This window comes from Ursus maritimus, unplaced genomic scaffold (genome assembly GCF_017311325.1).
Source record: "Ursus maritimus isolate PB19 unplaced genomic scaffold, ASM1731132v1 scaffold_2, whole genome shotgun sequence".
Taxonomy (NCBI): domain Eukaryota; kingdom Metazoa; phylum Chordata; class Mammalia; order Carnivora; family Ursidae; genus Ursus; species Ursus maritimus.
The window spans coordinates 16,638,996-16,705,917 of NW_024424452.1; the positions used below are offsets into that span (position 1 = coordinate 16,638,996).

The following is a 66,922-nucleotide window of genomic DNA, read 5'->3' on the forward strand; positions in this document are numbered from 1 at the left end:
GGAAAAAAAAAATGAAGCAAAATCAATGGGAACAGAATCAAAGGACCCAGTCCAAGCTGAAGAGAGAAGAAAGCATGAAATGTTAGGTCCAGATAATTCAAAGGGGAAGGAGCAATAGGAAAAAGAGAACAAGCCTGACCTTCATCCTCATTGGCAGTAAACTCTTCGTCATCCTCATCGGGATGCCAAGGCTGTTTGTTGCGCTGTGTGACAGAGGGTGGGGGCTTCACCTGTATGGCAAAGAAGGAAAAGGGAGAAGACCTAAGGTTAGAGCAGCAGGAGAAAGGTACAATGTTGAATACGATGTCACAGAACAGTCTCTCTGTCCCACTGAGTGACAGCTGCCACTGGCACAGTCCCAGGGCAAGGATGCAATCAAGGGTTTTCTTTCAGCACCAGCTACCAAATCCTGGCCCCACCGCCTGGAGGAGGATCTGTGAAAGTGCTAGGTAAGAAACACAGGCCCCAGCACCATCCGCACGCACTCGGACATATGAGAAAGAGACAGCTTAGGTCCAGAAAGACTTCAAGATTATCATCCCAGCTCCAAACCTACAAACCAATAGGAAGTATGGGGATCATTTCACAGAAGTGGCAAGAACCAGATTAAGTATTTTTTTCAAGGCCACACAGCAGTTAAAGAGTAGAGGACAGTACGCTCTTCCACCACAGCACCAGAAACTGCCCAGCTCAGAATGCAACTTGCCCCAAACCCAGACTCTTCCCTATCCATCCCTAAATGAAAGCCAACTGCCCTACACCAGGAAGAACTCCTGAAAACCACAACCGACCTTATACCCCAGAACTCTACCTCTGCTCCCACTCTGAGTCCTCCCTCTACCCATTCTCCCCATACCTGTAACACCTGAGAGGGCTCTTCTTCACCACCCTCTTCAGGCCCATCTCGGGTGTCACTGTCGCGAGATGAGGGGGTTCTCGAGGGGCTGGAAGGCCCTCCTAGCAGCTGAGGGGGGAGGGAACGGAGCAGCTCTTCCAATGGCAATTCTCCCTCACGTCGAAGCAGCTCAATCTCACGCCTCTGGGTCTCTGCATCATTGCCTTCCTGTTGTTCTTCAACCTCAATCGTCTCCTCATCATCCTCTTCCTCCTCTTGGGGTTGGAAGTCCCCATCTATAGCAGGAGAACAAGGTCACAAAGTCCACGGGGCCCTGCAAGCCACAGGGTGGGTTTTCAGCTCTGGAAAGGGTACACGAGGAAGAGTAACAGAGCCAAAGAGGACACACACCTTCATCGTCCAGCCGGGAAACCGGAGGTGGAGGACTAGAGGCAGCTGAGGAAGAGCCAAGGCAAGGGGAAGAGCCAGCTTTGCTGGATGCTAGCGGCTGGTTGAGGCTCTGAGATAAAAGGTCTGAGTACTTTTCAGTTTGCCCCACAATGAAGTCCAGGTGCAGGTCCAGAGCTTTTTTACGCTTTTCCTCAAGCCGGGACTGTTGCTTGAACTGCACCACCTGCCACAGCATGAAATGGACAGGTCACGAAGATAATCTTTTATTCATGTACTCTTTTACCCCACATTTAGGGAAATTTCCTCTGTACTAGCCTCTAGAGGGAAAAACTAAATGACCTTTAAAGTGCTTCTGAGGAAAGCACAAAGGGAGCACAGGAAAGAGAAGAACCAGTTTAAAAACTTCAGGCATCAGGGAAAGATTTACAAATGTATCTGGGGTTGAATCTTAGAGAGTAAGAAGGTGTTCCCTAAGTGGGCATGAGGAGAAAGGCACTCCTGGCAGCAAAAAGAACATGAGTAAGTTACAAGGGATGTGCAAAAAAAGTAGTATCTGAAATAGAAAAGAAAAGGAACTGGCAGGAGACAAAACTGAATATACAGACAGAAACCAGGTAGTACTTGAGAAACAAAACTTAATATACGAGAACAATTTGATTACTAAGAACTTCGATGGTATTTTAACAGGTAAATGGCCCTGAGAGGTTTTAGGAAAAGCATGCTGAATACCCTGCAGAGGACAGATTGCCTAGAGGGATCAAGAAGTCCTATTAATAATATCAAAAGCAGGACCATATTTTTCCACTGTATTTCTTTCTTCTTTACAGCACTCAATGCTACAGAGATCCAATGTACAACAGAAATGTCACTGGAGTTGCCTGAAGTTAGAATATTCACTCTCTCAAGGAGAAGTTTTGATTGTTCCTGCTACCATGCTACCCACCAAGCAAACCTAAGGCATTTCCCTTTCCCAATCCCTGATGCCTACCTTCTCCACATTGCTCCAGAACTGCCTGACGTCCTTGGCCATGGTGGAGGCGATTCGACGTAGCTTGGCCTGTTCTTCTCTACGAGCCCGTTCCTCTTTCTGCCGCTGCTCCTCATGGTGCCGGATGACCATGCGCACAACCTGTGGGAACAAGGAACCAGAGTGAAAACACTCCAAGGCCAGTCTCCTGCTCCTTCCTCAAGAGCAAAGAGAATAATCAAGTCCAAGAAATCTGGGAAGTCAGAGCTTGCCTCCTGAGACTATGGGCATTAATAAGCACCCTATACTGTTTGTTCTGTTTGGTTCCCTTCAAACCAACCCACTTATCAAGGAAAAGGAAACCTGGAAAAGAAATATGGAAGGTAGGCCCGGTTGATGACATACCTTACGGGCTACACCCCGTTTCCAACGACGCTCCTGAGCAAAGTCAGCAGACAGCCACTGCATCTCCTCACATAGATAGTCCCAGTGGCCTTTGGGGCGGGGAGGCTCGGGCACTTTAGGCAGCCTCTTCAGTGACCAGAAACCCTCCTTCCGCAGCTCAGCAATCCGAGTCTCAATCTCAGCTTCCTAACGAGGAAGAGCTACGTCAATCAAGTTACTGCACATATATGCTACCTCGTGAGCACAGCTGAATTCCTGGGCAGTGATTATATATAGGCACTGTCTGGATAGAGTGTTTTATGTGTCTTAAGTCCACATACCAATCCTGCAAGTAAGTAGGTATTATAATCTTTTCAAGTGAAGGGGGGGGAAAGATCAGAGAGATTAAGTGATTTATTTGAAATCACACAACCAGGAAATGATAAGAGCTGGGAATTAAAAATAGGTCTAATGACTCCAGACACCAGATTTCATGTTCTTTCCGTTATTTCACTCAATCTCCATGCCCCAAGAACATAGGAAAGACTAAGGAAAACATATTCCAAGGGAAGCCTCCAGAGAAGCAGGGAGTATACCCTTCCTTACAGACTGGATACAAAGGATCTTCATCACTGTCGAATTCTGCTTGAGAAAGAGTTATGTTCACGCTTAGAAATATAAAGCCCAACGTACACAATCTTATTCGTTTTTACAAAAATATTTTTATAAAAACATACATTCTGGTGAATTCTTACGTTATACATAAAAATATTAAACAACAGTTAGGATGACAAAAAGGTAACATGTTTCTACAGTAATTAAATTTCATAAGCAGAAAAGTGAAAGCATTCGAAATCAACAAAAGTGACTTAAAAACTCAAGACAACTGGGCCGCCTGGTGGCTCAGTTGGTTGAGCACTGGACTCTTGATTTCGGTTCAGGTCATGATCTCAGGGTTGTGGGATCCAGCCCCCGTCAGAACGGACTCCCTGCTTGGCTTTTCTCTCTGTCCCTGTCCCTCTGCCCCCCCCATACTTCCTCTCTAAAATAAATAAATAAATCTTTAAAAACAAACAAACTCAAGACAACTGCCCTCATTATTCTTTTCCTCTCCTGACAAAAACTAAATCAAAGGAAATAACAGCCAGAGATGACATAGGGGAACTAAATGGCCCGACGGTGAGGAAAACATGAAGAATGGCTTTCAAATGGCTTTCAAATTTAAACATGCATCAGAATGATCTGGAGTACTTTTTAAGACAGACTGCTGGGCCCCACCCTCGAGCTTTAAATGGATAGGTGGAAGAGGGGTACCAACAAACTTTCATTTTTAACAAATTTCCCAGGTGATGCCAATGCTGCTGGTCCAGGGACCACACTTACCACTGGGTAAGGCAAAAGAGGCTAGAGGATAGAAATGAGAAGCAGAAACCAGTAAATCTTAAGAGCCTTACAGTTTACAAAGTACTTTCTTGTCTATTTTCTTCTTCAACTTAGACCTCACAATGGTCTACTGTTAGACTACTACACCACCTCTACCTTACAGTAAAGGCTCCTCAAGCAACTTGCTCAAGATCGTTAAGGCAGAGCCTATACTCTAAATCCACAAGGAAGGAAATATAAAATGCTCATGGGACACAGAAGTTGAGGAAAGAAGAATCCTCATAGGCCTTCCCGGTACGTACATGCTTGGCCTGCTCTGCAATCTCAGCATGGCTCTTCTCCCACTTTGGGCCCTTGTTAGCCAGGTCAGCAGCCTGGGGTAAGCTGAGCCCCTCCAGGGGCACTGTGGCACCATCTGGGGGCCCTGGAGGTCCATCCAGAGAGGAATCTTGAGCTATATGCTGGGGGGAGATGCCGCCTGCCCCACTAGAGGCTGGGGAACTGGATGAGGCAGGGGACACAGGATTGCTGCCTGTCATGCCGTCCGACACCATCTAGAAAAACGGAAAACGACAGATAAAATGAATGCTTAGCACCACACCAGAAGTTCTCATATCATTTCATTCTACATTATAAAAAAACCCTCCAAAGTAAATGCTCAACCTCGTTTTTATAAGCACAAATATACAGGATATTTTGATAAGGTATTCAAGATAACAGACCCAAGTTTATAGATGCTTGGCATGCAAAGAAGTTATAGCCTGACATTTACACAGTTCCTGAATTCGAGAATACCATAGCATGTAATTTCAAATGCTAACGATCCTTTCAGAACCTCAAGAATTTCACTCACATAAACAACTCCCTACTCTTCCTTCCTTTACGCAGCCAGTATGGCAGATTCACCTATTAGAATAAATGTGAGTTACCACCAAATTCAAAGAGCAACAAAGACCACCACCAAGATCACTTAAACCTCTACGTTCTTCATCTATCTTGGTAGTTTCCTTTACTAAGAAGGTGAGAAGGGAAGAGGCGTTCTAAGGCGTTAAGGGAAGAGGCGTTACTAAGAAGGTGAGAAGGGAAGAACTGTTCTCAAACACTCACCTATTACTTTACAAAGTACTGCACAACCAATATTAAGTAGAGAACAAAGTCTCACTTAAATGTGGACAGTGAGGAAATTCATAAACATCACTCCGGCACAGTAGCCTCACAGGTGTGCCACTGAAATTCCTACCTCAGTTAAATGACAAAAGACTGTATCACAAAATTCCCCAGCTGCTCAGGAAAATTATAAGTATCAAATCCATACCCATCAAAAGCCTACTCTATGCAAACCTCTATATGTCTACTCTCAAAAGCCACATTTTTTCACCTCTGGCACTGCCTTAGTATGAGAAAAGCATAAACACTACACACCATCTACAATGCTTACATTGCTTCAATTCCTAAACAAACAACTATTCTCAAAGCTCACAGTCTTAGGAGCATGTTGGTCCAACCTCCATTTCCAACCTGGTCTAATTCAACCCTTTTCAGGTAACAAGGAGTTTCTACACTCTTAGCGATCAATATTAAATTAATGGCAAAAAGAACATAAGTATCTAAGAGGATTGATGGTCAACCTGAGCACCAGAAATTTTCTAAACACAGATAGCTAGGATCATGGAAACGTGGCTAACTTGCCACATTTCTTCTGCCTCAGAGCCAACAGCCCACAAAGCAGAAGCAGAAAAGGAACCCTTCCCACTTTCAAACCTGTGTCTGCAGGATTGGGAGCTGAGGGTGAGCAGGGGAGGGGCTGCTCTGCATGGTCCCACTCCCAGGCTCCTCTTTGGACGCCTGAAGAATGACTGGGTCGTTATCACCACTGCTGCTGGCCGAGGGGCTGGCGTCCGGCTGCAGGGCATGCTGGGAGCTGGCCTCATTCTGGGCCACCGGCCACCGGGACCCGCCTTCCAGGGCCCGGGGCCCACTAGGGCGTCCCAGCCTCCGCTCAGGTCCACCGGCCTCTGGAGCACCTAAAGTAGGGTAAAAAGAGTAAAAATGGGATTTAAAATGATAAATGAATCTAGGGGCGCCTGGGTGGCGCAGTCGTTAAGCGTCTGCCTTCGGCTCAGGGCGTGATCCCAGCGTTCCGGGCTCAAGCCCCATATCAGGCTTCTCTGCTGGGAGCCTGCTTCTTCCTCTCCCACTCCCCCTGCTTGAGTTCCCCCTCTCGCTGGCTATCTCTCTCTCTCTAATAAATAAATAAAATCTTTAAAAATAAATAAATAAATAAAATAAAATGATAAATGAATCTAAAAAAAAAACACAAAAAACACAAAACACAAGAACGTTCAAGAATAAAGATAATGAACAATGATTACAGCCTATGTTTCTTGAGCTTCCACTATGTGTCATAATTTACTAAGCACCAACTTGATATGTTCTATAATCCTCACACCTATGTTGCAAGCCAGGTACTTTTCACACCTTAATAAATGTTTATTTAGTTCCTTCTATATACTAAGGATAGAGACAGAAAATATCCCTGACCTAAATGAAGCATGCATTCTAATACTTTCCCTATTTTATAAGTTAGAAAGTTAACACACACAGAGACCTAAATGGCTTGTATAAGGTCACACAGTCAGGAATTGACAGAAAGACTGAAACTTAGGTAGTCTGATGCCAAAACCATGGAGAATGTGCTGCTCTCCTTGGGAGAACCAGGGTGATCAGACCTTTCTCTATCCACACGTCCAGTTTTGTTCTTGCACCACTATCATCAAACCAAAAATACTGACTTATAATGTTTCTCATTAATTATCTCAAACATCTCTCCCATTCGCATCAGTACACAAAACAGTATCTGAACCCTCACCTGTGTGAGCTGAGACCACACCCCCTGTGAAAGTCTGTACTTCCACGGTGCCGCCGTACTGAGGGGAATCAGGCCTAAAACAGAAGGGAAGGAAAACAGCCGTGAGGAACAAATCCACATTTACCAACATCTATCAAAGCCTTCTTTACAACAACTTTTGAGGCTTTTAAATATACCCAAATCAAAGGCTGAAAAGAAGAGAGTTACAGTAAAAAGAAAAGCTCACATTTCCAAAAAATAAAAGCAAATCATGTTTTGCGAAAACAGAATTCCCTAGAGACCTAAGATTCTGGCTGGAGGAGAAGCACCAAAGTGAAGCAAAAAAAAAAAAAGAAAACAAAAAACAAAAACCTTTGAAAAGCTTAAGTGTAAAAGGCTCCAACCACTGATCTGAGAGCAAATAACAAAGCAAAAAGAGCTGTCACATCCAGAAGCTCAGAAAGATGTTGGCTCTCCTTTGCAGTTAGGGTTGAAGGGAATCACAGGAGAATCCTGCCCTCCTCAGGGCAGGGCCCTGTAACTCCTATACCTGAGCCATGAGACACTTCCCCAAACACAAGAACTGCAGCAGGAGACATTAGAGGAGAAGTCAGAAATGAGAAAGACCGCTCAGCAAAGAACCGTGCCCCGGAAACAGGTGGGGTAAACCCACCAAGGGCCCGGAAGTGTTTCCCCAGTGTTTAAGGAAATTCCTTCACCACGGTGTAGCCTTCCATTCACTCCTTCCTCCGCAATAGAGTCACAGGACCCGAGCTAACCAGAATCCAAGACACCTGAACTCTTGACCCCCGGCTTCACTGCTCTCTCCCAACTCCTTCCAACAGACTGACCCGGCGTGACCCTTGACCTCTGCCCCAAGTTGCCACTAACCCTAAGATAGCCCCGCCCCCTCCTAGACTCCCACCCCACCCAACGTGCGCTACGGACTGGGGGAGGGGCCCGCGCGTGCGCGCCTGGAGGTGAAGAGAGCCGGCTGCGCGCACCGCCCGGGGGCTCCCGCCAGAGCCCAAACCCACGCACACAAGGGTCGCAGGCTGGGAAGTCTCTCATCCCTACCCGTCAGGGAGCCCCCCACCACCAGACCGCGAAGGGCTGACATAAGGGAGGGTTCGTGCCGCCAGGTCCTGGTTACTGACTGGATATGGTGGGCGCGCGCCCCGACTCCTCGTCCCACGCCCCCCTTCCTCTTCCCGCGCGCCCCTGGGGGGGGGGCTGGGGTTGGTGGGCGGGCAGGAGCGCACCTGGGTCCGTCCTCTCAGGGCTCGCTCGCTCGCTCAGGCACGCGTGCGCAGACGGGCGGGAGGGGAGAGGAGATGCGCCCGGGCCCTGTGCTGGCCGGCCTGGCCCCCCTCAGCCTGTCTCTATGGGCGCGCGCCGACAGCCTCGCGCACCGGCCCCGGGGCCCCGGCCGAAGGTGCGCGCGCAGCACCCCGGGAAGGTGGGAGGAGAGGCGGTGGCGGAAAGATGCGCGCGCAGTCGCCCGTCAGGGGAGGGGGAACTGTGGAGCGTCCGCCATCTTGTCTCCCTCTCCTTACCTGCGTCCTCGGGGGCGTGCGCACCACCCCCCCTCCCGCCGAGGAGGGGGGAGGGCCCCCTCTTGGCTGCCGCCTTCGCGGCCTTTAAATTCCCCTGGGGCCCGCGGCTACTGCCACCGCCTTGCTTCCACTGCCTCCTCTCACGGCACAGAGATGCGGGCGGTGGGTGGGAAAAATGGAAGACGCTACTCTCAGCGAACCGCCGCCGCCGCTTCCGAGGCCCCACCAAAATGGCCGCCGCCGTCTCGGCCGCCACCACCACCACCAGCACCACCACCACAGCTCACTATCGCTATCGCCGGCGCGGCCCGTCCTCTCGCGAGAGACAGTAACTGGAGGTTGGGGGAACGGGGAGGCTCGCGTGAAGCGTAGGGCGCTGCCTGAAGCGCAAAGCAGGCTGGGTGATGTAGTTCCCTTGGAGATTCCGCGCTTGCCCCGCGGCAGAGCGTCTTTATCCTCCACCAGAGAAAGTGCCAGTGGAGCTGCATTGCGGCTGCCAATTCAGACCAGTCCCCCGTTTTTTAATAGATCACCCAGAGAGCTGAAGCAATTTGTCAGGTGCTTTCAGCAAGTTAGCAGTAGAGCCTGGGCCTCTGGATTCCCCACCGCAGTCCGCTTACAGAGCTGCTTCGTTTTACACAAGGGTGTGATTCCCGATAGCTGCCAAGCACCTATATGCCATTTGTTGGCCAACTTTCTAGGGTAAGAACTCCTCTGAGATGCCCTCACCCCAGAATAGAATAATAACAGTTACCTTCTACTGAGACTACTTTGTGCACTAATTCTCTCTTTTAATCCCGACAAGCTCCGTTTTACAAATGAATTGAAGCTCATAGATTAACCTGTGACAGAGCCCAAAGCCTGGATTCATAGCCAAGCAGTCTAAATCACAAGGATACACACACAAAATTTACCAAGTAAAGCCCACCCTGGGAGCCAGGTTAGGAAGCCCTGATAAAGTTCTCATTCAGCTCCTCTTCATCCACTCAGTTTAGTTCTTACCTATTTTACTCAGAGAGTTGATCCTTCTCTCAGTGTCACTGATTTGAAGATCTGTTCTTCTTACAGCAAAGATCAGAGATTGAAAACTTAAAACGTGTTCCCGTGAAACTAACATAACGTTGTATGTTAATTATACTTCAATAAGAAAATAAATATAAAAAAAGAAAAAAACTCAAATACCTAAAAGAGCTAGGAAGGTAATATAAATAAAGTGAAGAGGGTCAGGTGAGGAATGTGAGGGACTGGAGACGATATGCTCTGTCCCGCAAGAACAGCCACTGTTCAAACCACCATTCCAGTGGTCACCCTGTGGGCCAAAATACATCTAAGGGTCAAATTCAGCCACAGGTTGCCAGTTTGCTACCTCTGGCTTATGCTGGAGCCTCAAGTCATATGGAAGCGCCCAGGACAGATTGAAAATGTGGATGAACGCCCATCCATTTAGGCCCAGTTTAGTCTTTTTTTTTTTCCCCATACCAAGCTTACATATTTCTGAGACCCTATCATAGAACCATACTGAGCTCCCAAGAGATCTCACATCGCTTGTCCTTCCCATAAACCTTTTCATGCTCTTTCAGCTATTCTTCCTTCAAAATTCAGCTCGAGGGCGACAACCCCCAGGTGATCTCATTTGACCACACCTAGGCTGGTTTTCATACTATTGGCTCCGATAGCCCCCTGGGTTTCATAAAGCACTGATTGCATTATATCCGGATTCATGGTCTGTCCACCCCACCCCAAAAAGTATTATTAACCCCTTGAAGATAGGAACATGGTTTATACATGAAAATCCACTAAGCCAGTCTCAGAAAGATTATTCAGGAGATTTATTAGTGTGAACTACTTAGTATTATAATACTTGGTTAAAAACAAAAATAACTGGTATTGGATTCTTGAGCTCAAACTGAAAATAAACCCCAAATCTCTCTTCTCTTTCCATGACTATCACCGTTGAGCCAGCCACCATCATCTCTTGTTTGGATTGCCCCTGACTGGGTTTCCCACATCCATTCCTGTTTCTCTTTACTCCATTCTCCACATAGCAACTGGAGTGACCTTTACATAGAAATCAGATCTTGTTGCTCTCACACTTACAACCCCCCAATGGCATCTTAATTCACTTAAATGAAACCCCATTGCGTATCATGACTTCAAGTCTCCACAGGGCAGACATGTTGAGCTGAAGAAGCCAGGCACAAGAGAACATATGACCCCATTTACATAAAGTTCAAGAGCAGGTAAAACTAATTGATGGTGTTAAAAATAAAATAACCATTGAGAGAAAGGGATTTTACCTGGGAAGAGCCACAAGGGGGATACTAGAAATGTGTATCAGGAGTTGGTAAACTATGGCCCAGAGGACAAGTCTTGTACAGCACCTGTTTTTGTACAGTCTGCAAGCTAAGAATGCTAACAAGTCTAAGAATGGTTTTTACACTTACAAATGGTTGAGGAAAAAACGAAAGAAGAAAGAAAACTCTTGTGACACATGAAAAGTAAATGTAAATCAAATTTCAGCATCTGTAACTAAAGATTTATTGAAATTCCACCATACCCGTTGATTAACATGGCACCTATGGCTGCTTTCCTATGGTACTACAGTACTAGAGCTGAGTAGTTGCAACAAAGGCCCAGGTCCACAGAGCCTAAACTATTTTCTGTCTGGTGCTTCACCAAAAATGTCTGCTGACCGCCATTCTCTATCTTGATCTGGACGAGGTCATTTTCATGGGTATATACGGATATAAACATTCACTGAGCTGTGTACTTAAAATGTGTATACTTTGTGTACCTCAAAGCAAAGATTTTTACTTAAATTTTAAAAATAAATATCCTACAGGATATGACCCATGTGTACTTTTTTTTTTAAACTTCATTTATCCCTTGTTCGCTATACTGAAGCCACCATGCCCTTCTCCAAACCATCCGTCAAGTTCATTTCTGCTTCCAGAGCCTTCATTTTTGTTGTTTCCTCTGAAAGTTTTTCCTCATGGCTAGCTCTCCCTTTTCATGAAGGTCTTAGTTCAAATGTTGCCTCCCCAGAGAAGTTCCTTGACATTAAAGAACCCTTTCGCTGCCAGTCACTCCCTATTACTTGCTTTCTTCACAACACTTACTTGAAATTACTAATTTATTTGTATGCTTGTTTATTGTATGCTCCCCTCAGCTCTAAAGGATAAGCTCCCTGAGAGCAGGGACATTGTCACAGGGACTACAGTACTCTAGATAATTACTGAATGATGAAAACCATTTCAAACAACCCTGTGAAAAGGAGATTGTTCCATTTGACAAATGAAATTTCAGTTGAATGAAAAGTGAGTGATGAAGACTGAATATTGGCAAGATGTCCATTCTTCCCTACTTGATCTATAGATTCAGTGCGATCCAAATAAAAATCCCAGCAAGTTATTTTATGAATATGAACAAACTGATTCGGAAGTTTATACTGAGAGGCAGAAGAGCCAGAATAGCCAAGATATTATTGAAGGAGAACGAAATTGGAAGACTGATACTACCTGACTTCAAGACTTACCGTAAAGCTGCAGTAATCAAGACAGCGTGATATTGGCAAAAGAATAGACAAAGAGATCAATGGAACAAATAGACCAATGGAGAGGCCAGAAGTAGACCCACATTGATATGGTCAACTGATTTTGACAAAGGAGCAAAGGTAATACAATGGAGCAAAAATACTCTTTTCAACAAGTGGAGCTAGAACAACTGCACAAGCACAAGCAAAAATATTAATCTAGACACAGACCTTACACCCTTCACAAAAATTAACTCAAAATGGATCGCAGACCTAAATGTAAAGAACAAAACTGTGTAACACCCAGAAGACAACATAGGAGAAAACCAGATGACCTTGATCGTGATATTGATGCCCTTTTAGAAACAATACCAAAAGGATGATCCATATAAGAAATAATTTGTAATCTGGATTTCATGAATATTAAAAACTTCTCTGTGAAAGACAATGTGAAGAGAATGAGAAGACAAGCCACAGATCGGGAGAGAACATTTACAAAAGGCATCTGATAAAGGACTTATTCAAAATATTCAAAGAATTCTTAAAACTCAATAAGAAAACGCCTTGATTAAAAAATGGGCCAAAGACCTTAGCAAACACCTCACCAAAGAAGACATACAGATGGCAAATGAACCAATGAAAAGATGTTCCATATCATCTGTCATCAGGGAAATGCCAATTAAAACAACAATGAGATACCACTACACATTAGAATGACCAAAATTCGGAATACTGACGACACTAAATGCCAACGAGGATGTGGAACAATGGGAACTCTCATTCATTGCTCGTGGCAATGGTACAGCCTCTTTGGAAAATGGTTTGGTGGTTTCTTAACAAAAGTAAACATACTCTTGGGGCGCCTGTGTAGTGCAGTCGTTAAGCGTCTGCCTTCGGCTCAGGGTGCGATCGAGCCCCACATCAGGCTCCTCCGCTGGGAGCCTGCTTCTTCCTCTCCCACTCCCCCTGCTTGTGTTCCCTCTCTCGCTGGCTGTCTCTCCGTCAAATAAATAAATAAAATCTTAAAAAAAAAAAAAAGTAAACATACTCTTACCATACAGTCCAGCAATCGCACTCCTTTTAATTCCCAAAGGAGTTAAAAAAAACTTGTATCCACACAAAAACCTGCGAGTGGATGTTTACAGCAGTTTTATTCATAATTGCCAGAACCTGGGAGCAACCAATGTGGCCTTCAATAGGTGAATGGATAAACCGTGATACATCCAGACGGTGGAATATTATTCAGCACTAAAAAGAAGTGAGCTATTGAGCCACAGAGAAACAGAGGAGGGGCACCTGGTTGGCTCAGTTAGTTAAGCATTCAACTCTTGAGTTTGGGTCAGGTCACGACCTCAGGGTTGTGAGATCAAGCCCCACAATTGCCTCTGCACTGGGTGTGGAGCCTGCTTATGACTCTCTCTTCCCCTCTCCCTCTGCCCCTCCTCCCCCCCATTCCCTCTCTAAAAAAAGAAAGAGAGAGAGAGAGAGAAACATGGAAACTTAAATGCACAGTGAAAGCAGCCAATCTGAAAAGGCTACCTACTGTATTGTTTCAACTATACAACATTCTGGAAAACGCAAAACTATGGAGACTAAAAAGATCAGTGGTTGCCAGGGGTCAGTGAGGGAGGGATGAATAGGAGGAGAGGACAGAGGATTTTTAGGGCCGAAAATACTCTCTATGATACTCTAACGGTAGATACATGTCATCATACATTTGTTTAAACCCATAAAATGTACAACACCAACAGTTCACTATAATGTAAATCATGGACTCTCGGTGATTAGACTGTGTCAATGTAGGCTCATCAGTTGTAACAAATGTCCCACTATCGTGAAGAATGTTGATAATAGAGAGAGTCTGCATGTGTGGGGACCGGGTGTATATAAGAAATCTCTGTACCTTCCCCTCGATCCCGGAATGTAATATTGCTCTAAAAAATAGCCTTGATTTTTAAAAAGTGAATGATCCCCATCTTTTTTAGACCCTCTTCCCGTCACCTTCCGAAGACAGGAAGCCAGGCCAGAGTCCGAATGGGTTGGACCTAGCCTTGGGCTGCTAATTCCTTGCTATGTCATCTTAAGAAGCATCTCACTTCTCTCAGCCTCACTTTTCTCACATGTATATAAGGGAGATAGAGTTGCTGATGCAAAATTGCTTTGAAAGTTCTAAAGAACCACCTAAATAGAGGGGTGTACTTTGACCCATATTTCAGAGTCAAACTCATGACTCTTCAGGTCAAGTTTGCTTTTCAGATATGCTTTACAGACTGTTTTAATGTTCTGAGTGTTATTAGCACTTTAGGCAGAAGAATGAAAGCTCCTGCTTGCCATAGGCCCCACCATTCCTAATTGTCTCGTACTGGGCAACTTCACGCATTTGTCATATCTGTCTGGCTCCTGGAGGTAGTTGAATCTGTGACTTCTTGTTCCTATATTTGGGTGGTAGTGGGTGTGCTCTCCTGACCAGCGTTTCCTCTGCCCACTGAGTAGCAGGCCCTGTACTGGGTTAAATGGGAGAGACAGGAGAGAAGATGACACAGTCTCTACTCTCAAGAATTTAATCTCATTGGGGGTGATCTGTGAGCTTGATGAAAACAAGGGCAGTGTTTGAATGTCACAAGAGAAGGTGGTCAAGGGTCAGATCAGATCCAGTGGGTATCATAGTGGGCTTCAGATGTCATTTGAGCCTGACCTTGAAAAATGTAGGCATGAAGGGTGGGCAATTCAGGAAGATGACGCAGCCACAACAAGGCTGAGGGTTGTGGGGATAGTGACAAGATCAGCTTATCTTCTTTATGAAGGAGCAGATTGAGATAGATAAGTCACCTGGAACCAGGCGGCCAAAGGTCCAGCATTCCAGGCTCGGTAGTGGGATGAGTTTGGAGGTGACGGAGCTACTGAATGTTGTTGAGGAGGGATGGGCATGGTCCAGGCTCCACTAGAGGCTGGAAATAGAGAAGCTAGAGCAGATACCCAGTTGTAATGGGGACTGTTGGCCAGGAGGTGGCAGTGGAGTCAGAGGGAGAGACACTGCGGAGGCAGTGTTAGCAGAACTTGGCAGACAGTTGATTGCTAGTGATAACGACCCTCTAAACAGCCATTCTTCTTGCCTTCTGTGAAGCCTTTCCCAGTCTCCTCCTACCTCCTACCTCCCCGGACGCCCCTTCTCAGTCTCCCTCACAGGCCACGTCTCCTGGACCCGTCCACCAGTTGTAAGCATTTCTCAAGACTTTCCTCAATTGCCTTCTCTCACCCAACACATGAGCAAGGGCAGAGGCAGATACCCTGAAGCTAAGGAAGTTTAAGCTTCTGGAACCCTTCCTTTACAGGGACCCTCCATTGCTAGAAGTATCTGAGGGTTATGGAACAGTCTAGATGAAGTGGAGAAGCCCGTCTGCAACCAGAAAGCATTTGCATGTAAGCTTTTCTGGTAATTTGCCTAAAGAGATCTCAGAAGAAAAAGGCATTTTGTCATGATTTCATTGTGCATTCCAATTACCATCTCTTAAGCCAAGTATTTTCCCTGGCTCGGAACTTGTGTTCCCATCTGCCTGACTCCTGGATTCCTCCAGGCCTCCCAGTTGAACCACAAAATCCACTCTGAGGAGATGGCACCACCATCCCCCCAGTTGCTTAAACTAGAAACGAAGACATCACCCTCCCTTTCCCTCATGTCCCACATCCGGCCACCAAGTTTTGTCCATTACATCTTAAAGATGTCTATATTCTTGGGGCAGCTGGGTGGCTCAGTCGGTTGGGCATCTGCCTTCAGCTCAGGTCATGATCCCAGGATCCTGGGACGGAGCCCCGTTAGGCTCTCAGCTCCCTCTCCCTCTCACCCTCCCCCTGCTGGTGCTCCCTCTCTCTCTCTCAAATAACTAAATAAAATCTTTTAAAAAGAGTTTTAGAATATGACATATTTCGCTATTCTTTTTTTTTTAAGATTTTATTTATTTATTTGACAGAGAGCGAGAGCATGAACAGGGGGAGCAGCAGGTAGAGGGAGAGGGAGAAGCAGGCTCCCCGTGGAGCAGAGAGCCCAACGGGGCTTGATCCCAGGACCCTGGGATCATGACCTGAGCCGAAGGCAGATGCTTACTTAACTAACTGAGCCACACAGGCGCCCCAATATTTCTATATTTCTCTCCAGCCCCACACTTGATCCTTAGTCCTTGATGACTCAAAATCAGTGACAGTACCAAGAACTGGCTTGTTGGGACTGCTGGGACTTGAGTCGCCCTTCCTCACTACCACTACTCCACTGCCTCCCCACTCCATTCTTTGATATGGACAATTGGCTCTTTTCTCAGTCTTGTATAAAGTGCTATGCAAATGAAGCTTCCAGCTGTCAAGTCCTCTAGCCTCCGGCTCTCTATCAGCCAGCCGGCTGCTCCTAATCCTCCTAGCAAATCAAAGTTCTAGAACTCAGGCCATCCACACCGACCTCCTAATTGGTCTTCCTGCGGCCATTCTCTCTCCCCCTCCCCAAAGTCCCAGCTCTGTCGGAGGTTCCATTCCAACGGGGTTTCATATGAGAACAAGCATAAGAGAGTGTGATAGAGGGCCCTGCGTGGCTCAGTTGGTTAAGCGTCTGCCTTCAGCTCAGGTCATGATCCCAGGGTCCTGGTCCAGGATCTCTTGCTGGCCCTCAGACTAAGTTATATCTCCTGAAAAATTCTGTGCTTTGTTGCCCCTCAACACTTGAACACCAGGAATAATTATTTGAGTTCCTGAAGACTCATGGTAAGGGAGGGGTCACGTCTATCTTGTTAGTTTCTGTGTAGGAGTCTATTCCCCGTTGCCTGGGAGTGACAGACACATACTAAATATTCAGTAGATCGGGGTTGGGTGACGTTTGCATGTGTGTATAATGGTAATAACCCGTAGAGGTTAAGTTCACTCAAACACTGTAATAGTGACAATCAGCAAACACCAGCCTGTGTTCTCACACGGCTTAACTCATTTAATGCTCCCAATCACCCAACTAAAGTAGATTAGCATCCCCGTTTTACAGACGGTAGAAAGGATGGTTAGGTAACTTGCCCCAAGTGACACAGCTGGAAAGCAAGCAGTCAGGGGCTTGAACCCAGAGAGACTGACTCACGGCTGTGCCCTTAGCTTCTGGGCAGGACAGCCTGTCAGATCCAGGTCTGAGAAGTGCCAGGCATGATCCTAGGCACCAGGGAGATAATATTGGAAAAACAAACCAGTAAAACACTTTAAGTTCCAGCTTTTATCAAGCTTACATTCCTGGTGAGGGAAGACAAAGAACAAGGACACTAAGCAAGTCAAAGTATAAAATAATGACGGGTAATGAGTGTTAGGGAAAAATAAAGCAGGGTTGGGGCCGGGGAGGTGCTGTTTTAGGCAAGGTGGGCTGGCAAGGCCTCTCTGGTGTGGCGACATCTGAACAGAGAATGTTCGGGGGAGAGAGCATGCTAAGCAGAGGTAAATAAGTATAAAGATTCAGAGGCTGGCCCAGCTTATCCTAACAGGAAACAACCAGGAGGCCCAGGGGGCTGCAGGGGGCTGCAGGGGGCTGGGGAACAGTTGGCAATGAGGTCTGAGAGGAGGGCCAGGCCTGGATTTGGCAGGGCTCTAAACTCAGGAGTTTAGATGGGATTCTAAGTGCAGCAGGAGGGCTGTGAGCAGACGCTGGTGCCGAGAATGGACTGTAGGGGTGAGACCCAGGGGCAATTGCTGCAGTCTAGGTGAGAGGAGTAGAACGGGAACCTGGGGGTAGGGTTGCCAGATTTAGCAAATAGCTCTTCCGGGGGGCCTCTGAGAGAAGCCTCCGGAAGGCAGCTGTCGAGTGGCTGAGGTCCCAGGAGGCTAGGAGAGGGTGGGGAGCTGCTAGAACCCCACTCTCCTCTCTAGGAGGACTGGGAACTTTTGAGAATACAGCCAATACAGCGCAGGGACTTTACTGGTGGAACCCAGCACATCTTAAGCAAGCACACCAATCAAAAACATCCCTGACCTTCAAAGAAGGAAACTAAAATCATGATGCCCAGTTCTGGGAAGAGTGTGGGAAGACAGAAGCTCACACGCGGCTGCAGGGGGGTGTAGGTGTACACAGGATTTTTTAATTTGGATTTTTAAGAAGATTTTATTTATTCAAGAGACAGAGAGCGCACACAAGTGAGGGTGGCAGAGGGAGAGGGAGAAGCAGACTCCCTACAGAGCTGGGAGCCCCGATGCAGCGTGGGGCTCGCAGGGCTTGATCCCAAGACCCTGGGATCACGGCCTGAGCTGAATGCTTAACCGACTGAGCCACCCAGGTGCCCCTTTGATCTGGATTTTTTAAAAGATTGTTTCATAAAAGGAAAAAAAAAGTTGTAAATTTATTTATTTATTTATTTATTTATTTATTTACTTATTTATTTTTAAAGATTTTATTTATTCATTTGAGAGCGAGAGACAGCCAGCGAGAGAGGGAACACAAGCAGGGGGAGTGGGAGAGGAAGAAGCAGGCTCATAGCGGAGGAGCCTGATGTGGGGCTCGATCCCATAACGCTGGGATCACGCCCTGAGCCGAAGGCAGACGCTTAACGACTGTGCCACCCAGGCACCCCAAAAAAAGTTGTAAATTTAAAATATATCCTTTGTCTCAGACATTCCACTTTTAGAAACTTATTCTAAGGAATGAATCAGAAAAATGAGCAAATGCGCATGTGTGAAGATGTTCATCACGGCATTATCTATAAAAGCAAAACAATTTGGACATGCCCTGGAAGTCTTCACAACAGAAACATGGACCAAGAAACAGCAGTTGGGAGACAAGGAAACTCAAATGGCCAATACATGTATTGAAAAGATTGTCACCCTCATGAATCATCAGGGAAATGTGCAAGTGGTAACAAGCATTTCACAGAGCAAAGAGGACTTCACCCGTATCTGTAAAGTTGCATTTATTTTGACAGTTCTGCATCCTAACAAAGCGTCTTGGCGTGTAGGTCATACACAGGTTGTATTAAACTTTTCTTATTTTTTTAAACTTAGAAACAGTTTTTTTTTAATTTTATTTATTTGTCAAAGAGAGAGAGAGAGCACAAGAAGGGGGAGTGGCAGGCAGAGGCATAAGCAGGCTCCGCAAAGAGCAACCGACTGAGCCACCCAGGCGCCCCGATGATTCCATTTTGTAAAAAATAAATATATCTAGGGATGCCTGGGTGGCTCAGTCCGTTGAGCATCTGCCTTCGGCTCAGGTCATGATCTCAGGGTCCTGAGATCAAGTCCTGCATCAGGCTCCCTGCTCAGCCGGGAATCTGCTTCTCCCTCTACCCTTCCCCCCTGCTCATGATCTCTCTCTCTTTTCTCACTCTCTCTCCCTCCCTCTCTCAAATAATCTTTTTCAAAAACAAGATTGTATTTATTTAAAGATTATTTGAGAGAGAAAGAGCGTGCGTGAGCATCCGTAACTGGGGGGAGGGGCAGAGAAGAGAATCTTCAAACAGACTCCCCACTGAGTGTAGAGATTTGTGGGGGCGGGGTTCCATCTCCCAACCCATGACATCATGACCTGAGCAAAACAACCAAGAGTCAGATGTTCAACCGACTGAGCCACGCAGGCGCCCCTTAGGATTTTATTTTAAGTAATCTCTACATCCAGTTCACCTGGGTGGCTCAGTCGGTTAAGCGTCCAGCTCCTGGACACCTTTGGCTTAGGTCAAGATCCCAGGATCCTGGGATCAAGCCCCGAGTCGGGCTCCTTGCTTCTCCCTCTCCTCCCCACTCATGCTTTCTGTCTCTCACAATAAATAAAATCTTTAAAAAAAAAAAGTAATCTCTACATCCAACATGGGGCTCAAACTCACAATCCCTAGATCAAGAGTCATGTGCTCTATGGACTGAGCCAGCCTGGCCCCCCACATTGCTTCTTTCTAATTTATGAACTATCCCCCAGCTTCACTACGCTATAATTGACATAGAATACTTTGTTTTGAATTTCTAAAATAGACTTTTAATTTTATTTTTTAAAAGTAGGCTCCATGCTGGGCGTGGAGCCCAATGTGGGGCTTGAACTCACAACCCTGAGATCAAGACCCGAGTGAAATCAAGAGTCAGACACTTAACCAACTGAACCACCCAGGCACCCCTAAAATAGATTTTTTATTACAGCAGTCCTAAGTGTTTGCTCTTTATAAAAAATAAAATCCAGTATTAAATATAAACCAGAAAGTATGTCCTTTCCTTCACCCTTTCAATTCCACTCCCCAGAAGTAACTGGTGTTAATAGCTGCTTGCATTTGCTAGGAATTTTCCATGGGTACGTGTGTCTTCTATGCCTGCAAATGATATCGTACTATATATATTGTTCTACATTTTGTCTTTTTGCACTTAATATACGGGTAACATCTTTCCAGGTTAATACATACAGACTTAGCTCTTACTTTTAAATAGCCACTAAATACTCATTTGTGTGCGTAGCTAATTTTGTATTCTCCTGTGATGGCAACCTTGTACACTTACATCTTGAGCTGTACAAGTGAATCTATAAATTCTTTTTTTTTTTTAAGTAATCCCTATGCCCATAGTAGGGCTCGAACTCATGACCCTGAGATCAAGAGTGTCACGCTCTACTGACTAAGCCAGCCAGGCGCCCTGTAAAGAAAATTCTTAAAGTGGAGGAGACTTGCTGGGTCAGAATACGTGCATTTAAGATTTCCAAAGACACTAGTAAATGTTGCCCTCCAAAGTAGCTGCACTGATTTCTGCCACCGACAGGGTATGAAGGGTGCCTGTTTGCCCCTCCCTCGTCGATACCACTAATTAGCAAGCTCTTAAAACATCTGCCATAAAAAAGCTTCGTTTTTATATTAATTTCTTTTGACACACCTCTTGCTGAAAAGATAGTCTATGCACAAGGTAAAACAAAATAAAACAAAAATTCCAACAGTACACCAGGGGTAAAGTAAAAAGAAACTCTCCCTCTCCATGACCTCCCATCCCACCCAATCCTGGATTACCTTGTGAAAGACTGGTCTGTGGATAACATTTTATATGTATGGGTAATGGATCTTTCCCCCACTAATTTTTTTACGCAAGTAGTTGCGTCTGGTACATGCTTATTTTTTTTTTTTAAAGAAAGGACGTCAGGTAGAAAGATTTGGATTAATTAAAACCCTTAACCTGTGACACATTGTTACTTTCTGTTCACGGCCCTCTTTTATTTATTTATTTACTTGTTTTATGTTTTTATTTGTTCGTTTATTTATATATTTACATTTTTTTGAGAGAGGGAGAGTGTATGTACAAGCAGGGGTGAGAGAAGGGGCAGAGGAGAGAGACTCCCAAGCAGGCTCCACCCTCAGCACGGAGCCCGATGCAGGGCTTGATCTCACGACCCTGAGATCATGACCTGAGCCAAAGTCAAGAGTCGGGCGCTTAACTGACTGAGCCACCCAGGCGTCCCTATATATTTACTTATTAATATTAAGATCCTTGACAATAATTCACATCTTCTGATGACCTCTACCTCTATCCTAGTCAAGCTGCTTCTCCCCTCTACAAACCAGGAAGCCACTATCTTGAATTTTGTGTTTATTGTTTCCTCACCTTTAATTTTGTGGCTTTGCCCTCGATGTGATGATGAAACAATATGTTGTTCAGTTGTAGTGTTTCTGGATTTTAGGAAAAGGGTATCATGGTGTAAGTAGCCCTTGGCTTCCTGTTTTTGTTTTCTTTTTTTTTTTTTTACAGTCAGTATTACAGTAATAAAAATCATCCCTGGGGCGCCTGGGTGGCTCAGTCGATTAAGCGACTGACTCCTGATTTCAGCTCAGGTCACGATCTCAGGGTCGTGAGATCAAGCCCTGCATCATGCTCCACGCTCAGCATGGAGTCTGCTTGAGATTTTCTCCCTCTCCTGCTGCCCCTCCTCCCGTATACGTGCGCGCTCTCTCTCTGTCTTAAATAATAAATAACCTTAAAAAAATCATCCATACGGTTATGTGTGGCTGTGGTTCATTCAAATTTCACTCTGTGATATTTCATTCGGTTAATGTACCCTCATGTATTTATCCATTCTCCTGTTGAAGGGCAGTTGGCGTTCTTGCTGTTGTTGGGTTTTTTTTGTTGTTTTTTGCCATTTATTCACTGCTGTTATGAATATTCATATACACGTCTCCTGGAACACACATGCAAGACTTGCTCCTGGATTTTTGCCCAAGAGGGGAACTGCCAGGTTTTAAGATATGCGAGAGTTCAATTTTACAAGAAAATGATACATTGCTTTCCCAAATGGCTGTGGATATACATTCCCGCCAGCTACGAACAGGAGACCCATTGCTCTTCTCCAGCACTTACTGTTAAACCTGACGTCTTAACTGTCACCACAGACCGCATAGAAATCGGTACGACATCTCGTCGTGATCTTGATTTGTGTTTCCCTGATTACTGGTGATGTCGATCATTGATCCCTTCGTGAGATTTTCAGCCACGTTTCCTTTTCTTTTACATGCATTTTCAAGTCTTTACCCATTTTTTCTTCTGGTTTATTGTCCTTTATTGATTTGCAGAAGCTGTTTAGGGTATCTCGAGGAGTATCCTTGGATGGTTATATGTGTTTGCACGTTTCTTCTGCAAATGTGTAGCTTATCATTTCATTTTCTTTTCTCATATGTTAAAATATCTAACCATGTATTAATATTTTCTTTTATGATTACTCTTTTCTGTTTTGTTTAATTAAGAGATTCTTTGTGGGGCCCCTGGCTGGCTTAGTCAGTGGAGTGTGTGACTCTCGATCTTGGGGTTGTAAGTTTGAGCCCCACGTTGGGTGTAGAGATTACTTAAAAATAAAATCTTTAAGGGGCGCCTGGGTGGCTCAGTCGTTAAGCGTCTGCCTTCAGCTCAGGGCGTGATCCCGGCGTTCTGGGATCGAGCCCCACATCGGGCTCCTCTGCTGGGAGCCTGCTTCTTCCTCTTCCACTCCTCTTGCTTGGGTTCCCTCTCTCGATGGCTGTCTCTATCTCTGTCAAATAAATAAATAAAATTAAAACAAAATAAAATCTTTAAGGGGCATCTGGGTGGCTCAGTCAGTTGAACGTCTGACTCTTGATTTCGGCTCAGGTCGTGATCGCAAGGTCGTAGGATCAAGCCCTGCATCAGGCTCTGTGCTAAGTGTGGAGCCTGGCTTGAGATTCTCTTTCCTTCTCCCTCTGCCCCTCCCTGCTCACACTCTCTCCCTCTGTAAAAATAAATAAATAAATAAATAAATAAATAAATAAATAAATAAAATTTTTAAAATTTAAAAAATAAAAACTTTAAAATAAGTAAATAAATACAATCTTTAAAAAGAGAGAGATTCTTTGTTACCCCAAGTCCAGAAAGAAATTCCTTTAGATTTTCTTCTAAAAGTTTTAAAGTTTTGCTTTTGATAATAAGTTCTTACATCTGGAGCTGGGTTTTGTGGATCGTGTGAGGCAATGATCTAACTGTATTTTTTCCCATGTGGATGACAATTTTTGTTATAGTTCCACTCATCAAACAGTCCCCCCTTTGATGTGTCCTGCCACCCCTGTCATTTATCAGAACTTTTTATATTCCTGAGCTGGTTTTGGTGATTCCTTCTTTTTTTTTTTTTTTAGATTTTATTTATTTATTTGAGAGAGAGAGAGTAGAGCGAGAAAGAGGGAGAGCATGAAGGGGTGAGGGGCAGGGGGAGAAGCAGACTCCCTGCTGAGCAGGGAGCTGGACACCAGGGCTCGATCCCAGGACCCTGGGATCATGACCTGAGCCAAAAGCAGACGCTTAACTGACTGAGCCATCCATGCCCCCCTATATATATATTAAAAGTTTCCTTATTTAATTAATCTCTATACCCAACATGGGGCTCAAACTCACAACCCCGACATCAAGAGGCACATGCTCTTCTGACGGGGCCAGCCAGGCACCCCCTCCCTATATATTTTTTTAATTGACTTGTTGAGTTTCATTTTAAAAAATCCTGTTGTAAGTTTTATTAGCATTGTATTGACTCTTACCGATCAATCTGGAGAAAACTGTATCTTTACAACCCTCAGTCTTCCTTTCCATGAACGTGACATATCTCCGCTTACTTATGAATAAGAAATCTTGCAGATTAGCCCAGGTCTTCATGTTAGGATCTACTTCCTATTTTAAAAAGCCATATTGGTCCAGTCATTGTGTGAATGTCAAATGATGTATTTAATCTGTCTCTTATTTTGGACACTGGAATTGTTTTCATTCTCTAGGTTCTAGAAACAATATTTTAGTGGATACACTTTAGTGAATATCTTCACATATTTGAAAAACAGTATTTTTTTTTTTTATCTCTCTGTCTTACCTAACCAGCCTGTTCTGTACCCAGCTTGATGGCTCTAGGTGTCCTCATTCCTTACTCCTCACCATGTTCCTCCCCCATGTCTTCCCCAGGAGACTGACAGCGGCTCCGTGATCCCCAAAGGGGGTGGTCCGCGTCCTCCTGAAGTTAAGGGTGGGCTGGGGGCGGTTTGGGGCAAAATAAACTGATTGAAAAATTGCTTTGTTTCTAACTGGTCCCAGGCTCTGCATACACATTTCATCAAAGCCCGCCCCAGCCCAGCCCTGAGCGATTAGCATCCTTCAGCCTAAAACACTGTAAGGCCCCAGTTCACGCAGCGTTTTAGAGACCTCAACAGGTGGCCAACCTGGGGTTGTCCCGCAGGCCTTGGGAAATGTTGATTGACCAGTAAAGCAGGGTGTGAGGATATCAACAAACACTTGTGAACCGATTTTTCTCCTTTTCAAAGTTTTAAACATTTCCACCGCAGGCGTCAACGAGCTCATTGTTTTGTTAATGAAAAGTCAACAGTCATTTGCATCACCGAGGGCCTCTCCGCCTCATTCCCAGTGGGGCTCGGGAGGGCAGGAGCTGGTCTTAGGGAGAGAGTTAGAGACCAGGCAAGACCTGGTCTCTCCTCTGACCTCAGCACCGAACACAGGCGACACCTTGGTCCATAAATATTATTATCATTCAGAATATTTACAGAATAATTACCCTAATAGCAGCTATTTTCTGGGCAGCTGCCAGGCTCCAAGCACTATGGGAGGCCTTTTTCTTTTCCAGCAGCTTTTAATCCTTGAAGTCCTGTGAGGGCTGAGGCCTGGTCCCTTTCTGACAAGTATGGTTCACTCTCAGACTCAGAGAGCTAACTACCCTAAAATCACAAAGCAAGTAGGCTGTAAAGCAGGGATTCAAATTCGTATTTTGTACAACCCTAAATTCTGCCCATCTTGAATTTTCCACTAAGTTCGAAAGCCCCTTTCATCTTGGTGCCTCATTGTACTTACGTACAAAATGGGCATAGTCATCCCAGCCCCGCCCGTCTCTCTGTATGATTGTGAGAATAATTATACTCTTATTATTCAATAGGCGGCCCAAGCAGGCAGTGCTGGAGGCAGGCTAATAATATTCGCAGTAATTCAAACTACTTTTAGAGCACCGATAATTCTCGCGATAATTCCACCAAGCTAGGCTTTATCGTTATTCCCATTTTGCGGATGGGCAGCTAAGGTTGAGGAAGGTGAAGTCCTCTGCTCGAGGGTCATTGCCTACTCTGGACTTGATGGGTCCTGGAGAAGAGGTGGGAGGGGGTGAAAGAAGGCAAGAGAGGACTCCCTCCAAGACCCGGGGCCTCCCACCAACTCTGGGAGTTGGGAGGAATGGGGAAACTACCTCAGTCTTACTCACCACTGCCCCACAACAAAATGCCAGGCATATAGAAAATGCCCCACAAGTGCTCGTCACAGTCTGTTCTTTGATCAGTAGCCAGCAACAGCCACACACGGCCCCTGGCTGATCCCCCAGCCCACCCAGCACATTTCCACCCCAGCGACCGGGCACCGCTGCTCCCTCTGCCGGAAGCGTTCCTCTCCCCGATTCTTTATTTTTGCATTTTTGATATTTCTTGTGATAATTAAAATGCATATTTGCTTAAAAGTTATACGCAAACATGTATTTTTTTAAAGATTTTATTTATTTGATAAAGAGAGAGAACACAGGCAGGGGGAGCAGTAGGCAGAGGGAGAAGGAGAAGCAGGCTCCCCACTGAGCAAGGAGCCCGATGCGGATGCAGGGCTCCATCCTAGGACCCTGAGATCATGACCAAAGGCAGATGTCTAACCAACCGAGCCATCCAGGTGCCCCAACATATGTGTTTTTTAAAATTGGAGAGGGTGGGGCGCCTGGGTGGCACAGCAGTTAAGTGTCTGCCTTTGGCTCAGGGCGTGATCCTGGCGTTATGGGATCGAGCCCCACATCAGGCTCTTCCGCTATAAGCCTGCTTCTTCCTCTCCCACTCCCCCTGCTTGTGTTCCCTCTCTCGCTGGCTGTCTCTATCTCTGTCAAATAAATAAAGAAAATCTTTAAAAAAATATTGGAGAGGGTAGGGGCACCTAGCTGGCTCAGTTGGGGGAGTGTGTGACTCTTGATCTCGGGGTTGTAAGTTTGAGCCCCATGTTAGGTGTAGAGATTAAATAAAAATAAAATCTTTCTAAAAAAATGAATAAAAGTAGGGGCTCCTGGGTGGCTCAGTCGGTGAAGCATCTGCTTTCAGCTCAGGTCGTGTCCCAGGGTCCTGGGATCGAGCCCCACCTCTGGCTCCCTGCTCAGTGGGGAGCCTGCTTCTCCCTCCCCCTCTGCTGCTCCCCCTGCTTGTGCTATCTCGCTCTCTCTGTCTAATAAGTGAATAAAAGTCTTTTTAAAAGTGAATAAAAGTAGAGAGGGTAGAAAGTGTCAGTGAAGGTAAAACCCTATCTCCACTCCCTAAAAGTTCCTGTTAAGAAATTCTCAACGACCTTTCTAGAAGTATTTTCTGTGTACGTGTACATACTCTTCTCTTACAAATGGTAGTATGCTACACGCTCAGTTCCTCACCTTCATTTTCTTTTCTTTTCTTTTTTTTAAGATTTTATTTTATTTATTCGACAGAGATAGAGACAGCCAGCGAGAGAGGGAACACAAGCAGGGGGAGTGGGAGAGGAAGAAGCAGGCTCATAGCGGAGGAGCCTGATGCGGGGCTCGATCCCAGAACGCCGGGATCACGCCCTGAGCCGAAGGCAGACGCTTAACCGCTGTGCCACCCAGGCGCCCCCCTCACCTTCATTTTTCTAAAACTTAACAGACCATCACGGAGAGCTTTCTCTGTCTCCCACATCTGCAAATGCAGACACACCTCATTCTTCTTAACTTCTCCATGTTCACCCGTTGATGACCCTACAAGTGTATTTAACAGATCCCCGTGGATAGACATTCGGGTTGTTTCCGATCTTTGTGCCATGATGAACGGGGTTTCTGAAAACATCCCTTGTTGTTTCTATTGTTATTATTGAATTACAATTCATATATCATAAATTCCAACGCTTTAAAGTCTACAATTCAGGCAAGTTTGGTATATTCACAAGGTTGTGCAGCTATTACCATCTACCTAGTTGTGGGAACATTCTTGAACACACATATTTATGGCTTTGTATGAAGATGTCAGCAGGAGACGCTTCTAGAATGTGGTTGCTGAGCTTTGGGGAGATGATTCCTTCCGGTGGGAAAAAGGGTAGGCTTCTTTGTCATCCTAGAGACTAGAGGGACTAGAGGCTTGGGATCTGCCAAACTGAGCCCATGACCATGGCAATGACTGCCCGGTCCCTTAGAGAAAATCAGGTGCATCAGAAACGTCACACATTGGACTTGCTTAAAGCGGGCCGGGCTCCTAAATATTCCAGTTGAACAGGCTGATGATGGGAAATGCCCCCAGTGACACGTGTATGGTAATGTCTCAATTCCTAGATCGTGCTATTATATGGTCCTTTATTTTTTTTTTAAGATTTTATTTATTTATTTGAGAGAGAGAGAGAGAGAGAGAGAGTGTGTGTGTGTGTGTACAGAGGGGGAGTGAGAGGGAGAAGCAGGCTTCCCACTGAGCAGAGAGCCTGATGCAGGACTGGATCCCAGGACCCTGAGATCATGACCTGAGCCGAAGGCAGAGGCTCAACCAACAGAGCCACCCAGGCGCCCTGTACGGTGCTTTAAAAAGCTAAATTGGATAATGCCATTCCTCTGCTCCAAAACTCTCCAAAAACGGAAATAAAATAAAAGGTACAGCCAAAATAAACAAACTTTGCAATGGCTAGCACCTCACTCAGAGTAGAAGCCAAAGTCCTTATGAAGGCCTGCAAGGCCCTGCATGATGTGGTCTCCACTTACCTCTCAAACCTCATCTCCCAACCCTCTGCCTCTCGCTGACTCAGCTCCAGCCACGCTGGCCCTCTGGCTGACCCCCCAGCTCACCCAGCATGTTCCCACCTCAGGGGCTTCGCACTGCTGCTCTCTCTGCCGGAAAGCACGCCCCTCCCAGACGACTGCATGCTTCCTTTTCTCACTTTATTCCCATCTCTTCTCCCTTAGCATCGCTCAGAGAAACCCTCTTGAATCCACCTATAGAAAACAGCACGCCGGAACGTTCTAGCCCATACCCTACTTTTTCTCCGTAACAGGTATCGCCAACCAACATGTATTTGTTCCTTTCCTCTCTGTCTACCCCCTCTAGAATTTTAATCGCCCAGAGGAAAGTATCTTTGCCCTTTCTGGTCACTATCACATTGCTAAATCAGAGTCTGATATGCAGTAGGTAAATAAATATTTGTTAATGGAAGAAATGAACGAGTAGCTTTCACTGAGGCACAAAACAAAAGTTATAAAAAACCCAAAGAGCCTGGGTGGCTCAGTCGGTTAAGCGTCTGCCTTTGGCTCAGGTCATGATCCCGGGGTCCTGAGATCGAGCCCCCCCATCAGGTTCCCTGCTCTGCGGGGAGCCTGCTTCTCCCTCTCCCTCTGTGTGTGCTTTCTGCTCTTTCGCTCTCTCTCAAATAAATAAATAAATCTTAAAAAACAAAACAAAACACCTAAAAACCAAAGAGCAGGGGGAGAGGGGAAGAGGTAGCCCTTTGAAAAGGCAAAACCTGGAAAACGAAAACATGAAGGATTTTTAACCTTCCAGCAAGATGATGAGCTTCACTCCTAATAAAAGAAATGCAGATTCAAACTTCTTCGAGTCACCATCTTTCACCCGTGGGATTGGCGAAGATCAAAAAACTTGTTAGTTCTCCGTGTTAGCAAGGGTGTGGGCAAACAGGTCCTCCCTTACGTTGTTGGTGAGACTGGAAATTGGCAATTGGCACAAGGTTTGTGCAGGGCAATTTTGCAGCATCTAAATCTTGAACGCATATACTCTTCGACTCAGCAATTCTCTGCCTAGAAATGTATCCTCCGGATTTATCGGCTCAGGTATCCAAAAGAGGTGGGTAGCCACTGCAGCACTCCTTGTTCTAGTAAAAGACTTTGGAAAGAACATAAAGGTCCACTCACGGAGAGTGGTTTAAATACATTATGGTATAGCCTTACAAAGGCATGCTGTAACCCGCAAGAGATGGTTACTTGAGAAAAACAGTATACAGAACAGCCTGTACTATATGTAAATATTTGTTTGAAAGAAGAAAGAAAGAAAGAGTTGTTCTGGAGAAATAAACAAGAAATCAACATGGTATCTCATGTTGGTATCTCATGAAAGCTGAAATGGAGCAAGGCTGGAGCGATCGGGGGAAGGAAGGAGACTTTTTACTCTACCTTCTTTTTAAAAATTTTTTAAAATTTAAATAAAATGTTTTAAAAAGTAAAAAAAATTTAAATCATATTTTATTTAAGTAATCTCGACACCCAACGTGGGTCTCAAACTCATACCCCAAGATCAAGAGTGCATGCTCTTTTGACTGAACCAGCCAGGCACCCCAGTCTACCTTCTTTTATAAGCTACAAACTTTTTATGTCAAGTACACTGGCAGCTTTTAACTTTTAAGAACAGATAATACATGCACATGAGACAAAAACGGAAAGATACAAAAGGATAAACAGTAAAAAAAAAAAAAAAAAAGTCAGCGTCTGCTAAAGAAAACAAAACAAAACACAAAAAAACACCAAAAACCCACAATGAAAGGGACACAGGAGCCAACTGAAAACTGGGGAGCCATATATAAAATAGTCCTGGGGTATAACCTAAAGTAGAAAAGAAATACCCATGAATCCATCATAATATAAATAAACGATTGAATAAATAAAGAAAGGTAGAGGAGACAAATTTCCCATACAGAATTCCAAGTAATTTAAGTGGATACTCCGCCCCCAAGGAGGCGGAGCATAATTTCCCAACTCCCACAGTCTAGGCTGCAGAGTGAGTTCCTTCCAAAGAGCAGAATATGCAAAGAAGGGGGAAAGAGTAAGTGGAGGCTGGCCGGCACTGCCTTAGCCCCAGGATGGGTCTTCTTGAAGGCATGATTCAAGGCGATGGAAACAGCACTTCACCTCTGCTTCCTCCCCAAGCCCATACATAACTCTAGTCTCATCCTAAGAAAAACACCATATGAATCCTAAATAAGGGACATTTTCTAAAATACCTGACCAATACTCCTCAAAACTCAAGATCAGCAAAAACAAGGAACGTCTAGAAAAGTCCTGGTCAAAAGGAGCCTACGGAGACAGGATGACTGAGCGTAATGTGGTGTCTTTGTGGGATCCTGAAACAGGCAAAGGACATTAGGTAAAACTAAGGAAGTCTGGGGGCACCTGGGTGGCGAAATCCATTGACCATCCGACTCTTGGTTTTTGGCTCAGGTCATGATCTCAGGGTCGTGAGTTCGAGCCCTGTGTCGGGCTCCATGCTCAGCGTGGAATCTGCTTGAGGTTCTCTCTCCTTCTGCCCCTCCGGCTGATGCACTCATTTCTCTCTCTCTCTAACAAATCTTAAAAAAAAACAAACCAAGGAAATCTGAATAAAGTATGGACTTAAGTCAATAATGCATCAATACTGATTGACTAATTATAACAAATATGAGATGTTAGTAGTGTTAATACCGGAAACTGAGTTCGGGGCATACAGGAAGTCTCTGTACTCTCTTACGATCTTTGCCAACTTTTTTGTACATCTAAAACTGTTTTAATAATAATCAAGTTTATTTTTTTAATCTCCTCCCCCAGTGTGTATGTCTCCTTTCTTCTCCTAACTCCATACATCGTATAAAGTTCTCTGAACTTCAACCTACCCGTTTTGAAATAGGGGACCTGTTTATAGTCTTTCCCACTGCAATCAGTAACAACACTCGCGGGGCGCCTGGGTGGCTCAGTTGTTAAGCGTCTGCCTTCCGCTCAGGGCGTGATCCCGGAGTCCTGGGATCGAGCCCCGCATCGGGCTCCTCTGCTGGGAGCCTGCTGCTTCCTCTCCCACTCCCCCGCTTGTGTTCCCTCTGTCGCTGGCTGTCTCTCTTTCTGTCAAATAAATAAATAAAATCTTAAAAAAAAAAAGTAACACTCATTTGGTGAATGTCCACTGTGTACTCAATTCTGTGCTCAGTACCGTCTACCTGCATTACTCCACGTACCGGCCACAGTGAATCTGTGGGCTGGGCTCGTCATTTTCTTTGGAAAGGGGAAACAGGCTACAGACCAAAGTCACAGAGCTGGTTGGTGGAGGCCAGACTCAAGCTCTGATCTGTCTGATGAGGAAGGCTCTACACCTGCGTTCTTCACTGGCTCCGGCTCCTTCTGCCCCTAGACAGATGCTCCTCTCCTCAAAGTCTGTTTTGAAAAATGTGCCTGCCCAAGAAACTGCAGGTAAGTAAGCCGTTCTCCTTAATTGAGCTCCAAGATCTGCTTCTTAAAATTTCAAATCAGAAAAACATTACCGAGGGGCGCCTGGGTGGCTCAGTCGGTGAAGCGTCTGCCTTCGGCTCAGGTCATGATCCCAGGGTCCTGGGACCGAGCCCCACATCGGGCTCCCTGCTCAGGGGGGATCCTGCTTCTCCCTCTCCCTTGGCCTCAGCTCCCCATGCTTGTGCTCTCTCTCTCTGTCAAATAAATACATTACAATCTTTTTTAAAAAGATTAAAACTCTTTTTAAGATCTTTTTTAAAAAAGATTTTTATGTATTTATTTGAGAGAGTGCACGTGCACAAACGAGGCGGGGAGGGGCAGAGGGAGAAGGAGAAGCAGACATCCTGCTGAGCAGTGAGCCAGACACCGGGCTCGATCCCAGGACCCTGGGACCATGACCTGCGCTGAAGGCAGACGCTTCACCGACTGAGCCACCCAGGTGCCCCAAATAAATAAAATCTTTTTTTTTTAAAGATTTTTATTTATTTATTTGACAGAGATAGAGACAGCCAGCAAGAGAGGGAACACAAGCAGGGGGAGTGGGAGAGGAAGAAGCAGGCTCATAGCGGAGGAGCCTGATGTGGGGCTCGATCCCATAACGCCGGGATCACGCCCTGAGCCGAAGGCAGACGCTTAACCGCTATGCCACCCAGGCGCCCCCCAAATAAATAAAATCTTAAAAAAAATAAAGTAGTGCAGCCACTTTGGAAACTAGTTGGTAGTTCCCCAAAATGCTAAACATAAGAGTTACCATATGCCCCAACAATTCCAACCCAAGGTGTATACCTAAGAGAATTAAAAATGTATTCATACAAAACTTGTACGTGGATATTCACAGCAGCATTATTCATAATGGTTAAAAGAAACAACTGGGGTGCCCGGGTGGCTCAGTGGGTTGCGTGTCTTGGTTTAGGCTCAGGTCATGATCTCGGGGTGGTGGGATCCAGCCCCCCGCCCTCCCCCGTCCGGATCTGCGCTCACCCGAGTCTGCTTCCCCCCTCCCTCTGCTCTCCCCGCCACACACCTTCTCTCTCCTCCGCTCTCAAAATAAAGAAATAAAAGCCTTTTTAAAAAAAGAAACAACTTCAATGTCCGTCCACTGAAGAATGGATCCATATAATGGAGTATTGTTTGGCAGTAAAAAGGAGTGCAGGACTGATGCAAGCTACAGTGGTCGCACCTTGAATGCTTATGTTCAGTGAAAGAAGCCAGTCACAGAAGACTGGGTGAATGCTCTGGTATGTGAATTGTATCTCGGTGAAGTTGTTTAAACACCCTCCATTTAAGGAGCACCTCTCCATTTGCTAGATGGGGTGCTGCCCCATTCCCGAATCATTTAGTGAGTCAATTCGATCTTCAAATTACCCCCCCTTCTACAAATAAACCATGGCCCAGAAATAAGCACATTGCTTAAGATTACATAGCTACACTTCTGAGTTAATTCAAAACAAAAAAACGTATTTCCAAACAGCAGCCTCACGATGGTGAAATGATTTTGGTTTTGTTTTGCTTTACCCTGGCATTCAGTCTTTCTGGATTCCTCTTTTACCTCTGCCTGAGGAGCTCCTGGGTTCAGATCAGATCATGCAGAGATGAATCAATGGAGCGTAGTGGTTCCGAGCACAGGCCCCAGGAGGCCAGCCCTGGGGATTCCTGCCCTTCACCCTCTTTTCCTTTTGGGGGCATGTGCTCTTTTTCCTCCGAGGACCTGTGTGTAAGCTCCAGGAGAGCTGGCATTTTTTGTTCTGTTTACCTCTGTATCTGTGGCTGGGATGATCAATGGTGGTAGAAAGAATAAAAGGCAGTTCGGACCATGAATCAAGGGAGGGAGCTTTCCAACTTGGGTGCTGATAACAGAGATGGAAATGCCTCAGGCTCAGGGGCACAGCATCAGATCTAGGAGATGACTGGGTACCTAAGTTACTTTTGCGGGGACCTAGGAGAAGTTGGATATGCGTATCTAGAAGTATTCTTCTGAGAGTTCCACACCCAGATATGTAGGAGGACCAGGGAGGTACCTCGACAGTGACAATGGCTCCTTCCTAGACAAGAGTGGAGACAGTGGCAATCTGGAGAGATCATGCCCCGTCTCAAGGGGCAGCCATAGAGAAAGCAGGTATAGTGTCCAAAGATTTTTAGATTTTTCTGAAAAAGCTGAAACCAAGGACTGCCATGTCCTTCTGGTCAACCGTCTCAGATTTCTGTTGCAACAGTCTAGGCTTGAGCCTTCCCTGGAAGCCTTGGGCATATGTAGCGGTAGCAGACAATGTTGGCCGCCATCTTTCCTGAGGTTGCCGGGTACAGTGGAACACGACAATTCTGGGTGGCTGGCTCCAGCTCAGTTCAGTCCCTTGGTTTTTAATGATCACGTCAAAAAATAACGTGAAGTGTAAAAAGGTAGTTGCAAAATCGTACATCTCACAGGATCCCACTGTTTTCACAGTATTTGAAGCCTACAGCTAGAAAAATAACTGGAGGGAAGATACTCCTGACAATTAGAAGTGGTCGCCTCTGAGGGACGAGATTACAAGGCACTTTCCCTTTGCAGTATACACTTGTGTTCATTTTATAGTGACCATATAAAAAAGAAAAACCAAGTTTCGAAAAAAATTGTAGATCTTTTCTCACAGAACTACGCGGGAACACATGGGTAGGCAGACACACAGAGCCGGGCCTGAAGAGCATATACCAAATGAGGGAGCGGTGACCTCAGGAAATTAGCATGGGTTGGCAGGTAAATGGGAAATTCAGTGTTGCTATCCTTCTGTGTTACGTGAATCTTGTATAATATGTACTCCTGGGTTGTAGAAACTGTGAAAAACCTCAACGCCCCATGCTCCAAGCCACCCATCCGCAAGGAACAGAATAGCTCTCCCAGGTGGGAGGGAGGGGGACCCTTCATGGGGACGTGGGTAGTATTGTCCTCTCTCATCCCTCCCTGACCCAATCCCCCTCCCGTCCCTGCCCCCCATGACCCACACACACTGAAAGAGCAGCCAAGGGGCCTCATTGTAACACTCATTTTTATATAAATATCCGCAAGTCATGTTACAGAATAAGCCCCACCGGGGAAAAAAGTCGTTATGTTTTTGTTAAACTGACCCCTGCCTTCTAGGTTGGGCCCCAGCCTGGGGGCGCCTGCTGCTTTGGGAAGGCTGGGACTGCCGCCGAGAGGCTGCTGAAGAAGCTGCCTGTGTGGCCCACCCCCGGGCCGACCCCCTTCTTTGGTGTGTGGTACGTGGTGACCTTCTCTGCCCACCCCCCCGGCCTAGGGCAGGGTTCTGGGGAACAGGGTTCTGGAGGGCAGGGCCCAGGAGTCCTGGGGGCACTTGGAAATGGAGTAGGGGGACTGAGCCACTAAGAGGTGGAGTCTGAAGCTTAGAGATTGAGCCTTTTGGGGATGGTGGCACACAGAGGTAACAGGAACAAGGGGGGGGGGGGACCTGGGCTGTCAGCCAAGCAGGAAGCATTTGCCCTTCTTTCCAGCCTAGGTACCCAGGTCCCTTCCCCTGTTGCTCTGTCTCCTGCTGACTCCATATTCCCTGGGATAAGCCCTGGGTTCCTGCCTGTCCCCTCCCAGCTCTTCCCTCTACAATCCCCCCTCCCCCCCACAGAGAGGCCAGAGGCTAGGAACACAGCACCAGTCTGAGGATTTAATTAACCAGGAAGGGGGATTATTGGGAGGGGCACCCCTGTAAAAATGTACAAAAGGTCTGGGGGGCTATGTGGAAGGGGAGATAAATATGTACATGGAACCCCCCTTCCGTTAGCCCCTCCTCCCCCAGCCCTGAGAGGGCATGAGGACTTGGGTGGTAGGTGAAGGGGAGGGGGGGCACTTTGGCCTCTGGCTTAGTGAGCCCTTGGGGAGGCAGGCCAAGGGCCTAGGGGCCCTCAGAGGGGGCGATGGTGTACCTCAGGAGATCATGAGCTATGACCTCTGAAATGACCCCCACTCTCACCTCTCATGTACACACATACACACACACACACACTCTCACACACACACCCCTCTCTCTAGAGGCTTGTGACCTCTACCCTCCCAGTGACCCCAGGGTCCATCTGACACTTGATCTTGTGGGGGTTGGGGCTTCTGCTCCCAGGTTCCATGACCTCAGAGGTGGCTGGTGAGGTCATGACCTTTGCCCTCCAGCCCTGGCTTGAAACCTCAGCTCTAGGACCTTGTCAAAAGGAAAGGGGGGATGGAGCTTGGCCCCCGCCCCTCCCCTCCCCTCACCTGTCAGCCCGCGCGGGGCCGGGGGCCCTAGGTGGGGAACTCGGCCGGGGGGCGGGCACGAGTGGAGGCGGTGCCCCCAGAAGGGCTCCCGGGGGGGTCTTGCTGAGAAGGTGGGGGGTGCCCGGGGCCGCGGTGGGCGGCGGCGGCGGCGCCAGGCGGCTGTAGAGCAGGGGGTGGGCGGGCTCCAGACCGTAGAGGCGGGCGGCGGCCACGGCCCCGGGTCCAGTCAGCTCCTCGCCGGCCTCGTAGAAGCGGGGCGGCCTGGCCAGGCGAGGGGGCCCTGCCAACCAGCTCGGCTCCAGGAAGCCAGCGCAGCGCTCTGGGGGGCTAGGGCCCAGGAAGGGGGGTGGCCGGGGCCTCTCGAACAGCAGGTGAAGGCCCTGGGGCCCGGTGGCGGCGGCGGCGGCGGCGGCGGCAGCGGCGGCAGCGGCGGCGGCGGCGGCAGCGGCCTCCTCCTTCCGCTCCTCCTTCACCCGCACGGATTCCTTGGCCGGCCTGGCCCCCTCCTCGCCAGCCCGGGCCTTGGGAGTAGCGGGAGACACTCGGAGCTGGGGCCGGGAGAAGGGGAGGTCCCTGGGGAGAGAACGGAGGGCCTGCAGCGGTCCGAGCAGGCTGCGGGCGGCGCCGGGCGCAGGCAGCGCGGGCAGCGGGGAGGCCCACCTGTCTTTCTCCTCCTTGGGGATCGAGGGCTCCCTCCGCTCCGCAGGCCGCTCCTTGTCTGAGCCCGGCGTCCGCGCGGCCTCAGGGGGCCGGACCCAGGCAGGAAAGGCCAGAGGACTGCGGTGCAGGCGGCCCCATGGGTCTGGGGGGGAGGCGAAGGCTGGTGGGGCCCCTGGGCTTTCTTTCTGGGCAAAGACGGCGCCGGAGTCTAGACAGAGGGTGAAGCAGAGGGTGACAGGAGCCACGAGGAGGAGGAGGGCCCCACTCGGGGACCTCCCAGCCCCCTGCCACAGCCGCCCGCCCGCCCGGCCCCCCAGGCACTCACTGAATGTAGGGCTGCCCAGGCCTCCAAAGGCCCCGTTGGAGAGGGCAGCCAAGGAGGCGAAGCTTGTGGGACGCCCAAAGGGATCTGCGGGAGAAAAGGGGGCCGGTCAGAGCGCTGGGCAGCCGGCTCTGAGCGGGCGCCGAGACTGGCAGGGAAGAGGCAGCTCAGCGCGCAGGCCCGGGAGCCCTCGGCCGCTGGCTCTTGGTTTTAACACCAGGGTGCTGAGCACGTCCCTGGGCCTCGCAAGACACTGAGCTTTGACATGCATCGTGTTGCGGAACCTGACAAACGACAAGCCCCACGGGGCAGACAGGACCACTCCCACTTAAAGATGACGAAACAGGCTCAGAGAGGTGAAGTGACTTGCCAACGGTCGGTCGGTCATCTAGCCAGTAAGTGGTACCCCCAACCCAGGGCCTTCTGGCTCGAGAGATCAAGCCCTCACCCCACAATCCCCGTACCAGCCACCCGGACCAGCTCTACAGCAAGCCGTTCGCCTGAAGACCTCTGCTGGCCTCCTCCCACCTGACATGCAGGGCCCTTCCCGACCCAACCCTACGCTCATGCGCACAGCCGGTCCGAACAACTAACCCACGCCACTGCGGGAACACCTCACGCCTTCCTCTTCCAGGAACACCGTCCCCTATGCCATCAGGCTCGAGGCCCTCCTGTCTACCCAGACCCAGGTGAAATCGCCCCACAAAGCCCGCCGAGACTACTAGGAGCCGGTGCCCGCACAGCCTTCCTCCATCCTCCTCTCCCAGGTGGCGCACTCCCCCGACCACCGGCTATTCCAGAGACAGCATCCGAGCCGGCCGAGCCCGGCAATCACGCTGCCCTGCTCTAGCCCACGTCATAGGTGAGGAGATCAAGGCTCAGAGGGGTTAGAGTAACTCGTCCAAGGTCACAAACCAAGTGGCACCAGGCCTACCCCCATTCCAGCTGCCTCTCAGGTCTAATTTCCATCCCCCGCTGCAGAACTTCTGAAAGTCAGGGACCAGGCTGGGGTTGCCCATCATGCCCTTGGCTCTTACCAATGTGGGTGCTGGGGCTCAGAAAGGGTCCGTGGGCCCCGGGAGCTGCCGTGAAAGGGTTGGCTGCAGCGTGGACGGCACCTGGGGCAGAGAGGTGGGAGATTCTGGTGAGGCTGAGTGGGCGCAAGGTGGGCCTTGGGCTATAGTCAGGGAACCTCAGGCCCCGAGAGGGCTGGCCAGACTCACCAGTCGCAGTGAAGAGGGAGGCGGCCGGGTGGGAGAGCTCCTGCCCAGGGGGCAGGGCCCCATAGGGCCCCGGAAGGCAGGGCAGGAGGTCGTTCCGAAAGTCAAGCTTGTGGGAGTCGCCCTGCATGGGACAGGGAGAGGGGCGGTGAGTGAGGAGCCAGGTGAGGTCCCGCTCTTGCTCTCCACCCCTAGGTCCCCTCCAAGGGCTGGCTGGCGCCAAGATGGGGCTTGGGTGCCTAGCCTCCGCCTCTCTCCCAGCCTTCTTGGACCACCCCCTCTGATTAGCCAGAGAACCTAGTGCTAACTGAAAGTGCTCAGGCAGTGACTGGGGACAGGAGGGGATGTTTCTGGCCAAGATTCGGCCAAGCTCTGCCAAAGGCAGAGGCCCAGGGCTCAGGCCAGCCCGCTCGCCCCAGCCCTCCAGCCCCAGTACCTTCATCTTTTCCTGGTGTCTCAGGATCATGTAAGCCACACGCACGTGCATGGCGCACCACTTCCCTGGCTTCTGCCGCCCCAGAAGGACAACCAAAGGGAAAGGGAGGGAAAGAACGTTCACTCGTCGCCCACTCCAGGCCTGGTCCTCGGCCCAGCCTTTCCACACAACATCCCCACTCATCATCCCTACAACTGAGGGATGACTAGGTTCATGTCACGGCCTAGGAAACTGAGGCTCAGAGAGATAAACGGTCTTGCCCAAGGTCCCACAGCCAGTTACGTCGGAACCCAAGCCTGTGGCATATAAGCCGTGCCCTTTCTGTCGTGCCACATCTGGCTGCCTCCACGTCTTGGGCTTCTCGCTCATTCCCAAGCAAGACCCGCCCTCAGCCAAACACCCTGACACCAGCCCCCAGCCTCATGCAGCCTGAGGGCCTCACCAAACTCACCCTCAAAGGTGGCCGGAAATGGTCGGGGATCTGGGGATGGCAAAGCAGACATTGGCGGCGATTCGGACCTGTTTACTGCCCTGGGCACCTCACCTCCACAGTCCCTAATCCCCACCCAAACACTGGAGACCTTGTGTGGCTCCCTCACACCTTTCCTGCTCCTGGCGAGACTCCTTTCCCCATGTCTCCTGCTCTGGGCATCTCCCTTCCAGCACTAAGTTCCTGAACCAGGCCCCAAGGACGTGCCCTGCTTAGAAGACTGGGGAGTGGGTTAGCGGGCAGGCAGGACGGGTTTCTCAACCAGAGAAGCTATCCTATTAACAGCTTTGTGTCATGAGGCTCTGCTTAAGATTTCTCCACAAAAAAAAATCCTTTACTGCTGCTAGAAAACACTGCAAGGTATCTGGTCTAGTCTCCCCTTTAGGAAATACATCCTGTGCTTTTCCCGATGTTCCCAGGGCCACAGGCTCGAAGGCTGCTCCCTGTGCCACTTCACAAAAGGGCAGCTTATCTTTTCATTGTTTTATGGACAGGACTTCCTGGTATGATGTCATTTAAAAAAAAAAAAAAGGTTTTGTAACTTAAAAAATTTGAAAACTCGTACAAAAACCACTGTCCTAGTAATCTTATTTCTGGGGCAACTTCATGAAATTCCTATTCTTCATGCCTGGGAAACCTTGTCATTTACAGAAATTCCCTCTCATCAGATTCTCAGGGATACCCCTGACCGTACATTAAAGGGAAGGATCAGTGGTTCGATCTCAATCAACCCTGTCTTCCCTCAACAGATACTCTGGTTCCCCCAGGACCTGCCTCAGCCCCCCTCACCTGTGTCCCCTTTTGGGGAAGCCCGCTTGGCACTGGCCCCAGTCGTGGTGGCAGCTCGGGGTTCGTGCTCTGGGAAAGGGGAGTGGAGGGATCAGTCAGGAGAACTGGCACCAGGCATAAAAGGGGTCTCGAACCGAGCTGGGGGCTGGGACAGGGAGGGAGCATGGCTCTGAAGAAAGCTGGGGCCACAAGGGGAGGGCAGGAGAATGGGCATGGCTTTGGGGAACGGAAGAAGGCATGTGGATCTGGGGGGAGGGGGGTGTCTGGGTTTGTAGGGGGTGGGAGGTGGTGGTGTTTGGATTGGGAGCTCACCTTGGGCTGGAAGGCCCCCTGCAGGGAGCCAAAGGAGACAGCCGGCGGGAGGCCCGGAGGTAGGCCGGGCACAGCGGGAGGGAAGGCCGTGTACGGCTGTGGAGAGAAGGGGACTGGTCCAAGCTGGGGGTGGAGGTGCAGCCCATGTCTGGTCTGCCCATCAATCCTCGGGCCTCCACCCTAAAACCCCCCAGGGAGCTCTCCCAGGCTCAAGGCTCTTGCTTCTGAAGCTGAAGACTGGACCCCAACGGTCAGGGCCACACACATTGGTGCATCCGTGCCCACACGCCACACCACACACACACACACTCACATTATGCCGGAAAAGGCCTTCCATCTTTCCTGGATATTTCTCAAACTAGGGAAGAGAAGGGAAGAGTAAGCTGCCAGCCAGGGACCCAGGACCTTCCCCTGGAAGCCACACCCTCCCCCCAAGTCTCTGGGCCTCATCACCGGCCCAATGAGGAGCTCACCATGTGGGGGCCATGAGGTGGCAGCAGGCCCGGGGGATAAGGGGTGAAGTGCTGGTGGGTGTGCTGGTGGGTGTGCTGGTGCTGGTGGTTGTGCTGGTGGAACTGGAAGGCCAGGGGCCGGGCCGAGCCCCCTGCCCCCACCACCTCGGGGCCACCCTGGGCATTCAGGTAGCGAGAGTTCAGGTCCTGGCCGATCAGGTCCTGCTCTGTGGGAGGGGAGGGGGAGAAGGCTTTAACGTCTGTCGCCACCAGGTCAGCCTCCTTGGGCCCGGGTGACTGGCCTTCCCTTCTGGCCTTGAGCCACTCCCTCCTCAAGCCCTGATGTCTGTTGAGGTCCAGATGCCCCAAAGCCGACTGGGCCCAAGCCCGGGGCCATGGCCCCCCGCCACCCACCCCCGGCCAGGACCCCAAACTCACCAGAAAGGGCGTTAGCAGCTGAGGCCCCAGGGTGCCCTGGCACCTGCAGCAGGGGTGGGGGTGGGGGCAGGGTGGGGCCAGGGGAGAACAAGGAGGGGTGGTGGGGTGGTGGGGGGGGCCGCAGCCCGGGAGGGGGAAAGCTGTGGGTGGACAAAGGCAGGGGCAGTGAGGGCGTCGGGGGCCGGTGGGTGAGCTGCGCGGACGAGGAGGAGGCAGATGAGGAGGAAGAGGACGAAGAGGATGATGAGGGGGGAGGCTGAGCCACGGGAGGGGCCGGGGCCTTGGGGGGCGGCCGTGAAGAGCTGGGGAGAGAAGTGGGGAGATGAGTGAGGGGTTGGGAGGTGCCAGCTCTGACGGGAGGGGGTCAGAAGCCTGGGCGATACCTTGACCCTGGTTCTCCAACGTGGAAGGTGGTAGAACCTGGCCCCCAGGACCCCCACCCCCGCCCAGGGAGCCCATCCTCAGGCGGAGGTACCCCCCACACCCGGCAACCCCCTCTCTCTCCCTCTCCAGGTCTCTTCCACACAGCTGCCTCGGACGTCTCTGGCCACATGACTTGCCCTTTCCTGACTCAACCGCAGCACGAAACACGCCACTCACTTGGACGCTTCATCACAACGGGCCACCTGGGTTCCCACCCTAAGACAGTGGAAGCAGCACCTCGCTGGCCTGGCCTAGGAGTCAGGCGACCTGAATTCTAGGCCCATCTCTCCATTAACACCCTGGGTGACCTTGAGCAAGTCACTGCCCCTCTCTGAGCCTTAGTTTTCTCAAGAACAAGAACGAGGACGGTAACGATGGCAATAATAGAGACGGCACCGGTAATAGTAATGGCATCAGCGATCTTACCCTTCAGCGAGCACTTACGGGAGGCCAAGTGCTGGCGCCTGCCTGACACGCTAATCCACATCTCCGCCACGTCACACCACCTTCCCGACTGCTGCCGCAGCCGCGGAACCACCTGTACCGTTTCCTTCTTTCTTTCACTTAACTCCGTTTCTTGCTTTTTGACTTAGCCTCGCCCGAGCAATACGTGTGAAGTCAAAGGGTTGAGGTACTAATCGTGTTTTTCTACAGCCCGTTAACAGCTACACAAATCTGCCCCCGTAACCGCTGAAATTATCTTGCGTATCGCTAACGATGCACGTGCACGCTTTGGGAAACACTGCATGACCTCGTCATCGATCCTCTCGACAGCTTTACCAGGATAAAGGTACCAGTACCATTTCTTTTGTACAGAAAGAGGAAATTGAGGCTCAGAGAGATTAAGTGACTTGTCCAAAGTCACACAGCCACCGGAAGTGGCCGAGCAAGAATTTGAACCAGGTCTGACACCAAAGCCAGCACCCTTCATCATCATGTCAGCATTTCCCAAAGTATGTTCCGAAGAACACTGTTCCTAGCAGATGTGCCTTGCGCAAAGGTCTCAGCAGCACATAAAGTCGGGAAACAGCACAAAGTGGACTTCCCTGAGCGGGAATGTCGGGTGAAACGGTTCTGGTAAGTCCTGCGAGCAAGTAATCACTTTACGTTTGTTTCACCCAGTGTCTCTCAAGCTTTTCAGCCTCAGAATCCTTTTTTCAAGTCACATCCCACAGGTACCATCCCATGTCCCAACCACAGAATGCAGGGGTTGGCGCCAAAGTGACCAGGTCCTTCCAGACCAGACCAAACCCCTGGACCACTCACCTGCCAGTGCTGAGGTCCAGGCTGCTGCCATAGGGAGAAGTGCGGAGGCCGAAGGGCGAGACCCGAAGCTGCAGCTGGGGCTGGGGTGGGGGTGGCAGACTGGGGGCGGCCGGCAGGGGTGCAGGGGGTGAGACAGGAGGCCGAGGGGCCGGTGGAGGCGGTGGTTCCTTCGGGGGGAAAGGCACTAGCAGCGGGTCGGGCCCTGGGGGCTGTTCCTGGCTCCGCTCCAGACCCGACACTTTAGGGACTACGGAGAGTTTTGCTTCACAGTTCCCATTGAAGGCGCCGTGGGGGCCCGAGGCTGTGAGGACAGGACAGCAGACATATTCAGTTGAGGCCCATACTCACCCAATTTCCCTCCCTTGTCTCCAGCCCCAGCCCTTGAGACCGACCTTTGCTGGTTGAGACAGTAAAGGATGGGTCGAGGTCATCATCGGAGACCTGGGGAAGAAGGGTAGGGACAGGGTCAGGTTCTGGTCAGGCGAGGCTCTCACCCAGGAAGGCTAACAGCCCCCAGAGCCTGCTAGGAAGTGGCAGTGTGGCAAGTCTATTCCAGGAGCTGAGCTGAAATCCAGCAAAGACTGTGGGCTCCAGGGGGCCTATGCTTGGGGCAAAGGATAGAATAGCTGAGCCTGAGAATTTGATAGGCCAGGAGGACTGAACTGAGGCAGCACTTATGTAACAGAGAAGTAGCCACATCAAAGCCAAAATGTCACTTACAACTGCTGGCCCACACGCCTACCTGACTTACAGATTTGTTTGGCCCACAAGTGTCAGCAAAAACCTTTTAAACTAATTGCCGCTATTTACAAATCCAGGAGTTCCTCATAAAAACTCAGAGTTGCAGGTTCTCTTAAGAATTGGCTCCTACTCTTGCATGGCAACAATCAGCTAGGACTAGACAGTGGTCACCTCCTTTAGACAGACAAGAACTCTGGTTCACCACAGTCCCTGTCCAGCCAACTTTTTAAACTAAAACAAGACACACAACAGAGAATACAAATTTAGTTACAGGAGTTAAGCAGGAGCTGCTAGAATACGTTATTTCAAAACAAGCAAATCTGATCCAATAATAAACTGAAATAGAACTTCATAAGACATGTTCTTACACTGACCACAATGGTTTAGTGTCCTCGCTGCCACAATCATGGTCTCTGCTCAGATTCTAATCTGTGAGAGCACACTAACAGCTAGCAGGAATGAGCAGCTCAGTTTGACAGCCACCCCGAATTTCCTGCGGAGAACCACTGGTATCTCCAAGGGCTTTGGAAAAGATGGTACACCAAGGCATAGGCTTTCTAGTCTTTGGTCAACTTAGTTCTAGTTACCAAAGAAAAAAAGTCATTTAGCCATTCAATATGCTCCCCCCAGTCCAATCATGGCTCGCCCTAACCTATGCTCCCCACTCAAGGGGAGGCTCTGTCTGCTGCACGTAGGAGACCTCTTAGGACACTGCCCACCCAACAAGTTCTAGCCCTACTCACCCTCTCGTCCAGATCGCTTTCTGCATCACACTGGGGAAAAGGAAAGACAGAGGTGTCACAAGAGGGAAGAAGAGTGGGGCCCAAGGGAGAGAGGGGACTTTCAGAGAGGAATTGAGAGGGGAGGGGCCAGTACAGGTGGAGAGCACTTACTATGTATCCAGCTTCCAGAGAATGACGGGAGGAGGCCTGAGAAAGACCAGAGTCCAGAGGTAAGGAAGGCTGACTGGTGAGGCCCTTGGATAAAGTCTAAACTCCCCAGCAAGGAACTGAAGGTCCCTCACAACGCACCCTCAGTCTCTTTCTAGCTTCTTCTCCTGCTATGGCCCACCCCTGTTCCCAGTGCTCTCACCCTTTTCTGAATATATTCTCACATCTCTGTGCTTTTGCTCAAAACAACTTTGCCCGTTTCTCCTCTTAGCAAACTTATGACTATCCTTCACGGCTTGACTAAGACATCCTAGGGGGCTTTCCCTAACCACAACCTCCTCCCATCCCCCAGGCAGAATGAGTGGCTTCCTCATGTGGGTTTCTGTAGCATCTCTCCCAGATCTCTGCCTTCCGTAGCTTCTCAGGTTTTGATCTAGGTATTTGCACCGATTGTTTCTTTCTTGCTAGACCGCTATTGCCTGGAGAGATCTGAGACCATATCTAATTCATTTAGGATTCCATTAAGTCTTTTTGATACATCTCTGAATAATCAACACGTTTGAAATAGACATGGCCAGCCAAAAGCAGAAAAGCCTGACTGTGGGCATGTCTCTGTCAGACCTGGATTGAGGAGCGAGGGCTCAAATTTGCTCTGCCTTTTCTGCCATTAGAGAGTAAAATCACTGTTTATGATAGGCAATAGCATTGCTGATGGAAAACAAGTCTACGTGAAGGGCATTCTGTCCAGAGTTTTAAAGGACAAGGATCTATGACAAGCTCACCTCTTTCCTTCTCCGCTTATTGGGCCATTTTCGGGCCCTATCCCCAGAGGGCCGGCCAGGCTCCCGATCAGAGCTGTCCCCTGGCTCCCCAGTGGCCCCACTGGAACCCCCCCTCTTCCGCTTCCCAGAATGCTTCAGCCGATGTTCCAGTCGCTCTGGAGGCTGAAGAGATGCATCCTTCTGTGGAGGAGGAGGTGGGACCAAAGTAGATGGAGAAAGGAAAGCTCCCGACCTCTCTAGGGGTGACCAGGCTACCAAAGTGGCTTTCAGGCCGGGTAACCTGGCTGGTCCCTGGAGACTAACTCTACCTCCTCCCACCCCAGGGTGGGGCAGAGGCCTGGCCAGAGGAGCCGGTTGCTCTGGTTTGGGGTGCCAGCATTCCCCCCTCAACTCCACCCACTCCAGGCACCATACCCTTCTCTCTGCCCCTCTGAAGCCCCCAAAGGTCCCCAGCTCCATCAGGCCCCACCTGCAAGGCCTCAAGGCTGGCGAAGCTGGCGATGGCGAAGCCATCGATCAAGTCCTCCTCCTCTTCTTCCTCTTCCTCAGGCTCCTCCTCGGCCTCCCCGTCGTCTGCGCCCCCCTCCTCCTCCTCCTCCTCTTCCTCCCCGCGGCTGCCCGAGCCGGCAGGCCGCTTCCGAGCTCGGGGTCGCGGGGGCCGAGGCCTGGGACGGGGCCGCCGTCGTCTCGGGCCTCCGGGCCGCTCTCCGGACGAAGCTGACGACCAAGGCCTGGCGGGCGGTGGCGGCGACGAGGAGGACGAGGAGCCGCGCGGGGCGGCCAACAGGGCCCGGGGCGCGTCGCCGCCGGGACCTCGGCGGCGCCGCTGCTCCCGGTCTCGGTCTCGGCGCGAGCAGCGCCGCCGCCGCCGCTCCCCCTCCGCGGCCCAGCCCGGGCCCGGAGCCGCGGCCGCTGCCGTCTCCATGGCGACCGCCCTCAGCGCCGCATCCGGAGGCGGCGGGGCCCGAAGCGGCCTGTCCGCAGGCCCGGGGTCGCAGGCGCGGCGCTGGCGGCTGCACAGGGACGAAAAGGCCACGGCTTCCCCTTTAAAGCAGGATCTACTGGCCCCGAGCTTGCCCCAAGGCCAAGGCCCGGGGAGCCGGCGCCGCCCCCGGGGCGACAAGCCCGAGGGCCCCCCCTGTGGGGCCGGCGGGGCCGAGACGGCGAAAACGGGGCGGCCGTCCCTTTAAGGCGAGGCCTCAAGCTGTCCAGCCCCTGACCCCTTTAAGACAACCCGATGGTGTCCAGCCGGCCTAGTGCGGTGGCCGCCCCCTGCCAGGGGTCGAGACAAGTCTCCCCGAGGAAGAGGAAGGGCCACCCCTTTAAAAGGGACCGAAAGCTCGCCCCGAAACGCAGACCTCCCCTTTAAAAGTGTCTCGAGTCCTCCGGCTAAAAGAGGCCACCCCTTTAAGGAGTCCAGGGTCCTCCAAACAGCAGGCCGCCCCTTTAAGGGCTCGGGAGTTAAGCTTCTGGTCCCCCCCAAGCGGCCACTTCCCCTTTAAGTTGAGTTTAAAGAACTTCTTGCGCGGGGCAGAAAAGGTGAGAATCCACACTCGCTCCAGATCTCCCAACAGCACAGTTCTCAGTTTGTCAGCTTCTGTTCGATGGCTTCCCCTTTAAGGTTGCCGAAGTAGTCTGCCGAGTTCAGCGGCCACCCCTTTAAGGAGATTTAAAGGGGCCTCCTCCAGGCCCGGCTCTTCCAGCCTCCGCCTCCGGTCGCCATGAAAGGCTGGGGGGGCGGGGCCGCGGGGCCAGCCCTCCAAAGCCCCGGATGTGAGGCAACGGTGACGGGTAGAGCTTCTCTGTCTGCCGACATAAAAGTCTCTTCCTCCTTTCCTCCGTCTCTGCCTGACTTGCGCCGTAAGGGATCCGGAACGGCCGTTGGGAGGCGGGGGAGCTCCAGCGCACCCTCCTGTTGTCTCCTTTGGCGTCTTGGGCCTCTTCTCCGCCAGGACTTCCCTGCCCCTCCTCCCTCTTCCTCCTCAGCCTACGCCTCCTTCCTCTCTCGGCCTCCTCCCACTCTCCGCCCCCTTCCCCTCACCCCTCCACAAGCTTAGTCGTTGATAGGTTGAGAAGTGTACGACAAGGCGAAGGGCGGAGTCAAGCTCCGGGGAGTGGGTAATATGTAACCGCCCTCAAATCTTGGATTGGGTATACGTCAGATTAGCCCCGCCCTTCATCAGGTCTTGTGACTCGACTGGTTAGAAGTAGGCGCTTGGGGCGGTCCCCCAGGTGACCCCGCCTCTTCCTGCTCTCTGTTCATTGGCCCGTCTTCAGACGGCGTCAAGACTAGGAATCGTGATGTTGTGCTCGAGTCCTAGGGGGCGGTTGGCCGCTGGGCGGCGTGCGGCCGCGGAAGGTTCCTCTCGACTGCCAGTTACGTCGTCTCTCCCTTTCCGCCGCTTGGCTTAGCCCACAGGCCGCCTGGCTTCTCGCGCACGCGCGTGGTGAGACTGTCGAGCGGCTGGCAGCTTAGCGGGATCCCCCGCGGTGCCGGGTGGCCAGAGCACGCGGCGTGCCTTGCGAGCGCCAGACGCGCTGAGAAGGAAACCGCGTCCCGTTATCGTTCCCTTCAATGAGAGAGTGCCGGCTGGTGGTGTCCGCGTGCAAATAAGGAAAAACACCTTGCGTTCGTGCGCCGGCCACTTTTCTCACATGTTAACTCATTTGGCAGTAAGAATTTTTTTTAGGGAAGTACTGCTATCAACTCCATTGTACTGAGGGGGAGGGGAATTGATGCATATTTAGTTTCCTACACAGGATTTGGACTCAAGCCTGACTCCACACAGTCTGTGCTCTTAGCCACTGGTCTATTCTGCCTCTAAGTTTCGAAAGATGGAGAACGCCACTTCTGGCCTCTGGTTGCCTGGGTTACCGTTTTAATGAGGACATCACATTAGGCACTCAGCTTTCTTTCTTTCTTTCTTTCTTTTTTTTTTAAATAACCTCTACACCCAACCTGGAGCTCGAACTCATGACACCCCGAGATCAAGAGTTGCATGCGCCACCAACTGAGCCAGCCAGGCTCCCCTCAATTCGCTTTCTTATGTGCAAAATGGGTGAATTCCCTCTCACAGTGCTCTGTGCAAGTCAAGTACATATGACAGATTGTTGTAGGTGCTCAATTACAGCTGATTACTTTTATTTCTTGAATCCAGAAGCAAGTCCTGGCCTGCATGTTAGGAGGAATTCAGGGCCATCTTGATCAAGGCCTTAGTCCACTCTGGGTCCCTCAGCCTCCTTGATGTAAGTGAATTTAGAGAACCCTCACCAGGGTCCAGGGTCACAGTATCTTCTGGAGCAGGTTCCGAAGTATCCCTCCACACAGGACAATTCTCAAATCAAGGAAGTATGTCCGATGACTATTCCCCTACTTCTTCCCTGTATCCAACCCTCATTGCCTTCCCTGGCACCTCCCCCATTTCCCAGTCTTCCAGGGGCCAAAGTAGAAACATCAGCCAGTACCGTCAATCAATCTCAAACTCAGCTAAAGACATACAAAAGGATCAGAAACATATCGAAAACTTTACTAGAAATATAGAGAAAAATATATAACTGCCTCAGATGCTTCAGGACGGATGGACAAACAGTTGGAGCTCCTAGGTCCGATGGGGCCGCTCCCTATCCACTTCCTCCTCCTCGAGGAGTGAGGCGTCCAGCTCCTCCAGCCGCTGTTGCAGCAGAGGTCCCACATCTGGGCTGGGGGCCAGGCTCGGGGTAAGGGTCCTGCCAGCTGCAGCCCGGACCCCACGAGATGGCCGCCGGGATCGAGGAAGGCTGCTGTCCCGAAACTCTACAGCCCGCCGAAGCTTCTTTGAGCTGGTGAAAATCAAAGTCCCGTTGCGCTCCCGGGGTTCCTCAAAGATGGTCTCAAAGGTCCTGGACCAGGCAGGGAGGGGTGCTGGTTACCAGCGTAGCCCCCGGCTCCAGCCTTCCCTCTATCACCCCCAAGCCTTCAAAGTTTCTCACCTCCTGGTTGTAGGCGACTGATAATTCTTGTTGGTATAAATTTCTTCTAAGCTGAACTCCTTCTTGTTCAACCTGGGAGCAAAGAGCACAGACCATTGAAAAACCCAGGGCTATTGTACCCTGGAAAAAAAGATAAGCAAGGCCTGGTCTATATGTTAGTTTCTGGGACATACTAGGGCCAGGAGTGCTGCCTAAGGCAGACGGATAGGTCTAAGTGCAAACCATGTCCAGACCAAACTGACTCCTCCAAGCTGGATTGTGTTCCCTGACAGCAGGCAAAGCCACACTTCAGGGGACCTGCGCCTATACCTGTTTGGCCACGGCAGCTCCATGTACAATGAGCCACTCACCTGATTGGTCGAGGCAGCCCCATTGGTGTAAGGTTTAGCTGAGGACGGGCTGGTGTCCTGCGTATTCGGAATCGAGAAACCTTCCCCATGGTCTGCAAAAATAGGGCAGAGGATAAGGGTGCAGCATGGCCTCAGGCTCCCACTGGTCTCATCCCCCCATCTGTACTCCTACCTTGGTCTCAGGGTCTGAAAGCACCTGGTCCTCTGAGGCCCTTGGCTCCTTCCCCTTGGCTGAACCCAACCTGCAGAGAAGGTGAAGGCTCAGGGAAAAATTACATTTATAGCAATATCCCCATCTCCTGCCCACTGGATAATAGGGAAGGAGGCTGAGCCCAGACTGTGCCAGGGCTTTAAGAAGGGTTTATTGAGGGGCACCTGGGTGGCTCAGTCAGTTAGGGGTCTTACTTCGGCTCAGGTCATGATCCCAGGGTCCTGGGATCGAGCCCCACGTTGGGCTCCCTGCTCAGCGGGGAGCCTGCCTCTCCCTCTCCCTCTGCCCCTCTCACTTGTGCATATGCTCGCTCTCTCTCAAACAAATAAATAAAATCATAAAAAAAAAAAGTTTTATCAAGAGCACTACCTGGGTTCTGCAGGTTCAGAGAAGGAGGAAGAAGCTGCGGTGGACGAGCAAGATGTGACAAGGGGAGGAGAGCCTCCCACTCCTCCAAGAGGGAAGACCTCTTTCCGGAGACAGGGTCGAGGGGGCGGTGGGGCTCGGGCCATCTCCCCACCACCCACAGTGTGCCGCCGGGGCCGTGACCGGCTTGGGGGGTGTGGAGCAGGGGGCCAGGCGCAGGAATCTGGGCCAGGGGGCCCCAGATCAGGGCAGGAGTGGCTTCGGCCCAGAGAGGGCTTAGAGAGAGGTGCTGGGGGACTGTGGTCTTGGGCCCGCCACTGGCGGATAGGGGGCCGGGGACTGACAGACGCGGTGTCCTCAGTAGCCCCGGACTGCTCGGCCTCTGAGATGGCAATCTTCAACTCCAGCTTCATGGGGGGTGATGGGGGTGGGGGCCGTGGGGCTTTGTTGGGTGTGAGGAAGATGTCAGCAAAGCTCTCCAGCTTGGAGCGGACGGAACGGAAGAGGGGGGCCAAGCCCCAGGGACTGAGGCGGGGGCGTAAAAGGCTGGCCGGCGGTGGGATCGATGGGGGCTCCAGTACAGGATCCGGGGCTGAGGAAAAGGAGAGGCTCAGGTGGGCATTCCTCGGCTGCAAGTGTCTAAGCCCTACTTCAGTAGCCTCAGCCCCTCCCCCAAACGCTAAGCTCTGCCCACAGAAGTATAAGCCCACACCTAAAATACTAAGCCCTAAATTTAGGAGTTGAATGTCAGGCCTCTGAAGTCTATACCCCAACTTCACACACCAGAGTCCCCTCAGGGAGGGAGTTAAGCCTCACCCCCGCCTCTGCCCCTGATACTTTTAAGCTCAGCCAGGATTTTCCAGAGCCCTACACCTCATCCCTCTGAGTCCTTACGTGGCGGTGGTGTCTCCGGAGGGTCTTCACGGAGAGCAGACGGCTGGAATGGGGGATCCAAGTCCCCGGACGGAGGCACTGACTGGTGAACAGTCGTCATGGGCTTGGCTCTGGGGGTGAAGGGGCAAAGTAAAGGCTGAGGGGGCTTCCAGGTTCGGATCCCCCCTGAGCCAGCACCTCCCCTGTCCCTTAAGGCTTCTGAAGGTGCTACATGGAAGGGTTGGACAAGTAAATTCTGACGCCCTTAGCTCTAGCTGCCGGGGTAACGACTGCTGCCTGGCCATCTCGATAAGCCCTTCCCCAGCCCTCTCACCTTCTCGCTGGGATGAGGAAGTTGGGAGTCTCACCAGCAAAGCCCTGGATGTAAACAAAGGATATTTGGGGGGAGGCAGGGGAGCCCCCTACGGCCTCCCTAGCTCCCCACATTCTGACTCTCTCAAGCGTCCAGAAGCCTGCCAGGGTTCACACCAAAGACTTTTTCATCTAGGTCTTTCCTCAGCGTCTTTCAACTAAAACGCTGTTCTCCTTGCTCTGAGCGAAACCCATCCCAGCTGAACCCCTGACATCCTTTCCCAAAATTCTCATACCTCAGCTAGGGGTCTTGGGCTGGCAATGTCTTCTAGCATCACCACCAGAGTGGGCTGGGGGGCCCAGTCCACCTTTCGTGAAGGGCCCTCCTCTGGGCCAGGGGTTGTCCTTGATCGCCGCCTCAGGGTAGAAGAGGGCCGGTGGATGCGGCTCAAGGGCTCTCGGCATAAGTGCAGTGGGTCGGGAGGCCTAGCGAGGAAACAGGAAGATCAGAGGGGCTCAGGTGTGCCCCTAGTTTACCCTCCAACTCGCCATGCTCACCTGGTCTGTGAGGACCACGTGGCCTGTCGGGGTGGCGAGGCAGGTGGCTGGCTGCGGACAGAATCCCGCCGGTTGCTGCGGTGCTGTGGGGTGGTGGTCTCTTCTTGGGGGACCAGGGGAACCTAATTGAGGAGGAAGTGTCAAGAGCAAGGTAATGAAATGAGACCAGACTGGACAGGGCCTCCCTGAGCCTAATGCCATATGCCACAAAAGTGACAGAGATTGTGGGTAGAATTCACTCAAGAACCCAAAGAAGTGAGTTAAACGTGATCAGTTCCAGGGCGCGATACTACAGTGTCCTGAGCTGCAGAAATTTCACCCAGGCTGTTTGGAGAAATGAAAAGAAGTGACATTGGGTGAGTCACTGCCCTATTTGGGGCCTGTTTTTCTAACCTGTGCAATGGAGCCAAAGACCTCAGCCTGCTTCCCAAGAATAGCCTAGACGTTGGGCTGGGAAGAAAGCAAGGGTTTCTCACACTTAAGAGTTGTAGAGCTGTGGTTCCAGCCCAACAGGGTAGATGGTGGGGAACAGGCACTAGAGACCCTGCCCAAATCTAGGTTGGATTAAGTGAGAGCCAAGTAGAACTCTAGCATTAGGGAGGCTGCCTAGCAATGGGTGTGAGAATGAGGTATTTGGATCTCAATATCCTCACTAGTGATCTGGTCGGACTTTGGTACTGAAGAAGGGGTCTCTCAGTTCAGGGGGCTCACCGTGTGGGTAGCCATAACATCTTCCAGCACCACAGCCAAAACCCGCCGAGAGGCCTTTTCCAAAGGTGAAGGGGCAGCTAGAGACTGCAGTCTCGGCCGTTTGGGGCTCCTGGCTCCCCATAATGCTCGAGCCAGGGGCTGGCGGCAAAGACGTGGTCGGCCAGGTGGGCTGGAGGATGAGAGAAGCAGAGGACTGTCGTCTGAGCCTGTCGTTGGCTCTGTGGTTTCCCCGGTACAGCCGCCAGGCTCCCCGTTTCCCGTGCTCAAGACAGGCGGGCGGGGTGCGCTCTCACCTGGAGTCCCCGGGCAAGTCCATGGGGGAAGCGGCGGATCCGGGGAGTCCCTGGGGGATCCCAGGCTGCAGCCTGGGATGGGGGGGGAGCGGGGGAGCGGGGAGTGAGGGCCAGCCCCTCCCCTGGGGCTCCGCCCTTCATGGTCTGCCCGCGGCTCCCGGTAGCCCACGGGCCGAAGCCCTGGGGCGTGAAAGGGCGCCCCCGGCTGGCCGCCCGGAGCGGGTGTCTTCCCGCTGCCGTCGCCCGAGATCAGTGTATCACCCGCGCCCTGACTGGCACTTGCCGGGAGCACCTGGATTGCAGTGGCCCAAGTTCTCCCACGGCCCGAGCTTCTGGGGCCTTTGTCCCTGAAGAATCCGCCCTGAAATCTCCGGGATCAGCTGGGATCCCGGTCCTGGGAGGCTCACTTTCCGCCGGAACCCCCTGCAATCCTCATCCACTGCCAGCGAGTGGTCAAGAACTCCGAAGCAATACTCCCGCACACCGACGCCCCGCCCCCCGCCCCACCAGATCCCCTAGACTGGATCCCTGCGGAAAGAATCCTACAGCGCGGTTCCTCCAATCAGACGCCGCGAGGATCCTCCTCTCCCTGTGAGTTTGCGCTCCGCAAAGCTCCACTCAGGGCGGCCCGAGCTTGAGCATCACGAACCCAGTCCGGATCCCCGGGGATCCACTGTCAAGCCGATACCCCTTTCACTCCAATCCCGGGAGGTCCCGCCCACAGACCCCCTCCTACCCCCCTCCCCGGCTCCCCGCCCAGCTCTCTCCCCAGCCCGGGACCAGATGGTTCAAATGTTTCTTTCCCTCCCTCCTCCCGCCCTCTCTCCAGCCGCTCGGTGCCCTCCCCCGCGCGCCGCTCACCGCCGCCTCCCGCGGATCCCGGGTCTTCGACGGCTCCTACCTCTGGCTCCTTTAAAACCAGCCTTAGCCAGCACTGCCCAACTGCCGAGGGCCTTCTTCTCCGAGCACTCGAGCACCGCCCAATCGCCGGTCCCCGTCTTCCGGGGTGGTGAGAAACTAAGTGAAGCCACCTGGCAGCCATCTTCCCTAGGGGCAAGAAGCCAAATTGGGCAGCGCCGCCATTATAGTTGAGGGCAGGTAGCTCTGTCCTCGATGAACCGAAGTGGACCGGATGCTGTCATTTTCTGAAGGCCAGTCAGTCAGTGGCTGAAGACTAGCGCAAGTTTCTTGAGTTACTGAGGCAGCTGTAGTGACTAGAGTGCCGCCACGTTTTTTAAGGGCATCTTCCGGTTCTTTAGTTCTTAGGCCAATAAACGTGAACTGAATACTAACGACATGTGAAATTCCCAATTTCCTAGAGAGGCCTCATTGAGGGCGGTTCCGGTACCCTCTGGGAATTTTCAAGCGGTCCCCACGTCGCTGAGAAAATTTGGGGGCGGGACTAGGAGCCAGAGACTGGGGATAGTGCCACCTTCGGCTCCAGTGTTTGCGCGACGTCCCGGAGAGACTGGGCTGAGCCAAAAGTGGGAGGAGGCTGGGGCGTTGACATTCTTCCTAGAGGTGTGGGGGTTTGTGTGGTTCGAGCCGAGGGCTCGGTATAGGGGCGTCATTGCAGGGGACCAGTAACCACCTTGGCGTGCTCGGTGGTGTCCGGCAGCTTTCCTCTCTGTTCCAGGCCCCCACGAACCCTGTTTCAAGGGAAACAGTCCTTAGTAATAGGAGTAGGAGTAGGAGTGGTAGGAGTGGTAGGAGCGGTAGTATTTAGTATTAAGTGATCGGGGATGGAATTCCGCTGCTTGAGAGGCTGATATCATAAAACCTTTACCTGGAGCTGAACTGGTAGGGAGGAAGTGGGCATGCACAAACTTCTTGCCCTGTGAAGGCACCCTCACCGCTAAACCAGAGCCTGCGCTTCCACTAGTTCTCCTTCCCCAGAATTCTCTGATCTTATTTTCTTGGTGGAACAAGCAAGCCTGAAACCTAGAATCCTGGGTCTGAGATGAAGGTGCAGAGTATCCAGCCCAGCATAATTCTCCCTCCTGGGAGTTAGAGATAAAAGTAATGACACAGGATGATACGGAAAGAGCAAAATGAGTAAGAGCTGGTGTGGAAAGTGAAGACTCCCCAACTCTGAATGCAAGGACTCATCCAGATAGCTCTCCCAGGACTACAGCCAACTCCAGAGGTGTTCTCTCTCCCCTGGATCCCAGCTGGCTCTATGGTGCCAGAAGATGTTCCTTAGGGGTATGGTGATGCTTCCAGCTGTGAGTACTTGGAGAACCTTCTCAACCTTGGTGAATTGAGAGCCCCTCTGCAGTCTCTCACTTCTCTGCTTAAACAGGTGCTTCTTAAGCCCCAGGGCTTTTAGAAAAGCTTTCAAGGGCAGAGCATGCCTGATCAGTTTTGATTTTCTGGGTCTCCTAAAGAAGTCAACACCGAGTACAAAGGAAGTAGCCTAAAGAAAGGGCCAGGGCCTTGGCCCGAGAATCTGGTAGGGAGGGTGCAGCCCTAAGACCCAAAGTTGGCATGCTGGAGTTCATCAAATTGGAATCTAATCTAGACTGGGGAGTCTTGGCCCAGGCCAGTAATGGTGAGCCTACTAGCCTCGTGGTCTCACCTCTGCCTTCTTTGTGACGACCATTTCAACAACCCTTACTTTACCCACGACCTGTGTACACACTCTAGGGCATGGCCAACGTGTGCTGATCCAGTGGCAAGAGGCCCCACATAGCTTCCAGTGGGGCAGGTGATGTGGCTGGAGGTTGACACGTGGCTGATTCATTCTCCAGAAACTCTGGGCTGCTTTAGACACTGGGCCTCTCTTCTGCCTTACTGTTCCGGTCTCGGTGGCCTCACTTGTAAAATGGGAACAATAAACTCTGTCATGCCTATCTCAAAATAGACTTAAAGATCAAGATCAAATGAGAAGCCACATCTGAATTTGCCTGATAAAATAAGTCTGGGCTACAGTAAAATACGGATGATAAAACTATCTCTTCTTTCTCTCGGTACTCTATCCCTTCTGGCCCTCAAGCCACCTCGGCTCAGTACCTTTGTCCACAGAAGCCTGTAGGCTGAGCTCCAGATCAGCCAGGGTGGAATGGGTTGGGTTGGATTGTGGCTGCAGGGTATTGGGAGGGGTGGGATGGTCAGCTCCTTTGCTAAGAACCACCCCCGAAAGATGACCGGAAGCTTTGAGTTTGGGTTGCTGTTCTGGTTGGTATCAACCATTGAACAAGATTTCAACACCTCCTACATGCTGCGCCTGGGGATAGACAGGCGCTTGCCCCCAGGAGGCTGGAGTTTCTGTCCCTGTATACAAAATTGCCATCGGCTGTGCTCCTTCCCGCAGCTTCAGCCCTCTCCCCCTTAAAGGATTTGTCCCAGCCGGGTGTCAGCAATTCCCGATCAATTTAATTCCCCAGGAGAGGAGCTTTCAAGACCCACCTCCAGGGGCTTTCCACTCTGCTCAGCTACTATGAGTTGCGAGAATTTGTGTTGGTCTGAGAAAGCTGGCCCTGCCTCTGGTCTAACTCCATTTCCCCAGTTAGAGAGCCGCCTGCCACCGGTACTATATTTGTCTCCTATTTTTTTTTTTTGTTTGTTTGAGGGAGAGATGATAGGAAGGTGTCGAGTTTAAAAGAACTGAATGGTAAAGTGATAGGGCTTGCGGTGAGGATGTCAGAGGAGGGGAGATTGAGGAAAGTAGAGAATCAAGAAGGGTGAAGGGAGGTGTCCGTTAATATCTGAAACAATGGTATGTCGCTATGCTAGTTACCAGTTTATTACCTCTCAGCTCCAGATTCATTCTTCTTGCCTTCTTGTGGAAAGGGATCTGAGCCCTTTGACTAGATTTTCTTTGCCAACTGGCATCATATTAAATTTGTCTGTAGACAGCTGGGGAGCCACTGAAGGAAAAAAGGGGTTTTGCTTCCTGGGTCCAGTGAGCCCTATTGGCAGGCCCCTGCGGGACAAACGGGTCCCCAGCTCCCAGCTTCTGAAGTGCGGGCAGCTTTTCCAGCGCCAGGCTCGTGCCGGGCCGAGTGGCCAGCAGTGGCCAATGGCCAGCAGCTCCCCCGGTATATTCCTTGGACGGTTTTCTGGTGGAGTGCCTCTGAGACATCTTCCTGTGAACAGTTTTCCCTGGCATCCCAGAGGGAAGATTTCCAGCAAGTTCCACCAGAGGTGGCACCCCAGCGACTTCTGTGCTGTCTCCAAAAAGTTCTGGATCTCACCCCAGGGAGGCCCAGGTAGAGGCTATTCCTTGGGCGCTGTATCCCCAGCGGAGGTAGTGACTTCTTAAATCTGCTACTCCTGCATTCTTCAGAATCTTTACTTCCTATTATCTGTAGGGGGCAGAATTGTGTTCCCCCGCCTCAAGTATATGTTCAAATCCTAACCCCCAGTTCCTGTAACTGTGACCTTATTTGGAAATAGATTCTTTGAGGATACAGGTGAGGTCATGACTGGATTAAGGTAGATTCTAATCCGGGGACTGGTGTCCTTGTATGAAGAGGGAAATTTGGACACAGATAGAAAGGAGAACGCCATATGAAGACGTGCACAGAGACACAGGAAGATGACATGTGGCAACAGAGGCAGAGACCGGAGTGAGGCATCTCCAAACCGAGGAACGCCTGAGATTGCTAACAATCGTCAGAAGCCAGGAAGAGGCAAGGGAGGTTATTACCTAGGATCTCAGAGGGAGTACGGCCCTGCCGATGCCTTGATTTAGGATTTCCAGTCTCCAGAACCATGAGAGAATAGACTTGTGTTGTCCTAAGGCACCTAGTTTGTTATGGCAGCCCTGGGAAACTAACACGCATGCCAATCCCTCATTTCTCTACTTCCCTGTTATAGGGGATAATTCTTTTTTTTTTTTTTAAGATGTTATTTTTAAGCAAGCTCCCCACCCAACGCAGGGCTCAAACCCACAACCCTGAGATCAAAAGTCGCATACTCCACCAACTGAGCCAGCCAAGTGCTCCAGTAATTCTTTTTTTTTTTTTTTAACTTTATTTATGTATTTGAGATAGAGAACAAGACAGAGCACGATTGCGGGGAGGGGCAGAGGGAGAGGGAGAAGCGGACTCCTCACTGAGCAGAGAGACCCGGCACGGGACTCGATCCCAGGACTGTGGGATCATGACCTGAGTGAAAGGCAGACGCTTAACCAACTGAGCCACCCAGGTGTCCCTGCCCCAATAATTCTGTAGAATAAACTTGTCCTTGTTCAAATTACTGTGTACTTTCCCTCTCCTGACTGGATGCAGGGTATACCGTCACCAACAAAAATACTAGTGTTTCAGCATTAAATAAAACAGAATATCTGAAAGTCCCTACTGTAATTACATGCAGTTATTTCAGAGAGCAGGCCATTTTCAAGAGAGGCTTAAAGTCTGCATTGCAGACATATTCCATAAAGGGATGTTGAATGCTCCTTTCACGCTTGAGGAGAGAAAAGAAGGAAAGAAAGGAAGAAAATGAGCACAGATGGTGCCTGTGAGAACAGCTGGCTCAGCTGGAAGGGAGGAAGTTGAGCTGCACAGCCGCCATGTTGTCTAAAGGCAATCCCCGGCATCCTCTGGTTTCAGGTGGAGGTCAGCTCTAGACAGCACTCAGGTATTCAAGGCTAGCGTGACAATGTTGGGGCAGGGAGGTCACACACACACACACACACACACACACAGATTCACACCTTCATGATCTTTCCTGCAGAGAAAGAGGTCTGGATAGGGGACAGCAAGGGCCCTGGCTCGTGGAGAAGGCTCTAAATATGGGCTAAGGTGTCCATTTATTTGCTCAACACATTGGTTGAATTCCAAGTACATACCAGACACAAATGCTACCATGGTGAACGAGACAGTGAGAGTCCTTTTCCTCAGAGAGAGAGACAAGTAAATAGACACAGTGCACAGTGAGATAAATGCTAAACTCAACGTGTGAACAGGTTCCTGAAAGAGCACAGAAGCAAAGCTGGAGGAGACTCTCTGAGAAAGTGAGGAATCATCTGAGAATTGAAGGAAAGCGGGTCAGAAAGGGAGATGGTGGCTGGATTACCTCAACTGAGCGAAGAGCAGAGGACAAACTCAGGAGGCTGCAAACAATTTGGTCAGCAGCCTATCAGAACTACTGCGCACCTTTTAGAATATTCTGAGGGGCGCCTGGGTGGCACAGCGGTTAAGCGTCTGCCTTCGGCTCAGGGTGTGATCCTGGCGTTATGGGATCGAGCCCCACATCAGGCTCCTCCGCTAGGAGCCTGCTTCTTCCTCTCCCACTCCCCCTGCTTGTGTTCCCTCTCTCGCTGGCTGTCTCTGTCTCTGTTAAATAAATAAATAAAATCTTTAAAAAAAAAAAAGAATATTCTGAATGTTCTTTTTACTACGATGAATGAATAGAGAAGTAACACATTTACAGTGATAATTTTCTTTTCTTTTCTTTTAAAAGATTTTTATTTATTTGAGAGAGAGAGGGAGAAGCAGCCTCCCTGCGGAGCGGGCGGCCTGATGCAGGGCTCCATCCCAGGACCCTGGGATCATGACATGAGCTGAAGGCAGACACTTAACCAGCTGAGCCACCCAGGCGCCCCTCTAGTGCTACTTTTGAAAACTCAATATAACCCTCACTATAAAAGACAAAGTCATTTATTTTAAAATATGTATCCAATAGTAAATAGTGTGCTATACATAATTTAGAAAAAAAATTACAATTACAGGCAACGATATGAATTTTAGAAGGAAAAGAATCCAGACACGAAAGAGCATATATACAGCATATGTGCATATATGTATATAGAGAGCATGATTCCATTTAAAAAGAGGCAAAACTACGGGTGCCTGGCTGGCTCATGCAGAGGAGCTTGTGACTCTTAACCTTGGGGTTGTAGAGATTAATAAAAAAAATAATAGAGGCGCCTGGGTGGCTCAGTCATTAAGCATCTGCCTTCGGCTCAGGGAGTGATCCCAGAGTCCTGGGATCGAGCCCCGCATCAGGCTCCCTGCTCTGCTGGGAGCCTGCTTCTTCCTCTCCCACTCCCTCTGCTTGTGTTCCCTCTCTTGCTGGCTGTCTCTCCCTGTCAAATAAATAAATAAATAAAATCTTTTTAAAAATAATAATAAACTTAAAAATATATATTTAAGGGGTGCCTGGGTGGCTCAATCAGTTAAATTATCTAACTCTTGGTTTTGGCTCAGGTCATGATCTTAGGGTCCTGGGATCAAGCCCCATGTCCGGCTCTGCACTCAGCATGGAGTCTGCTTGTCCCCCTCTCTCCCTCACTGCTCTTTCCCCAGCTTGAGGCTCTTAAATAAATAAATAAATAAATAAATAAATAAATAAATAAATAAATAAATAAATAAATAAATAAATAAATAAATAAATAAATAAATAAATAAATAAATCTTTAGTGTGTGTGTATTTAAAAGAGGCAAAACTATAGTGCTAGAAATCAGACTAGTGGTTACTTTGGGCAGGACAGTGACTGGAAGGTACATGGTAGGGTCTAGGGTGCTAGAAATGTTTTGGTTTCTTGATCTGGGTACTGGTTATGTGGGTATATTCACTTTGTGAAAATTCATTGAGCTTACACTTAGGAATTGCGCCCTTTTCTGTATTATTCTTTAAAAATTAAATAATGTACCTCTCAATATGTCAATGCTTGGGGAGGGCTTTGTCATAAGATTTAGTGAAGTGGTCCTAATGAAGCATCATCTGCTTGCATCTACATACAGGATTTCTATGACTTCAGCGGCTACAAGCTCAGACTGTCACAGATGGGTTGCATTGGTGACTCAAATTCAAGTGTGCCCATCTGTGCCCTGATTCCCCAAAATGGCAAACAATTCTTGGTGAAATTCCAAACAAAACAAAATACAATCTTTCCTTGATATATACAGGTGTCTGCCTCTCCAGAAAAGTGAGAATTAAAACTGTACTCATTTTGGGGCGCCTGGGTGGCTCAGTCTGTTAAGCATCTGCCTTCAGCTCAGGTCATGATCCCAGGGTTCTGGGATCGAGCCCCACGTAGGGTTCCCTGATCAGCGGGGAGTCTGCTTCTCCCTCTGCTCCATACCCAGCTCGTGCTCTCTCTCTCTCAAGATAAATAAAATCTTGGGGAAAAAAACTGTACTTTTTTTTAAGAGTTTTTAAAAAGTTTTATTTAAGTAGTCCCTACACCCCATGTGGGGCTTAAACTCATGACCCCAAGATCAAAAGTTACACACTCTTCCGACTGAACCAGCCAGGTACCCCAGGACTAAAACTATACTTATAAATGTGTGTTTATATATAAAATGGATTTAGGTTCTGCACTTGGATAATTATAAATGTATTTTTTTTTTTTAGATTTTATTTATTTATGTGACAGAGAGACAGCCAGCGAGAGAGGGAACACAAGCAGGGGGAGTGGGAGAGGAAGAAGCAGGCTCCCAGCGGAGGAGCCTGATGTGGGGCTCGATCCCGGAACGCCGGGATCACGCCCTGAGCCGAAGGCAGATGCTTAACGACTGCGCTATCCAGGCACCCCCCAAATGTGTTTTGACCTACATGAATGTCCATGGACCATTCCGGAAATGGTGGAGGACAAGGGACATATTTTTTCATTGAACAAGGCTGTCTGGTACTGTGTTAGACAACTGGTATCCCTGAGTCCACGCATTAAATGCCAATAGGTCCTCCATCACTGTGACCCAAAAAATATCCCCACAAATTCACAGAATACTCCCTAGTGGGTAGCACTGTCCCCTGTTGAGAGCCTCTGGTTTAGGGCCACAGAACTAGGGCATAAAGATCAGTAACTAGGGAGAGGATGCTCAAAGAAGCGGGAGGTGAAGATTATTTAGAGCTCAGTGAAGTCCAGCTTAGCTGGAGGGAAAACGTAGTGGGGGAAAAGGTGGGGACTAACAGGCTGGAATCCGTAACGATTTGTTAAGTGGGTTGGCGGACAAACGAGTGAGTGGATGCTTGCCGCTAATAAGAAACTATTGACTTTAAAATTCCCTCTGTTCCACCCCTGGCTTGTGCGTGCACTCTTTCTCAAATAAATAAATAAAATCGTTAAAAATAAATAAATAAAATTCACTTCTTTTTTAAGATTTTATTTACTTATTTGACACACACCCAGAGAGAGAGAGAGAGTGTGAGCAAGTGGGGCTGGGGAGAGGCAGAGGGAGAGGGAGAAGCAGACTCCCTGCTGTGCAGGGAGCCCTACTCGGGGCTTGATCCCAGGACCCATGACCTCAGCTGAAGGCACTGACTGAGCCACCCAGGCACCCCTAAAATTCACTTCTTAATAGGTAGTACATTCACATGGTTTATATTTTTAAAATACGTTTCTAGTCAGTCCTGGCCCCCTATAGGAAATCATTCTTATTAGATTCTTATCTATCCTCCAGAGTTTCTTTGTGCATATAAAAGCAAATATCCTGGGGCGCCTGGGTAACGCAGTCTTTAAGCGTCTGCCTTCGGCTCAGGGCGTGATCCCGGCGTTCCTGGATCGAGTCCCACATCGGGCTCCTCCGCTGGGAGCCTGCTTCTTCCTCTCCCACTCCCCCTGCTGTGTTCCCTCTCTCGCTGGCTGGCTCTCTGTCACATAAATAAATAAAAAATCTTAAAAAAAATAAATAAAAGCAAATATCCTTATCTACTGTTCTTCCCTCTGCCTCGTTTATGTAAGAGGAAGCATACTGCACACGCTGTTCTGGTCTTCACCCAGACATCCAGAAGCTTTCTCCTTGGCAGTGCGTAGGGCACTTCTGTGTTATTCTCAACAGCTGCCTCGTCGGCCATTTTGCGGATATACCACAGTTTCTTTAATCACTCTCCTATTGATGGGATTTAACTTGTTTCCTACGTTTCAGTACTATAAGCAATGCTTCACTGATAACCTTTATATACGTGTCACTTAGCACATGTATTTTTTGGTGGAGATTTTTGAGGAAGGACAAGACAAAATTAAGATGATGTTTTAGGAAGATTTAGCAAGTCTTGTGCAGGATGAGTTTGGGAGTAGGTATATATGGGGGACAAGTTATTATATCCCTAGATATAATAGGGAGGGAGGTGTGGTGGTTTTACAAGTATATCCATTGGTTCTTAGAATCTTCTCTCCTCAGAGTTGGAACCTAATTCCTTCCTCTTTAGTATGAGCTGGACCTGGTGCCTCGAATCTAATAAATGGAAGAAAGCAGAACGGACAGTGCATGACTTTGGGGACCAGGTCATAAAATGACACCCTCTTTTACTCTTTCTATCCTGGATCACTTGCTCTGGGGGAAGCCAGCTGACATGTTGTAAGTAGCTCTATGGAAGCCTATAAAGAGACCCACATGGGAGAAACTGAGGCCTCCTGCCAACAGCCACGTCAGTGAACTTGGAAGCAAATCCTTCAGGCCCCGTCAAGCCTTCAAAAAGGCTGCAGACCAGGCCAACATCTTGCCTGCCACCACATGAGAGACCCTGACCTGCAGCCATCCAGCGAAGCCTCTCCCAAATTCCTGACACGTGGAAACCGAGATCATAACCGTTTGTTGTTTAAGCTACAAAAATTTGAGGCAGTGTATTACACACAGGCGGAATGATGGGAGTGGAAAAGAAAGCGAGGGGAAAGCAATCATCTGGGAGTACGTGTTCTGTTTATTGGAAATTGTCTATACTCTCCCCCTTGCAGTGTAAACTCCTTGAGTAGAGGATCTTTGCCTATTTTTTCACTGGTTTATCTTTTTTTTTTTTTTTAGATTTTATTTATTTATTTGAGAGAGAGAGAGAGAGCAAGCGGAGGGAGGGGCCGATGGCGAGGGAGAGAGAGAATCCCAAGCAGACTCCACGCTGAGCACGGAACCCAAAGCGGGGCTCGATCTCACAACCCTGAGATCATGACCTGAGCCGAAGCCAAGAGTCCAACGTTTAACCGACTGAGCCACCCAGGCGCCCCTTCAATGATTTATCTTAAGCGTCTAGTATATAACAGACTCTCAGGATTGGCAGTGGAAAGCCATGAAAAAGAAGGGGTCAGATAAAGGAACAGTAGGTCTGATATGCCAGTAACAGGAGTGAAGCGTAGTTGAACAGTCAATTAAAATATCTAGGAAAAGTAACAAGCAGTCAGTTAGCTGTGGAGGCCGAGAGGAGGATTTCTCAACCTCTGCACTATTAATAGTTTGGACCAGATTCTTCCTCGTTGTGAGGAGCAAGGTAAGATGTTTAGTAGAAATAGCCCTAACCTCTACCCACTAGATGTCAGCAGCACACATGTCCCCTCCCTGTCCTCTCCCTGTCACTCCCCTCCCTCCTCAAAACCGAAAAATGTCTCTAGACATTGCCAAGTGTTCCTGGGGAACGGAGATCACCCCCACTCCCCAGTTGGGGATCACTGGCCGAGAGAATAGAATGACCAATGAAACCAAGGGAAAGGGGTTGATGCCTGAACCTTGGGGAAAGGCACTTTAAAAATGAGGATTGTCTGGGGCACCTGGGTGGCGCAGTCGTTAAGCGTCTGCCTTCGGCTCAGGGCGTGATCCCAGGGTCCTGGGATCAAGCCCCACATTGGGCTCCCTGCTCAGCGGGGGTCTGCTTCTTCCTCTCCCACTTCCCCTGCTTGTGTTCCCTGTCTCGCTGGCTGTCTCTGTCAAATAAATAAATAAAATCTTAAAAAAAAAAATGAGATGGTCAGGGGCACCTGGCTAGCTCAGTCGAAAGAGCATGTGACTCTTGATCTCTGGGTCATGAGTTCGAGCCCCATGTTGGGTGCAGAGATTACTTAATAAATAAATAGACTTAAAAAAATTTAAACTAAATAAATAAAGATGAGGGCTGTGGGGTGCCTGGTGGGTCATTTAGCTAAGCGTCGGACTCTTGATCTCAGCTCATCGTGATCTCAGGGTTGTGAGTTTAAGCCCTCTGTTGGGCTCCACACTGGGTGAGGAGGCTACTTAAAAATGAATGAATGAATGAATGAATGAATGAATGAATGCTGTGGCAAAAGAAAAGCCAGAAAAGTAAAACCAACAAAAGAAAAAGGGGTTCAGAAGCCAATGAAAGCAAGGGGCCTCGTGTTTTAATGAGGAGGTTGGCAGGACTTGGGAGAGAATTGTTTTAATGGAATCGCGTGACAAAACCCAGGTGCAGTGTGTTGTGCGTGCTTGTGCACAACTATGAGTCCTAGGTGAGACAGGTGATGAAAAAGTAGATGCGGTCTGGTAGCTAGTAACAAGAACGTGACCAGGCAAATATGGAACAACATGGTCAAAAGCAGAGAGAAAGAATCGGAGAAAGTAAGGCTGCAGGGAAACTGGGAAGAGAGAAAGCAAAGGCGTACTCCATCACCATTCTTCATCCCTGGAGGGTCTTGGAAAGGACAGAGTATTGATCTTTCCCCTTCTGAAGAGAGAAAGAGGATGTTTGTGGAAGGAAGGAAGGAAGGAAGGAAGGAAGGAAGGAAGGAGCAGAGCTTTAAACAAATTAAGTTGGAGAAAAGCATGAAATGGGATCTGGAACCGACCCTTAGCTTCCTCAGACTAATTTCAAGAGATTGGATTCCTGGATTGGGAGCCTTAAGAATTTTCTCTTGTGGCATGTGGCTGGCTCAATCAGGAGGGGGAGAGGGTGGGAAAGCGTAGGATACATAGCACGGTAATAATTAGATCACTTTGGCTCTAGTGCAGAGTACTTGAGGAAGGTTTTTGCAAATGTCCCCAGAAATGTTTCCAAGTCCTAATCCCGACAGCTCAGAATGCGACACTTTATTTGAAAAGAGGGTCTCTGTAAATGTAATCCTGTTAAGATGAGATCACACCCTAATCTAATAGAACTGGTGTCTTTATTTTTATTATTTGTTTATTTGTTTGTTTATTTTTAAATATTTTATTTATTTATTTGACAGAGAGAGAGCCAGTGAGAGAGGGAACACAAGCAGGGGAGTGGGAGAGGAAGAAGCAGGTCTCATCGGAGGAGCCCGAGGTGGCTCGTCCCACAACGCCGGGATCACGCCCAGAGCCGAAGGCAGACGCTTAACGACTGAGCCACCCAGGCGCCCTAATTATTTATTTAACGTAGTCTATGCCCAACTTGGGGCTTGAATTCACGACCCCAAGATCAGAGAGGCATATTCTACCGACTGAGCCAGCCAGTGCCCCAGTGGCTGGTGTCCTTATAAGAAGGGAAAGCAGACATCCAACCACAGACTCAAGGAGAATGCCATGTGACGACAGGACAGAGATTGGCTGCAGGCCAAGGAATGCCTAGGATTGGTGGCCACCATCAGAAGGTAGGAAGAAGCAAAGAAGCGTTCTGCTCAGAGTCTCAGAGGAAATGCCCAGCTGACACCTCGATTTTAGACTTCTAGCTTCCAGAACTGTGAGAGAATAAATTTCTGTTGTTTGAAGCCACCCAGTTCATGGTACTTTGTTACAGCAGGCCTCGGAAACTAATGCACTTAGCATGGTGGGGCATTAATACGGGGTCATTTCCTCCCTTTCCTTGAAACAAGAATTTTGGTCCTTCCACTGTAGGTGGCAGGGAGGTATTAAATGTTCTTGAGCAAGGGAGTTATATGGTTTTTAAGATTTGAAAGACTTCAGGCACAGCGCGTTGTTGCTTGCCTTCGGCTCAGGGCGTGACTCCGGCATTGGATCGAGCCCATCAGGGCCTCCAGGAGCCTGCTTCCTTCCACCCCCTGCTTGTGTTCCCTCTCTCGCTGGCTGTCTCTATTCTGCTACAAATAAATAAAATCTTTAAAAAAAAAAAAAGATTTAAGAGGAGAACCTGGAGGTGAGAGAGAGGCTTTTGCTTTAGTTCATCCACATCAGAGTAAACAGGGGTCTTAATTGTGAAGGAGGAGTAGAAATGCACAGGGATGTCCTTTCCAGAACCTTCTGTGGTCTGCTGTGTTCTAAAAGAATGGCATGGTCTCAGACTGTCTATTCCCAGAAAATTATTATTTATTTATTTACTTTTTATTTCTTAAAAGTTTTATTTACTTAAGTCATTTTTAAAAAAGATTTTATTTATTTATTTGACAGAGAGGGAGACAGCCAGCGAGAGAGGGAACACAAGCAGGGGGAGTGGGAGAGGAAGAAGCAGGCTCCTAGCGGAGGAGCCCGATGTGGGACTCAATCCTGGAACGCCGGGATCATGCCCTGAGCCGAAGGCAGATGCTTAACAACTGCGCCACCCAGGCGCCCCTACTTAAGTCATTTCTATACCCCGCAAGGGCTCGACACATGACCCGAGATCAAGAGTCGCATGCTCTTCC

General features: G+C 49.7%; 3 protein-coding genes and 1 non-coding gene across 11 annotated transcripts in view; all 4 read right to left on the reverse strand.

Annotated features, from left to right (window-relative positions):
* The window catches only part of LOC103657870 (Snf2 related CREBBP activator protein), a 32,782-nt gene extending 24,184 nt beyond the window's left edge, over positions 1-8,598 (reverse strand). For 2 of the 4 annotated variants that reach the window (XM_040635063.1, XM_040635061.1), the window contains exons 1-9: positions 8,385-8,597; positions 6,850-6,923; positions 5,742-6,004; positions 4,283-4,534; positions 2,619-2,804; positions 2,235-2,375; positions 1,247-1,469; positions 857-1,131; positions 140-230 (exon numbers count right to left, since the gene is read on the reverse strand). In XM_040635063.1, coding sequence (XP_040490997.1) covers positions 140-230; positions 857-1,131; positions 1,247-1,469; positions 2,235-2,375; positions 2,619-2,804; positions 4,283-4,534; positions 5,742-5,795 — 1,222 coding nt within the window. In that variant the 5' untranslated portion in view covers positions 5,796-6,004; positions 6,850-6,923; positions 8,385-8,597. Of the gene's footprint in view, positions 1-139; positions 231-856; positions 1,132-1,246; positions 1,470-2,234; positions 2,376-2,618; positions 2,805-4,282; positions 4,535-5,741; positions 6,005-6,849; positions 6,924-8,090; positions 8,239-8,384 lie in introns of those variants that run through there. The other 2 variants (XM_040635064.1, XM_040635062.1) reach the window with 2 other exon arrangements.
* Positions 321-449, reverse strand: LOC121104093. The gene has a single exon (XR_005836471.1). It is a non-coding gene; the product is annotated as a small nucleolar RNA SNORA30/SNORA37 family (small nucleolar RNA).
* A 26,022-nt stretch (positions 8,599-34,620) lies between the features above and the next one.
* On the reverse strand, positions 34,621-46,010 carry FBRS (fibrosin). Its single transcript, XM_040635066.1, has 18 exons — positions 45,540-46,010; positions 45,071-45,250; positions 44,292-44,327; positions 44,142-44,171; positions 43,050-43,098; positions 42,658-42,958; positions 40,969-41,270; positions 40,552-40,757; positions 40,392-40,436; positions 40,079-40,174; positions 39,767-39,835; positions 38,939-38,968; positions 38,488-38,559; positions 38,055-38,175; positions 37,869-37,949; positions 36,835-36,918; positions 36,510-36,717; positions 34,621-36,422 (listed from the first exon to the last, which is right to left on the reverse strand). Exons 1-18 carry the CDS (start codon positions 45,993-45,995, stop codon positions 35,846-35,848), a joined length of 2,943 nt encoding a protein of 980 aa, XP_040491000.1. The 5' UTR covers positions 45,996-46,010; the 3' UTR covers positions 34,621-35,845.
* Positions 46,011-48,576: 2,566 nt separating this feature from the next.
* On the reverse strand, positions 48,577-53,988 carry PRR14 (proline rich 14). 5 transcript variants are annotated; one of them, XM_040635068.1, is made up of 12 exons: positions 53,575-53,988; positions 52,714-52,785; positions 52,421-52,589; positions 51,710-51,831; positions 51,448-51,637; positions 51,174-51,217; positions 50,861-50,970; positions 49,970-50,558; positions 49,562-49,631; positions 49,390-49,481; positions 49,040-49,111; positions 48,577-48,889 (listed from the first exon to the last, which is right to left on the reverse strand). In XM_040635068.1, exons 2-12 carry the CDS (start codon positions 52,734-52,736, stop codon positions 48,670-48,672), a joined length of 1,701 nt encoding a protein of 566 aa, XP_040491002.1. In that variant the 5' UTR covers positions 52,737-52,785; positions 53,575-53,988; the 3' UTR covers positions 48,577-48,669. The 5 variants fall into 5 exon arrangements, with proteins under 5 accessions (XP_040491002.1, XP_040491001.1, XP_008683603.2 ...); XM_040635067.1 differs by having other exon boundaries at positions 48,577-48,949; positions 53,615-53,986; XM_008685381.2 differs by having other exon boundaries at positions 48,577-48,949; positions 53,575-53,985.
* Positions 53,989-66,922: the final 12,934 nt, after the last annotated feature.

Excerpts from the sequence above, each read along its gene's own strand:
- FBRS (XM_040635066.1), bottom strand. The coding sequence starts at position 45,995 with ATGGAGACGGCAGCGGCCGCGGCTCCGGGCCCGGGCTGGGCCGCGGAG. Across the intron at positions 43,099-44,141 it reads AAAGCGATCTGGACGAGAGG|GTCTCCGATGATGACCTCGA; the intron begins GTGAGTAGGGCT and ends CTTCTTCCCCAG. Across the intron at positions 40,175-40,391 it reads AAGGCCTTTTCCGGCATAAT|CCGTACACGGCCTTCCCTCC; the intron begins GTGAGTGTGTGT and ends TTCTCTCCACAG.
- PRR14 (XM_040635067.1), bottom strand. The coding sequence starts at position 52,736 with ATGGACTTGCCCGGGGACTCCAG. Across the intron at positions 52,590-52,713 it reads GACTTGCCCGGGGACTCCAG|CCCACCTGGCCGACCACGTC; the intron begins GTGAGAGCGCAC and ends CTCATCCTCCAG. Across the intron at positions 51,832-52,420 it reads ATGTTATGGCTACCCACACG|GTTCCCCTGGTCCCCCAAGA; the intron begins GTGAGCCCCCTG and ends CTCCTCAATTAG.